At 43.7% G+C, this 63,145-nt stretch overlaps 1 protein-coding gene across 1 annotated transcript; it reads left to right on the top strand.

The window, feature by feature from the left end:
* Positions 1–22,412: 22,412 nt before the first annotated feature.
* LOC141171689 (protein kinase C delta type-like) lies at positions 22,413–54,188 on the top strand. Its single transcript, XM_073655346.1, has 7 exons — positions 22,413–22,627; positions 48,747–48,841; positions 49,064–49,222; positions 49,373–49,464; positions 52,422–52,484; positions 52,738–53,198; positions 53,409–54,188. The coding sequence occupies exons 1-7, from the start codon at positions 22,423–22,425 to the stop codon at positions 53,504–53,506; spliced, it is 1,173 nt and encodes a 390-aa protein (XP_073511447.1). The 5' UTR covers positions 22,413–22,422; the 3' UTR covers positions 53,507–54,188.
* Positions 54,189–63,145: the final 8,957 nt, after the last annotated feature.

Here is a 63,145-nt window from a genome sequence, read left to right as displayed (position 1 = left end):
CACAGCACATGCAGATTATCAATGGGGACCATGGGGCATGTATTACCAAGCGTTTTTCCGCAGCAAAAACGCTTGAAAAACGCATAGTGGGCACACAGCCAAACCCTTCAAGCCAGGGATGTCAAACTGAAATACACAGAGGGCCAAAGTTACAAGCTTGGACAAAGTTGCGGGCCAACCTTGATATTTGTTAAAAAAAAAAGTCTACAATTGAGGAACTTTTTCCTTATCAAATAAAACGATTAACTTTTGGAATTATAGTGGAATAATATGTTATGTAAGAGCAATTAAGAAGCACATGGCATAATTTACATATGTAATAACAAAGGATAAACAACCTTGACTAAAACCGATAAAGTATGATGCAAAGCACAGTGCACCCAAACACAATAAGATACCCCCCACAGTGAATTCCTGCACAGTGCCCTCCACACACATGGTAAGATGACCCTACTGTACCCCTCTCCCTCAATTCCCATGACAAAGAATGGTGACCCCCATCACAGTATGATTCTCCAACTGTAATACCCACACAGCCGTCCATACAGTATGATGGGCACAAAAAGTCCTCCATACAGTATAATGAGCCCCACATAGTGCTCCGTATAGAATAATGGACTCCACATAGTCCTCCATACAGTATAATGGCCCCACATAGTGCTCCATATAGAATAGTGGACTCCACATAGTCCTCCATACAGTATAATGGCCCACATAGTCCTCAATACAGTATAATGGGCCCACATAGTCCTCCATGCAGAATAATGGGTCCCACGTAGTCCTCCATACAGTATAATGGCCCTACATAGTCCTCCATACAGTATAATGGCCCCCCATAGTGCTTCATACAGTATAATGGCCCCACATAGTCCTCCATACAGAATAATGGGCCCCACATAGTCCTCCATACAGTATAATGGCCCCACATAGTCCTCCATACAGAATAATAGGCTCCACATAGTCCTCCATACAGTATAATGGCCCCACATAGTCCTCCATACAGTATAATGGCCCCACATAGTCCTCCATACAGTATAATGGCCCCACATAGTCCTCCATACAGTATAATGGGCCCACATAGCTTTCCATACAGTATAATGGACCCCACATAGTCCTTCATACAGTATAATGGGCCCCACATAGTCATCCATACAGTATAATGGGCCCACATAGTTCTCCATACAGTATAATGGCCCCACATAGTCCTCCATACAGTATAATGGGCCCACATAGTCCTCCATACAGAATAATGGGTCCCACATAGTCCTCCATTCAGTATAATGGCCCTACATAGTCCTCCATACAGTATAATGGGCCCACGTAGTCCACCATACAGAACGAAGGGTCCCACATAGTCCTCCATACAGTATAATGGCCCTACATAGTCCTCCATACAGTATAACGACCCCACACAGTCCTCCATACAGTATAATGGCTACAAAAAGTCCTAGATACTGTGTAATGGGCCCCCCATAGTGGTTTATACAGTATAATGGCCCCACATAGTCCTCCATACAGTATAACGGCCCCACACAGTCCTCCATACACTATAATGGCCACAAAAGTCCTCTATAAAGTGTAATGGGCCCCCCATAGTGCTTCATACAGTATAATGGCCCCACATAGTCCTCCATACAGTATAATGGCCACAAAAAGTCCTACATATTGTGTAATGGGCCCCCCATAGTGCTTTATACAGTATAATGGCCCCACATAGTGCCCCATACAGAATAATGGCTCCACATAGTCCTCCATACAGTATAATGGCCCCATATAGTTCTCCATACAGTATAATGGCCACAAAAAGTCCTACATACTGTGTAATGGGCCCCCCATAGTGCTTCATACAGTATAATGGCCCCACATAGTCCTACATACAGTATAGTAGCCCCACATAGTGCTCCATACAGAATAATGGCCCCACATAGTCCTCCATACAGTATAATGGCTCCACATAGTCCTCCATACAGTATAATGGCCCCATATAGTTCTCCATACAGTATAATGGCCACAAAAAGTCCTACATACTGTGTAATGGGCCCCCCATAGTGCTTCATACAGTATAATGGCCCCACATAGTCCTACATACAGTATAGTAGCCCCACATAGTGCTCCATACAGAATAATGGCCCCACATAGTCTTCCATACAGTATAATGGCCCACATAGTCCTTCATACAGTATAATGGGCCCCACATAGTCTTCCATACAGAATAGTGGACCACCCATAGTCCTCCATACAGTATTTATTTACTCATGTATATGTTCTATTCATAGACTTGTGCATTTCTAGTTCTTCTTGGCTCACAGGGTACATCTTAATGCAGACAATATTTTTATATATATATTGAATCAGATATATTTTCTTGTACTGTGTCTTTTTATGATCCAATTATTTTTCCTGTATTCCTGGTTTAATTGGATATTGTACTGGCTCTTTAACCGTATGTACCCCTATTTCAAGGGTGTGAACTTAATATTCTCTGAGCATTTCACAAAGATTTTTTTGTCTTTATTGTATATCATGTCACTCCTTTTTTGTCCAGCTCTTCTGTTGTTTTTTTTTCTTTGTGTTTTTAAATGTTTTTAACATGGCTAAGTGTTTTTGTATAATTAATAAAGCAGTTTTTTGTATCAAATGATTTTGCTTGTGTGTGTTATTCCATGCAGCTTTTTCTTCTATAATATAAGATTGTCTTTCTTGTATGGTTATTGTTGCAGCCCTAGCCATTACCTTTGTACTTATCTTTTGTGGTGCCCACAAAAAAATTCTCTGTCGGCTTGATGAAATGGCGCGCAGCCTGATGGGAGGGCGCGCAGCCTGATGGGACGGCGCGCAGCCTGATGGGAGGGCGCGCAGCCTGATGGGACGGTGCGTAGCCTGATGGGACAGTGTGCATGCAGAGGAAAGCGGCAGCGGCACTAGTGCTGAGAAGGTGGCGCGCGTGCCTACCGGCAGGGCTCTGTGTGCCCCTTCTTGCACGGGTGCCATAGGTTCACCACTTTTGGTATAGGTCAGGGGTGGGCAATGAATTTTCCAGAGTGGCCACATGAGAGACCATGACTGTTGTGGAGGGCCGAACCAATAGGCTGAAATTAACTCTGCTCAATATTAAAATTACCATATTAATTATAATTACTTAATATTGATCAGAATTAAGCATGCAGACATCCCCCTATATACCTTTTGAGCACACACATAGCCCCCTATATATCGTAAGGGCCTCCAGACAGCCTTCCAATGTTCAGCATGAGACCCCCATAGCCTTCCCATGTCCAGCAACAGGGCCCCCATGTCCAGCAACAGAGCCCCCATGTCCAGCAACAGACCCCCATAGGCTCCCAATGTCCAGCCACAAACCCGCATGTCCAGCAACAGACCCCCCCCCATGTCCTGGAACAGACCCCCATAAGCTCCCCATGTCCAGCAACTGCCCCCCATAGGCACCCCATGTCTAGCAAGAGACCCCCATAGGCTTCCCATGTCCAGCAACAGACCCCCATAGGCTCTGCATGTCCAGCAACAGACCCCCATAGGCTCCCCATGTTCAGCAACAGATTCCCATAGGCTCCCCATGTCCAGCAACAGACCCCCATAGGCTCCTCATGTCCAGCAACAGATCCCCATAGGTTCCCCTTGTCCAGCAACAGAACCCCATAGGCTCCCCATGTCCAGCAACAGATTTCCATAGGTTCCCCGTGTCCAGCAACAGATCCCATTGGCTCCCCATGTCCAGCAACAGATCCCCATAGGCTCCCCATGTCCAGCAACAGATCCCCATAGGCTCCCCATGTCCAGCAACAGATCCCCATAGGCTCCCCATGTCCAGCAACAGATCCCCATAGGCTCCCCATGTCCAGCAACAGACCCCCATAGGCTCCCCATGTTCAGCAACAGATCCCCATAGGCTCCCCATGTCCAGCAACAGACCCCCATAGGCTCCCCATGCTCAGCAACAGATCCCCATAGGTTCCCCTTGTCCAGCAACAGAACCCCATAGGCTCCCCATGTTCAGGAACAGATCCCCTTAGCTCCCCATGTCCAGCAACAGACCCCCCCATATCCTGCCACAGACCCCCTTGTCCAGCAACAGACCCCCTATGTCCAGTAACAGACCCCCTCCATGTCCAGCAACTGACCCCCATGTCCAGCAACAGACCCACCATGTCCAGCAACTGACCCCCATAGCCATTAAAAAAAACAAACACATACCTTGTTCCCGTTCCCGTTGTCCTGATGCTGTGCCTCTGCTCCTGTCTCCGGTCCGCAGTGCACCGCTCAGATGAGCTTACGCGATTACATAATGTCATCCGGTCAGCTGTCTCACTCGCTGATTGGTGGAAGAAGGGACCAGTGGCGCCATCTTCCACCAATGCAGTCACCGCTGTCTGCATCATGAGGATGCAGATAGCGGTGACAGTGGGCGGCGGTGGCGACGGACAGGTGGGGGAGGGTGCGGTGAGGGCCAGCGGGCCACTGTTTTCTGCCCAAGGCTGTCTCGGGCCGCACTTTGCCCAGGCCTGGTATAGGTCAGATCAGGCATGTGGCGGAGTAATACTGGGGCATGGCATGATGCTGAAGTTGGTTTCTTATTCATCCAGTTTCTTATTTGGCGGTTTCTTTTTTATAGGTTTAACTACAAAAATAAAAAATGACAATAATAAAATACAATGCAGTGAGGTGCCCTGATTTGAATGCTCTTAAAAGCTGCTACAAGTCATAAAACTGGCACAAAAATGAGCATCAAAGTGGTCTCTGAAGGGCGTTATTGAAAGGGTTAAATGACTTTGGGCCACTGATCTCACACCAGCATTACACACATAGTGATGGCCTAGATCAAATTCACTTCAGCCTCGCGCAAATGGGTTCTTCGCATGAGAACTGGCAATAAAAGCGGGCAAATAGCCACTTTTCACAGATTTGAATAAGTAATTGGTATTTTTAAGGGGTTAAATGACTTTAGGCCACTGATCTCACACGAGCATTACATACATAGTGATGGCCCGCATTAAATTTAGGTCACTCTAGCCTGGCCCAAATGAGTTAAACCTGTAAAAAGCAGAAAAAAACTGCAGAATAAGAAACCAACTTCTGCATCGTGAATGCCACATCTATTATTATATGACCTGTCACCCGCACCCAGCCCAGTACCAGACAGAAGCCCAGGCGGTCATATGACAAGCACAGTCCTACGCTACACTCCCTGAGGTCCCGGTGCCAGGAGATGCTGTACCTCTTCCGCAGCTGCTCCTGCTTCAGCAGCTCCGCCATCTTTACTGTATGAAAGGACGCGCGATTATGTCACGACCACATGACCGGGAAGTCGGGCGTGAGCGTGTCCAGAGCCTGCTCATTACGGGATTGGATGTTTTGGAGGAAAGGTGGGACTTGTGCAGGCTTCCTGTATACATGCACATGTGATGCACTGTGTATATAAGTAGTGTATGGGGCTGGTGCCATTCAATTGGACAGCTCCTGAGACCGCACTACACACTGACGTATTTATTCGTCATGGACCTTCAAGGGGTTAAACTTTAACGTGCTCTGGATGTCCCTTCCAGATTACAATGCTAGCTCAGTGGTTGAGACAGTTCTAATTTAATTCACACATTGCTTTTATTTTGAGGTCAGAAATTGACCTGCAGTTTTTTCTACATCGCTGCAAGTTATTTACACTTGTGTAAATACGCAACACAGTAGAGTTTGCTGCATCTCTTTGAGAAAGATGTTTTAAGGTGTTAAAAAAAAACACAAAAGCCTTCCTCTGGTGATTTCTGCAGTCCCACCAGGGCTTCTAAACAGGTGTCAGCACATTCCTGGTTTCTGTGCGGATATTCCGTCTCATGTGACCACTGCAGCCAATCAAGGGACAGAATGCTGTCAGTGGCCGAGAATCGCCTGCAGAGAAATCTTTAGTGTTTTACAAATCTGCAGCAAGATCTACACAATTTTGTGCTGCTGACTTCCATATGGATCAAGAACTCAGTAACATAAAAGTTAAAAAGTATAAGCATAAAAATGCTCAAAAGTTTACATACCCCGGCAGAATTTTTGCTTTCTTGGCCTTGTTTCAGAGAATATGAATAATATCAAAAAAACTTTTCTCCACTCATGGTTATTGGTTGGGTGAAGCCATTTATTGTCAAACTACTATGTTTTCGCTTTTTAAATCTTAATGACAATCAAAAACATCCAAATGACCCTGATCAAAAGTTCACATACCCCAGTTCTTAATACCGTGTATTGCCCCCTCTAACATCAATGACAGCTTGAAGTCTTTTGTCATTGCTGTGGATGAGGTTATTTATTTTCTCAGATGGTAAAGCTGCCCATTCTTCTTGGCAAAAAGCCTCCAGTTCCTGTAAATTCCTGGGCTGTCTAGCATGAACTGCGCGCTTGAGATCTCCCCAGAGTGGCTCAATGATATTGAGGTCAGGAGACTGAGATGGCCACTCCAGAACCTTCACTTTGATCTGCTGTAGCCAATGATAGGTCGACTTGGCCTTATGTTTTGGATCGTTGTCATGTTGGAATGTCCAAGTACGTCCAATGCACAGCTTCCAGGCTGATGAGTGCAAATTTGCCTCCAGTATTTGCTGATAACGTGCTGCACTCATCTTTCCTTCAACTTTTACCAAGTTTCCTGTGTCTTTGTAGCTCACACATCCCCAAAACATCAGCAATAGTATGCCCCAGTGTTTTCTCAAGACTTGATAGACTTTTTGGGACTGGTTGTCGAAGGTGCCAACAATCATTGACATTTCTGCGTCTCTTTCTCTACCACTGTTGGTCAGAAGGGACGGTTTGTTGCTACTACTTGTATTAGTATAGGATTTATCCAGGACCTGACGAGGGTAGCCCCTATCTCTGAATCTTTGATACAGGTTGTCTGCCTGTTCCCTGAAGGTGCCAAAATTGGAGCAAGTTCCTTCTAATCCGAGCACTGGGGCATACTATTGGTGGACCCAAATCTTAGGGGACTGATTCCATCTTCTCCAAGTGTCACCTACAGAAGAGGGAGGTTGATTCGTGACCGACTTGTGCACAGTCTCTACCAAAGACCAACTAAACCAGGAACCTAGCTTGACAGGAGACCCTGTGGCTATTATCAATGTGGTAACTGCTGTTACTATGGATGGATGAAGGTATGTAAAACCTTCAAGAGTGCATCCACGGGTAAAATATTCTCGTTAAGGGACTTCGGCAACTGCAAAACATCTGGGGTGGTCTATAAGTCCACCTGTACCTGTCCATTGGACTATGTGGGGAAGACCACGAGGGAGCTTAGAAGAGGAGTGGGAGAACACCTGGGGGATATCAGAAATAAGCGTGATACCCCGACTGCACGCCATATCAATGAGATTCATAGAGGCCGTTCAAATTAAATATCTTTTTGCATGATGGAACTGATTAGACCAAAAACAAGAGGGGGTAATTTGGACAGAGCAATTCTGAAGAAGGACTCCGAATGGATCTTCAGAATGCAATCCCTGTCTCCGAAAGGATTGAACGAGCAGTTATCCTACACATGCTTTCTATGACCCTTCCCCTCGTGGCCTTCCCCTTCCTCACCTATGTCTGTCTGGTTTAGGCTCCCAGTTCATAGTGGTTTCTAATATTATCCCTGAATCTTGACGTGCTTTTGACCTCCCTATTGGCGGTCTACCTATTATGGGAACTGTGTGTAGGGTTTGTCGGGTGTTAATTATATTGCCACGAGCATTGCTACACTGGACTATATCCCACACATACATCATGGGCATCCCTCTTTTTATGTGCTATTTATTATCTTTATATATGGTATTTTTCCCTCCCATACCCCCCTTTTTTCCCCTTTGTCCACTTCAATTCTCTTGATTACTGATGGTTCATCAATATCTATGCGTGTGCTGTGGCCATGAATTTCCTATTTTCCTGTGCTGTCACTAGTATTGGAAAACCACATAGCGACTATGCTACCACCTGTGCAGCTAGAATGACCCTGTTAACAATTTAATAGTACCCTGGTTATTCTAGTGGGGTCTTTTGGACTGATTTACCAGTTTTTAGGATTCATGTTGATAATGAACCCCAATATGCGCTCCTGACTGGAGCGCAGACGTCATTTCCGGAAATTGAACCACATATGCGCTCCACAATGAAGCGCATTCGTCACTTCGGGGTACGCATCCATCTTGACGCATGTGCCTACTAATTCATCTCAGTTGGAAGGCGCGTTCTGGACCCCGTATTACCAGCGGTGACGTCAGCAGGCATGCGCAAATGCAATATACTACTGACCTCTAGGATCAGAATATTAGACCTGCGCAATAGCGCTAGTGGGACAAGGGAGTCCAATAGAGGAGATACGACTCTTCATAAGAGGGGCGTATATAGTTTAATCTCACATTAACAAAGGGGGATATTTAAAGCTGGCCATGGGCATTTTCACCATAGTGTCAGTGTACAGGTAATACAGGATCACCAGTGACATTATACACAGGAGCTCTGTATATAGGGTAAGTGTACAGGTAACACACTGACTCACCAGAGATGTCTCTAGTTGAAGGCCTTCATCTTCGCTTTTCTTCTTCATCCAGCACAGACTGCCATCACTTCTTCCAGCCAGGACTCGTCTCTACAGAAAATAACACAGTCATTTATAGCTGATCGCTTCTAGAGCATTCCCCACTTTTTCCCCGATTTCTACACTGTCCCAGATGAAGAAAAAAAGCGACACAGTGCTGCCCTGCACAGTAACAAGACCTCCCTTTTGTTCCCCGCCAAGGAATACAGTCTCCTAAAAAGTAAATTACATTACGGCAGTAATTATGTCCTCCACTTGCCACCATAAACTAATTATGTATGTTCCTCATTCTGGCCCGCATACAGTAATTAAGTCCCTCATCCCGGCCCCCTTCATTTAATAATGTGCCCCATCCTGGACCACTATGTTGCCTCATCTTGGACCCCTATGTCCTCCATCCAAAGACCCTATTCTCCCCCATCTTGGGCCCCCATGTCCCTTGTTCAGCCTAGCCCCTATATGTCCAGCCTGGCCCCCATGTCCCTTTTCCATCTTGGCCCTCATGTCCCTTGTCCATCTTGGCCCTCATGTCCCTTGTCCAGCCTGGTCCCCATGTCCCCTGTCCAGCCTTGCCCTTATGTCCCCTGTTCAGCCTGGCCCCCATGTCTCTTGTCCAGTTTGGCCCCCATGTCACCTGTCCAGCCTGGCCCCCTTGTCCAGCCTGGCCACCATGTCCCTGTCCAGCCTGGCCCCCATATGTTCCTTGTCCATCCTGGCCCATATACAGTACAGACCAAAAGTTTGGACACACCTTCTCATTTAAAGATTTTTCTGTGTTTTCATGACTATGAAAATTGTACATTCACACTGAAGGCACCAAAACTATGAATTAACACATGTGGAATTATATACTTAACAAAAAAGTGTGAAACAACTGAAAATATGTCTTATATTCTAGGTTCTTCATGTTCTTGGCATTCTCTTGATGAGCTTCAAGTGGTAGTCACCGGAAATGGTTTTCACTTCACAGGTGTGCCCTGTCAGGTTTAATAAGTGGGATTTCTTGCCTTATAAATGGGGTTGGGACCATCAGTTGTGTTGTGCAGAAGTCTGGTGGATACACAGCTGATAGTCCTACTGAATAGACTGTTAGAATTTGTATTATGGCAAGAAAAAAGCAGCTAAGTAAAGAAAAATGAGTGGCCATCATTACTTTATGAAATGAAGGTTAGTCAGTGCGAAAAATTGGGAAAACTTTGAAAGTGTCCCCAAGTGCAGTTGCAAAAAACATCAAGCGCTACAAAGAAACTGGCTCACATGAGGACCGCCCCAGGAAAGGAAGACCAAGAGTCACCTCTGCTTCTGAGGATAAGTTTATCCGAGTCACCAGCCTCAGAATCGCAGGTTAACAGTAGCTCAGATTTGAGACAGAGTTCTAGCAGCAGACACATCTCTACAACAACTGTTAAGAGGAGACTTTGTGCAGCAGGCCTTCATGGTAAAATAGCTGCTAGGAAACCACTGCTAAGGACAGGCAAAAAGCAGAAGAGACTTGTTTCGGCTAAAGAACACAAGGAATGAACATTAGACCAGTGGAAATCTGTGCTTTGGTCTGATGAGTCCAAATTTGAGATCTTTGGTTCCAACCACCGTGTCTTTGTGATACGCAGAAAAGGTGAATGGATGGACTCTACATGCCTGGTTACCACCGTGAAGCATGGAGGAGGAGGTGTGATGGTGTGGGGGTGCTTTGCTGGTGACACTGTTGGGGATTTATTCAAAATTGAAGGCATACTGAACCAGCATGGCTACCACAGCATCTTGCAGCGGCATGCTATTCCATCCGGTTTGCTTTTAGTTGGACCATCATTTATTTTTCAACAGGACAATGACCCCAAACACACCTCCAGGCTGTGTAAGGGCTATTTGACCAAGAAGGAGAGTGATGGGGTGCTACGCCAGATGTCCTGGCCTCCACAGTCACAAGACCTGAACCCAATCGAGATGGTTTGGGGTGAGCTGGACCGCAGAGTGAAGGCAAAAGGGCCAACAAGTGCTAAGCATCTCTGGGAACTCCTTCAAGATTGTTGAAAGACCATTTCCGGTGACTACCACTTGAAGCTCATCAAGAGAATGCCAAGAGTGTGCAAAGCAGTCATCAAAGCAAAAGGTGGCTACTTTGAAGAACCTAGAATATAAGACATATTTCAGTTGTTTCACACTTTTTTGTTAAGTATATAATTCCACATGTGTTAACTCATAGTTTTGATGCCTTCAGTGTGAATGTACAATTTTCATAGTCATGAAAATACAGAAAAATCTTTAAATGAGAAGGTGTGTCCAAACTTTTGGTCTGTACTGTATGTCCAGCCTGGCTTCCATGTCCCTTGTCCAGCCTGGCCCCCATATACCTTGTCCAGCCTGGCCCCATATGTCCAGCCTGGTGCCCATATGTCCCTTCTTCATCCTGGCCCCCAAATTTCCAGCCTGGTCCCCATATATCCCTTGTCCAGCCTGGCCTCCATATGTCCAGCGTGGCCCCCATATGTCCAGCCTGGCCCCCATATGCCCCATGTCCATCCTGGCCACCCCATGTGTCCCTTATCCATTCTGGCCCCCCCATGTTTCCCTTGTCCATCTTGGTACTCGCATCACGCCGCATCCACAAAAGAAAAAAAAAGATTCCTCTTACCTGCATAGGCTCTAGCATCGCGCGACATCCTCTTCATGCATATCCGGTGCACTAGTGTTAAAATGGCCACCGACCGAGCAGAGGCCTGCGACTGATGTGAGTGTGCCTATCGCAGGCAGCACATGATAATAACGTCATACGCCGGTGACGTCATATGCACCAACATCAGCATTCATCGTGACGTGCGATGTGGCGGTTTGGGTAATGAACCCTGCGTGCGTGCACCCCTGCACATACTCTGCCCGTGCCCCTAAAAGCCTGCAGGCTTTTTTTTGTTCTCTCTTTCATCCACAGCAAGGGCCCACCGGGGATTTCACCGATACCCCGCCAGGCCAGTCTGACCCTGGTCCATTGCTTGGCTCCTCCGAGTTGGGCTTGCCGTTTGTCCAGGTGCCACAGTACTCTGCTCCCAGTCCTGCTCCATCAAGGCAGCAATCAGCATTTCTTTGAATTTGTCTGCTGTCTCTATCCCTCTCTGATCACAGGCGTTAATCAGAGCCTCCTTACTCTGCTTGTTATATAATGCTGCCATATCAGTAAACAGCCTTTCGCCAAATAAAAGATAGAAAAGATATATGGGAAGGGGAAATTGTTTGCAAGTATGTCTACATAAGCACTGAGTTGAACCTTGTAAAACTGGTTGTGAAGACCTGGGGTTTTCCGTGGGCGTAACACTACTCAGACAACACAGGGTGCGGGTAAAACAGTGTGACAATACTTTATTGAACCACAAAGTGGACAAATAAACACATAGAACAGTCCTAGCAAGTACCCAAGATGGTGCAAATTGTAGAGTCCTCACCCTTCCGCTGGCCCGCCTGGGATAGAACATCTGCGATTTTGGATCTTCCAGGGCCGACTACCCCCACCAGTGGCACCCTGCTTTTGGCTGGCCCCCAAAGAGAGGAGGTAATAACATGCATAGGAAACTAGGCGAGGGCAGTGAGGTCTGGAGCCAGGTGACCTGTTTGACCCAACCTGGATTCTTCAAGACATCTCTGAGAGTTCAGCAATGGTCAATGGAACCGATCAGTATTCCTCCAGCTGGGGCCTAAGTCCCCTAAGCTGACATGCTGTAGAATGATACCGAATAGAGACGGAGACCCCCTTTTTATAGATCACATTTGTCCTTGCACCCATCATTCACAGGTCAAGGGTCAGGGATGAAGGTGGAAAGAGCTCATGACATTGTTTGAGCATTTAATCAACTTGCATAGTTTGTCTTCCATTGCTCGGCAAATCAACAACTCCCTTTAGCTGGTATAATGTGTAATCAGCATATTATCAAACAGTATTGCTGACCCTATCTTGCAAGATTTGCAGACAATAAGTTGTAGTACATCTTAACTCAAGTGTCAACATTCAGAATTATTCAAACAAGTCTGTGCTAATCAACGAAGATCACAGGTTAAAAAGTCAACATAAAAATAAAGGTATACTGCTCTTGCCATCAGAAAGTATGTCTTCCATAATTAAGAAGAAAAGCTGTGTTGTCACACTGGTCCACTCCTCGCAAGGATACCAGTTCTTTATTACAGGGAATAATTGCTTAAACCAAGTACTAATGCTCTAATAGAAGTAAAAAAAAAGCCTCTATTCCACCGCTTGCCACCAAGTTGTCACGTACACACTTCTCTGCGCGTGACGTGGAGTGCACCTGTAAGGGTTAATTTATCTCCTCTCACTCAATCCAGCACTCAACCTCTGTTTTTAGGCTATAAAGTGAGCATACATTACACTCCGACACAGCCCACACACTCCAGTTTCGCATGCTACCTCCACTCATGAGTCCCAAAATATGTTACTGTCAGACAATCAAAAGGTCACACACTCTCTTAAAGGCTAAAGTTCTTCAGAGCATGCAAGGATCAAGCTATTAAAGATTTTAAGCTTTAATATAAAAATATACAGTGCTTACAATAGACGATATAAAATGATAGAAATAAAATGACACACAAATATGCAAAACTGTTATAAAATATAAATGGAGAAGCAACAGATATACCTAAACATCTCCATCTGCAGTTATCCTGTTTCCTTGAGGGAATGAGAAGTGAATTATGGAGCACATCAGCATACACTGCCCTCACATGTGAACCGCTTCTTTTGTATTACCGAGTGTTTTATAGTCCTGACCATAGGCTCATATTTCCAGGATGACCCGGATGGGCCCATTTAAAAGTCACTGTTTGTGAATTAGAAGACCTCCCTTGGCTTGGTTCTCAGTTCCTGCAATAAGAGCAGGCACATGGCATCTCCTGTGTAGGGTCAGTATGTAAATGCAGCATTAACTAGTTATTTTAAAGTTTCCCTTACAATTGTGTATTTCCTTCACAGTAACTATATCTTTCTAATATGTTAATATGATGTCTTACTGTTCGCCAGTTCGGAAGTGATAGCTACATGTTCACTTTCCTAGGCTCTGATAACTACCAGTCATGGTACCCAGATCAAGATATAGCGGGGTCTATTATTCCTAGACCATATCAATGTGAGCTTTTACTTCTGAGCAGCAAAACATGAAGCGAGCATAGTATAATGTAAATTGAGCTAAAAGTTTGCTCTTAAATATATACACTAGACAGCTCTCTTAGGCTATGTGCCCACGATGCAGAAATGAAGCAGAAAATTTCTGCAGCATTTCTGCATCTCCCTGGCAGAAAAAACGCATGCAGATTGTGCATGCGTTTTTCCTGCAGAATACATGCGGATTCACATGCTTATCCACATGCGTTAACGCATGTGTTTCCGCATGCGGACTGACAAGCACTTTCCAGGCGATAGCATCACTTGGAAAGTGCTTGACAACTAGGTCACACTGTATAAATCCAGGCAAACGGCATGCATTTATACAGTGTGACCGTAAAAATAAAAAAATAAAGCTATACTTACCTCCGATGCCGCCGCGTGTGCTGTCGCGCTCCTTCCTGGTTCCTTCCTGGCTTGCCGGCATCTCGCGAGACAGCCTGCGGTCACATGACCGCGATGTCATCTCAGGTCCTGGAAGGAGAAGCGCTGCAGGGGCGGCCGGACAGGTGAATATAAACTTTATTTTTTATTTTATTCTTTTTTTTACAGGTACAATGGTACCCAGGTCTGGATGAGAGTCTTCTCTCCTCCAGAACTGGGTACCATCCGCACATTGAAACGCATATTATCCGCTTGTACAAATGTACAGACACGGATTCTATGCGTCTCAATGCAAGTCAATGGCGGCGCTTCCGCAAAGTTAATGAACATGCTGCGGATTTATGAGCGCTGCAGAAACGCTGCGGAAAATCTGCAGCATGTGCATTGACATTGCGGAATGCCATTGGGGACCATGGGGTGCGGATTACCATGCGTTTTTGATGCATTTCTGCTGCGGAAATTCCGCAGCGGAAACGCATGAAAAATGCATCGTGTCCACGCAGCCTGAAACAGACATTGCAGAGTTGCAACATTCTTTTTCTACTTCTCCTAAATTATAAGCAAATAGATTACTTTTCTTTGATAGAAATGGTAGAAAGCACACCTATATTGGAGATGGAAAGGATATGGAGGAGGCCTGTTTTTTAATTTTATTTTTAGGTGTGCAATAATCTGTTTGCTGATAATTTTGGAAAAGTAGCTAAATGAGTGAATCCTTCATAATTGTTAATTTTAAAGCTGTGGAAAGTGTCATCTTTTTTTCTATAATATGCTTTATAATAAAGGTTCCCATACACAATAGACTAAAAGAAAAAAAGTCCTGCTAAATTTTTTTTAGAAAAACAAGTGAAAAAATATTATTAAAAACATCATTTATTTGAATGCTCTACATAGAAAAAAAAACATAGCATTAGGCCTACACGTTTTGAGCGCTACCACACTCTCAATTATAGCACTATCATATGACAATGAAAAGGTTTAAATACAAGAGAACAAGCTGAAACATCAAATGACTGTCCACCCACAATTGATTTACAAACCAATACACTGGAGCCAACAACAGAATTAGTTAGGGATATTATGAGCCATATTTTAGCAAAACATTAATTTATAAAAATACAACAAGTCAGTTCTAAAATTTAAACCCAAAGGTGCTGGAGTATCCATGCGGAATATCCAAACGCTTCACGTGTTCGCAAAGGAGCAGACCAATCTCCTTCCCTCGCCGGGCGCTTTACCCTATCAATGCCACAAATCTACAAGCTATTAATGGCGCCATTATGTTTTTCCAAATAGTGACATGATAATGATAAATGTCTTTATACTAAATTATGTTTTTTGAATTCATGAATTTCTGACATTTGGATAATTTTTTTGGACATCATATATTTTTTACCTTTTTTTTTTGCGTCTAACTGAGCATATTATTCACAATGACTACAACAGATACACCATTTTTTTTACAGCCTATTGATAACACATCACGCTTGTCCAAAGTGGCTCAGGTGTTTATTGCTTCTGATAACAGACTTGATGAACTGGCCATACAATTTAAACATGTTTCATGGGATTTGGAGAAACTACTCTCACAGTGATAGAGAACCTGGTGTGATGCCACTACATTGCAGCAGTACTTGGATAGAAATATGATTCCTCGGGGTTTGAGAATAAAAAAAAATTCCAAGCGTTTTTACAATAATGGAATGATATTCTATCCAAATGTTCTAGTGATCATTAGTTAATAGTCAAACGTGAACATCTGAAACTTGATGAACTGGAGGAATCTACAGAATAATACAGCTACAGGATAAATTAATTACTTTTCTAAAATGTCGGACTATACAACTGTAAATGACCAATTGTCCATGGATTTGGCTAAACTGGAAGAGTCGATTATTTCATTGAAACAGAAAAAATTGATAGATATTTCAACGACTATGAGACTAATTACGTTTATTCATGGAAGAGGAGTGTTTCTAGATGGTCATCAACCCCTAAATCTATTCTCAAGGATTCAACTAAACCTTATAAGTGTGAGTGGAGGAGATCCAATGTTAGTTTCAGCTCATCATAGATACAAGGGACCATATATCTGATATGTCTGAAGAAGAGAGCTCAGACGGTGATTTTCTTACACACAAAAAAATTTTTAATCAAGAAAAGAAAAATGCTCAGTACAAACGTGATCGATCTAGTAAATCAGACATGATTCCAAAAAACAACGCGATCACAGAAGAGGCAGAAAACACAGGAGGAAATGAAATGAGGATATATTCCACAAATAATCACAAATATATCCCATCTATTTTAGTCATTAATTTGTCGGCTACTATTCTAAATCACTTACAAATAAAAGTGTTATCTAGGGGTTTAAATTTTGTCCTCACCGTACGTGCCAACTTATTCAATACCATACGGGATGTTAATACATTTGTCAGATTATTGACTGTTAAAAGACACTTTATGGAAGATGGTTCTGACATTTCGCATGCTGAACCTTGTGATGATTCCACATTGGATGGTGAACTTAGTTCACAGGAAACCACTTTTTTGAATATTAATGGTGCATTTGGGAACGAGAAATCTGAGACATGTAATAACAATGTAATAACAATGTCCATTCCTTCCAGGAACAATGTGCTGTGAGTGTTCTCAATGATTCGTACAGTGAATCGTCATCTCTGGTCTTGCTTCCTAATAAATGTAACATACCCAATCCTTCCTTCTACCCTATTCAGTCTAGAGCAAACATCATGGATGCTTTCCAACAACCTATGGAACGGGATTTAAAAAAACTATTATCTGAACCAACACAATTTGAGTCCAATCTAACCAAGTCTGAACTGAGGGCTATTAAACAATTGGAAACTAATAACAACATAATTATTCGTCCATCAGATAAGGGCGGTTCGTGGTGGTGCTGGACAGTCTGTTATATGAAAAGATCAGATTCCTCAACTTAAAAGATGTTACAGTAGGATCTAACTAAGCAATATCAAGATGAATTGCAAACATTATTACAGGAGGCAATATCTATGAATATCATGTCTAAAAAAGAGGCTGAGTACATTTTGAGGACCATCTTGTCTGCCCTGTTCTGCATGCACTTCCCAAGGTTCATAAACTGGCGTTTCCTCCTACCTTTCATACGATCATTGCAGGGATTGGTTCCATATTAGAGCGTTTGTCAGCTTGGATTGATGGATATATTCAACCATTATCAGAAATCACACAGTTTTACACAAGACACAAAACATTTATTATGTATTATTAATGTCTTGAAATGGTCACAAGATTCGTATTGGATTATCACTGATACACACGTACAGCTCTCTATTCTTGCATGCCCCATGAAAATATTATTATGGCGTTATCGCATTTTCTGTCCAGACTTACAGGTCATTCGGAATTGATAAATAATTTTATTGTTTCTGCTGTGTCGTTTTTGTTGACTCATAATTATTTTATGTTCAATCATGCATTTGTAGCGCCCCGTGGGTTCGGTTGCTACAGAGGTATTGCACCTCAACCAGAGGTGTGATTCCCACTCACGGGTAAGGATGGTGTGTGGACCGGGACTCAGTTAGCTGCATGCATCACACACACCCCATTTTCGGGGGACAGCTCAACGGTGCTCCCATTAGTACAGTAATGCAGGCACGACAGAACATGTCCCTGGCTGGAGTGGGGAGGGGGGAGGAAAACCCAGTGATGTAGAAGCAGGAGGGGACGGTTTCTGGGCATAGGTAGGAGCCCATTGGTTGCAAGTCACCTGGGCTCATGCACTAGGGGAAGGTATATAAGGTGGGCACCATCTTAGTTCTGAGTTCAGTTGAGTACAGTGCAGAGAAAGGAGAAGTTCAGCCAGAGAGGGCTGACAGGGAGCTGTGGCTCAGTCTGGGCCCAGCTCCACGAGGCAGGCCTGGAGTGGAGGCCAGAGCCAGAGGAGAGGAACGGAAACAGAAAGGAACAGAAAGGAACAGAAACAGAAAGAAAAAGAAAGGAACAGAAACAGAAAGGAACAGCAAAGAAAGAGAAGTACCCAAAGTGTAGAAAGGCCCAGAGACACGAAGGCAGAAGGAACCCTAAGGACCCAGGAGATTACGGGTCACGGGTTGGCAGAACAGGGTACTGGATCCCAAGTTGGTGGAGGTGACTAATCCTTAACCAAGAACCGGTGGTCGTGATCATTTACTGGTGCGACCCCTCACTACACCTACTTGGAAGGCACACCACATAGGGTCAGGGAAGTGGACACCCAGTCCTCCCAGGAGAAGACCCGAGGCAGCTGGACAGAAGTAGTGTCACTGGTGGGGCACGGCTGATGAAAGGATAGAAGGGAGTCCTGTGCCACACTCCGGAATTGCCTGGGGGTTGATCGAGCCCCCTGCCTGGTGGACGCAGCACGGCTCAGGCGGTCCTATCTGTGCACAAGTGACCTGGATGAGAACTGTGAGTAAAGAACCTGAACTGCAACACCTTGTCTCTGTGCTTTCTCACCGCGTCAGCACTACTAGTACTGGGACGCCCCGCACCACAACCACCATCATCACTCTACATTGCCCTGAGGCTATACTCCTCCCGTGGGGAGTTATACTACACTCTGCTGCCCTCACAACATCAGCCTCAGAGGTCTGCTCCGCAGCGGCGGTTCTTATTGACCGCAATCCACGGGTGGCGTAGTCGGACATTTAATCATAAAAACCACATAAATAGACTGCCACTGGTTTGACCACCCTGAGCCACGGGACCGGGTCGCCGCCACGGCGACTACAACCCCCAGCATCCCACAAAAAGGCCCGGTTCCGGGTTCCCCACGCAGCCCAGGGGGCGAGTCACATTCCACATTCTTTCTACAGGTGAAGGGGTGTCCAATGGGGGGGAGATGATCACCATCTCTGGTGAATATTTACATGTCATGGTGGAAGGAGTGTTACATGTTTTCTGGCCTTAACCCTTTTGATTACCACATAAAATGGTTTGGTAGATATCTAGATGATTTCATCTTTACGTTTCAGACATGATTGTAATATTGATTCTTTTTTTTTTCTGAACACCATTCATATGAACCTTAAATTTGTAATGGAGAAAAGAGATCAAACTACTCCCTTTTTGGATGTTTATCTATCAGGTGATACAGTCACAGGTAAAATCTGTACCAAATTATATAGAAAACCGATTTCTGGAAACACTCTCCTGCCTACGAGTAGTTGCCATCCACAACATGTTATTAAGAATCTCCCAGTTGGAGAATTCAGTTGTGCATGACGTGCGTGTTCACATGATAAGGATTTTTCAATTGAATGTGATAGGATCTGTGAGAGATTTCTTATGAGAGGGTATTCACATGCATGCATAAATAGGGCGTTGTGCATTGCATCCAAAGAGTCTAGACAAAGCCTATAATAACAAAAAATTCTGAAGGCAAATCAGAGAACACGTTTTGCCAGTCACCTTTTCTGCACCTTATTTCTTGGATTATCCAAATACAGAAAACATTTTAAATAACAACTTGCTGTTGTTACATCATGATCAGAAGTTATCCAATATAGTAGACAAAGGAGTAAGATTTGTTACTAGAAAATCAAGATCTCTATTGGGATGCTATCACCTAGCATGTATCGCAGTGTGAATGACTCGCCCCCTGGGCCGTGGGGCACTCGGGATCGGTCTTCAGGGCAATGCTGAGAGTAGTAGTGGCGACCCGGTCCCTTGGCTCAGGGTGGTCAGACCAGTGGTAGTCTATGATGTGCTGTAGGTAATGTCCGACTACGCCACCCGTGGATTGCGGTCAGGGAGGACCGCCGCTGCAAGGCAGACCGCTGAGGCTGGTGTTGGGGATGCAGCAGGGAATAGTACAACTCCCCACGGGAGGAGTGTAGCCTCAGGACAGTGTAATAGGATGCTGGGGGTGATGGTGCAGGCGCAGCAGTAATCACACAGAGTCCAATAATGCAGTCCAGGGTCTTTTACTGATCTTATCATAGACCCAACAGGAGTACAGGGTAGGAATGGACCTGGGTGTCTGAGGGCATTCAGGCGAGCTCCGCTGGTCAGGGTGAGTGGGTAGGCCTACCGTTCTCTCTCTGCCCTTGCTGACTATCTCCCCCTTTAGTGGTATGATAGCCCACGTCCCTGAGCTTGCCGTGTACTATGCCTGTATGGCTTGCGACTCGGGCCTTAGGTACCTGTAGCTTCTCCGTGCTGTACCGGTCCCTCTGTGTGGCGAACCTCCAGGCTTCTTGGCCAAGGGACCTGAAATCCCTTGCGGGTTGGTTATCTGCTGCAGGGCTTGCAACCCTGACAGCCTCAGACCCCCGTGTCCGGTTGTGTAGTCTCTCTCTGTCAGGACCAGCTCTCGTCGCCTCTGTCCCTGGCTTTCTGTTCCTCCTTTGCCTCCTGGACTCCTCAGCTGCGGCTGACCTGTCCCTCTCTTCTGGGAACCCTTCTGGATACTTCAGAAGTGGATCCTGGTCTCTCTAACCCTGCCCTCAGTTCCAGCTTTTATAGGGGCAGCCTGCTCCCCCTACTGGCCTGGGACAGGAGGTGCTGCATGCAAATGGTCCATGACCAGAGAACCTCCCTCCTGCTCTCAGACACAGCCTTTAATATTTGTGGCATCCAGGCCTGGGGTGACACATGAACACAGTCCAAGATACATGGATGGCTCTCAAGGGGTGTTACAAAATGTGGAACATCACGTTATGGGTTATTCCAATATATAAATAAATCTAGAAACTTCACATCATGTGCAAATAGAGTATCATTTTGTGTAAAGACATTTATCAATTGCAATTCTACACACCTTATTTATTTAGCTACGTGCACAACATGTAACCTTCAATACATTGGCTACACAACAAGAAACCTGAAGGTGAGGATTTCTGAGCAGATTAATGGAGCTAAAACATATTCTAGCAGCGCCAATTATAGGGGCAAAAAATCTCTCTTAGGATTATCTCGTCACTATTCGGAAAAACATAATGGCGCCATTAGTAGCTTGTAGATTTGTGGTATTGATAGGGTGAAGCGTCTGGCGAGGGGAGGAGATTGGTCTGATGTTTTGCGAACACGTGAAGCGTCCATATGGACTTGTTGTATTATTGTTAAGGAATTTTTTGCTAAATATGGCTCATAATTTGTAATTTTAGATAGGATATAAGTCATTTGTTTTTCTTTTCTCTCCTTCCACATGTCAGTATGCTCCTGATTAATTCTGTCTTTGACTGCAGTGTATTGGTTTGTAAATCAATTGTGGGTGGACAGTCCTTTGATGGTTCAGCTTGTTCTCTTGTATTTAAACCTTTTCATTGTCATATAATAGTGCTATGAATAAGATTAAGAGCGGGGTAGCGCTCAAAACGCGAAGGCATAATGCTATGTTGTTTTTTTTAGAGCATTCAAATAAATTATGTTTTAATAATATTTTTTCACTTATTTTTTTTTTAATAAATACATTTTGTGGCATCTGGGCTTTTTGCCTTTTTCTCTTCATGATTCTATGAGGTTTTGTTTTATCTGAGGCAAATTGTATTTTTTGGTGCAGTTTTGGGGTACATTTAAATTACTGTGTAATTAATATAATTTGTTTTTGCCGTGCAAATATATAAAAAAGAAAAACAAAATATTAAAAAAATATATATATATATATAAAACAAAACAGATGTCAAAGTGTTTCTGAGAAATATATACCTGGCTGCAATCGTGGACGGCATGAATCACATTATAGGTTCATATGGATTTCTCACATGTGAAGCTTTTTATTGTTATAATAAAATAGATTTTTTATGGAATATTTTTTTAAATATTTTGAAGATATTTGTATGTGTATTTTTTTTATAGATAATTTGTCCTCCAAGATATCTTCACTTAAACAACAGACAATACATTTATAATAATGTAGAGGTAAAGCCCAGGACTAAGCGCTGTAAACTTAAGCATTTAAGAGCAAGAAATGTATTAAACCCTATTAGAGAGTCTGAAATAAAATATGGACACCAATGACAACCAACATACAGTATATCAGTCATATTAATTTCTTAATTTATCTGCACACGTGATACCATTCATGATGCCTACATTACAGTGTATGTGGCAGGGGAGGTATATGAAGCACCAGCATGGCAGGTGCCAACTGAAGATTCCATTCGCTGTCCTGAGGTCATGTGACTGGCATGCGGTCAACTGCCGTTCACTTTTCAACTGTCGACTGCGGCGCATGGAAGAGAGTTGGATTGATCGACTAGCGATTTTCAAAATTAAGAGAGAAAAGGCAGAGAAAATGAAGAAAGAAGAGATGGAGAAGAAAGAAGAGATGGAGAAGAATGAAGAGATGGAGAAGAAAGAAGAGGTGGAGAAGAATGAAGAGATGGAGAAGAATGAAGAGATGGAGAATAAAGAAGAGATGAAGAGAGGAAAAGAGAAGAGGAAGAGAGAAGACAGCCTGGAGGAAGACATCAAGAGGAAGAAGAGGATTGGACCCAACGCCAGAGAGTTGGAGGATGAGGAGCCGAGAGCAGGTAAGGGTCACATTCAAGTCTCATCTACAATGCGGTGGTTGTTCATGACTCATAGTAAATGTTCCCACATAAACAATAGGAGGTTTATACAAGTCCCATGTATCAGATATTGCTACATGTATGTGTAAATTTAGATATCAATAACATTGCATTAACACTAAGCCTGGGTCATGCATTGCAGTGAGGACAAGGATTTAGTGTAGTTGGTCGGATGGTCCTTATATATTTAAAGCTTTGTTTGTGACAAAACTGTATAAAGTGACAGTTTCTAGTAAAACATAATGTAGAATATTGAAGAAAAGTAAGCTTCCTGTTTTTTTTTTTTTTTAATGAAGCTCAGACTACAGTAGTAGCGTATTGAAGAAAAGTAAGCTTCCTGTTTTTTTTTTTTTTAATGAAGCTCAGACTACAGTAGTAGCGTAGCTACCAGGGGGGCAAGGGTGCTGTCGCCCCTGGTCCCATGCTCTGAGGTGCCCACCCAGAGCTACGCTACTTTTAACTGTATTAGCGTGCATTCTTCCTCAGCATCTGACGTCTCAACGTGATGACGTCACTACATGTCATCCTCTACACTGAGATGTGCAACGCTTAGAACCCAAGCTGTGGTGACCGGAGAGGTGAGTATTGCATTTTATTATTTTTTTAGAACATTGTGGTGGCCATAAACTGTATTGAGGACTATGAGGGTGCATTGTACTATATGGGGGTGCAATGCATTATACTGTGGGTTATGGCGGTGCATTATACTGTGGGTTATGGGGGTGTATTATACTCTATGGGGGTGCATTATACTGTGGACTACATGGGAGTGCAATATATTGTGGGCTATGGGGGTGCAATATACTGTGTGCTATGGGGGTGCATTATACTATTTGGGGTTGCATTATACTGTGGGCTATGGGGTTGCATTGTACTATATGGGGGTGCGTTATACTGTGGGCTATGGGTGTGCATTGTACTATATGGGGCTGCATTAAACTGTGGAGTATTGGGGTGCATTATACTGTATGGTCTATGGGGTACATTATGCTGTATGGACTATAGAGGTACATTATACTGTATGAGCTATGGGGGTGCATTATATTGTATGGACTATGGGGTGCATTATACTGTATGAGCTATGGGGGTGCATTATACTGTATGAGCTATGGGGTGCATTATACTGTATGGGCTATGGGGGTCCATTATACTGTATTGGCTATGGGGGTGCATTATACTGTATGGGTTTGGGGTGCATTGTATTGTATGGACTATGGGATGCATTATGCTATATGGGGGTGCGATATACTGTATGGGCTATGGGGGTGCATTATACTGTATGGGCTATGGAGGTGCATTATACTGTATGAGTTGTGGGGGTGCATTATACTGTATGGGTTTGCGGTGTATTATACTGTATGGGCTATGGGGGTGAATTATACTGTATGGGGGAGGATTGTTAGGAGGGCGGTTGCAAACAACTTTATTATAATGGAACGCAACCGACTCCAGGGTCCGTGATGCAGCCTGGTGGACTGCTGCCGAACACTTTTCGGGTGAAAAGGAAAGCAACCAACTTAAATGATAAACCCTTCCGTGTTACTGCACACGGGAACGGGTATAGCAATTCGCACAATCTCCATTAGCAGCACGAGAGATGTGCGGTGAAAAACTATCTGTAGACCTGTTACTGCACAGGGACTACACTGGCGGCGCAAGGATGCGTGTGTGACTACGCCGACTGGTACACGTGCCTCCAGTCGGCGTGCTACCGGACTGAAGGGTACTACTCCACGTGGCTGACAGGCGATAGCCGTGGATAGGACGTCTGCAGGCTGCTCGGGGTGTTAGGCGACCCCTTTGGCAGAGCCAGACTGCAAGACGAAGCTACCTGCCTATTTCCACTAGCCTGCCTATTTCCACTAAACCTGCCTATGGAAACTACGTGGAACACAGTCGTCCACACAACAGCGTCACATGCTCTATGATCAGAGAGCGCTGCCATGTTTGTGGGCGGGTCTTTTAAAGACTAAGCCCTGCCCACCGTCGCACCATTGGTGACGCCACCCGTGGACCAATCAGGCGGTGCCAGGTCACCGGGTCAGGTGGTTGCCAAACCAACAAACACGGTCCGCCAGGTCACGGGCATGCTCAGTGCGGTGAATCCTGGACTTAGACTCCAAGAGCCTTGTCTCCCTCCGCAACCTATGCTTAACATTGCTAGGCACAAATACCTGAGAGACCATCTGTGCATCTTGTGGACCAGGTAGGCATTGAGGCTAATGATGATGCTGAGCAGCATCAGCCCCAGCTAGACCAGAATGGGAGACCACAGAAGGTTCTGAACCCATTTCAAATCCAGCAACAGCCTGACGCCTAACAGGATTATAGTGTATTGGCGATGAGGTGAATTATTCTAAATAGCCTATGGGGTTGCATTTACTATGGGCTATGGGTGTGTATTATACTGTATGAGCGATGGGGGTGAATTATATTGTATGGGTTTGGGGTGTATTATACTGTATGGACTATGGGGTGCATTATACTGTATAGGCTTTCGGTGTCCATTATAATGCATGGGTTTGGGGTGCATTATACTGTATGGACTATAGGGTGCATTATACTGTATGGACTATAGGGTGCATTACACAGTATGAACTATGGGGGTGCATTTTACTGTATGAGCTATGGGGTGCATTATACTGTATGGTCTATGGAGGTGCATTATACTGTATTGGCTATGGGGGTGCATTATACTATATGGGTTTGGGGTGCATTATACTGTATGGATTATGGGGTGCATTATACTGTATGGGCTATGGGCGTGTATTATACTGTATGGACTGTGGGGTGCATTATACTGTATGAGCGATGGGGGTGAATTATATTGTATGGGTTTGGGGTGCATTATACTGTTTGGACTATTGGGTGCATTATACTGTATGGACTATGGTGGTGCATTATAGTATATGGGCTATGGGGGTCCATTTTACTGTATGGCCTATGGGGGTACATTATACTGTATTGGCTATGGGGGTGCATTATACTGTATGGTTTTGTGGTGCATTATATTGTATGGATTATGGGGTACATTATACTGTATGGGCTATGGGGTGCATTATACTGTATTGGCTATGGGGGTAAATTTTACTGTATTGGCTATGGGGTGCATTATACTGTATGGGCTATGGGGGGTGCATTATACTATATGGGGTGCATTATAGTGTATTGGCTATGAGGTGCATTATACTGTATGGGCTATGGGGGTGCATTATACTATATGGGCTATGGGGGTGCATTATGCTGTATGGATTATGGGGTGCATTATACTTTATGAGTTATGGGGGTGCATTATACTGTATGGGCTATGGGGTGCATTATACTATATGGGCTATGGGGTTGCATTATACTGTATGGACTATGGGGTGCATTATATTGTATGAGCTATGGGGGTGCATTATACTGTGTGGGTTTGTGGTGCATTATACTGTATGGACTATTGGGTGCATTATACTGTATGGACTATGGTGGTGCAATTTTAGTGTATGGAATATGGGGGTGCATTATACTGTATGGTTTTGGGGTGGATTGTACTGTATGGATTATGGGGTGCATTATACTGTATGGACTAAGGGGTGCATTATACTGAATGGACTATGGGGGAGCATTATACTGCATTGGCTACGGGGTGCATTTTACTGTATGAACTATGGGGTGCATATACTGTATGGGATATGGGGTGCATTATACTGTATGGACTGTGGGGGTGCATTACGCTGCATGGACTATGAGGTGCATTATATTTTATGGGTTTGGGGTGCATTATACTGTATGGGCTATGGGGTGCATTGTACTGTATTGGCTATGGGGGTAAATTTTACTGTATTGGCTATGGGGTGCATTATACTGTATGGGCTATGGGGGGTGCATTATACTATATGGGGTGCATTATAGTGTATTGGCTATGAGGTGCATTATACTGTATGGGCTATGGGGGTGCATTATACTTTATGGGCTATGGGGGTGCATTATACTGTATGGACTATGGGGTGCATTATACTTTATGAGTTATGGGGGTGCATTATACTGTATGGGTTTGGGGTGCATTATGCTGTATGGACTATTGGGGTGCATTATACTGTATGGGTTTGGGGTGCATTATACTGTATGGACTATGGGGTGCATTATACTATATGGACTATGGGGGTGCATTTTACTGTATGGGCTATGGGGGTGCATTATACTGTATGGGCTATGGGGTGCATTATACTGTATGGGCTATGGGGGTGCATTTTACTGTATGGGCTATGGGGTGCATTATACTATATGGGGGTGCATCATACTGTATTGGCTATGGGGGTGCATTATACTGTATGGACTAAGGGGTGCATTATACTAAATGGACTATGGGGGTGCATTATACTGTATGGGCTATGGGGTGCATTTTACTGTATGAACTATGGGGTGCATTATACTGTACGGGATGTGGGGTGCATTATACTGTATGGAATATGGGGGTGCATTACGCTTTATGGACTATGAGGTGCATTATATTGTATGGGTTTGGGGTGCATTATACTGTATGGACTATGGGGTGCATTATACTATATTGACTATGAAGTGCATTATACTGTATCGGCTATGGGGATGCATTATACTGTATGGACTATGGGGGTGCATTATACTGTATGGGCTATGGGTGCGCATTATGCAGTATTGGTTTGGGGTGCATTATACTGTATGGCGTATGAGGGTCCATTATGCTGTATTGGCTATGGGGGTGCATTATACTATATGGGTTTGGAGTGCATTATACCGTGTTGATTATGGGGTGCCTTATACTGTATGGGCTATGGGGGTGCATTATACTGTATTGGCTATGGGGTGCATTATACTGTATTGGCTATGTGGTGCATTATATTGTATGGGATCTGGGAGTGCATTGTACTTTATAGGGGTGCATTATAGTGTATTGGCTATGAAGTGCATTATACTGTATGGGCTATGGGGTGCAATATACTATATGGGCTATGGGGTTGCATTATACTGTATGGACTATGGGGTGCATTATATTTTATGAGCTATGGGGGTGCATTATACTGTATGGGTTTGTGGTGCATTATACTGTATGGACTATTGGGTGCATTATACTGTATGGACTATGGTGGTGCAATTTTAGTGTATGGAATATGGGGGTGCATTATACTGTATGGTTTTGGGGTGGATTGTACTGTATGGATTATGGGGTGCATTATACTGTATGGACTAAGGGGTGCATTATACTGAATGGACTATGGGGGAGCATTATACTGCATTGGCTACGGGGTGCATTTTACTGTATGAACTATGGGGTGCATATACTGTATGGGATGTGGGGTGCATTATACTGTATGGACTGTGGGGGTGCATTATGCTGCATGGACTATGAGGTGCATTATATTTTATGGGTTTGGGGTGCATTATACTGTATGGACTATTGGGTGCATTATACTGTATGGGCTATGGGGGTGCATTATACTATATGGACTATGAAGTGCATTATACTGTATGGGCTATGGGTGCGCATTATACTGTATTGGTTTGGGGTGCATTATACTGTATGGCCTATGGGGGTCCATTATACTGTATTGGCTATGGGGGTGCATTATACTATATGGGTTTGGAGTGCATTATTCTCTATGGATTATGGGGTGCCTTATACTGTATGGGCTATGTGGGTGCATTATACTGTATTGGCTATGGGGTGCATTATACTGCATTGGCTATGGGGTGCATTATACTGTATGGTCTATGGGGGTCCAATATTACTGTACTGGCTATGGGGGTGCATTATACTATATGGGTTTGGAGTGCATTATTCTGTATGGATTATGGGGTGCCTTATACTGTATGGGCTATGGGGGTGCATTATACTGTATTGGCTATGGGGTGCATTATACTGCATTGGCTATGGGGTGCATTATACTGTATGGGCTATGGGGTGCATTATACTGTATGGACTATGATGTTGCAATTTTAGTGTATGGGCTATGGGGGTTCATTATACTGTTTGGTTTTGGGGTGCATTATACTGTATGGATTATGGGGTGCATTATACTGTATGGGCTATGGGGATGCATTATACTGTATTGGCTATGGGGGTACATTTTACTGTATTGACTATGGGGTGCATTATACTGTATGGGCTATGGGGGTGCATTATACTATATAGGGGTGCATTATAGTGTATTGGCTATAAGGTGCATTATACTGTATTGGCTATGGGGTGCATTATACTGTATGTGCTATGGGGGTGCATTATACTCTATGGGCTATGGGGTGCATTATACTGTATGGACTATGGGGTGCATTATACTGTATGAGCTATGGGGGTGCATTATATTGTATGGACTATTGGGGTGCATTATACTGTATGGACTATTGGGGTGCATTATACTATATGGGCTATGGGGTGCATTATTCTGTATGGACTCTGGGGTGCATTATACTATATTAGCTATGGGGGTACATTATACTGTATGGACTATGGGCTGCATTATACTGTATGGGCTATGAGGGTGCATTATACTATATGGGCTATGGGGTGCATTATGCTGTATGGACTATGAAGTGTATTATACTGTATCGGCTATGGGGGTGCATTATACTGTATGGACTATGGAGTGCATTATACTGTATGGGCTATTGGTGTGAATTATACTGTATGGGTTTAGAGTGCATTATACTGTATGGCCTATGGGGGTCCATTATACTGTATTGGCTATTGGGGTGCATTATACTATATGGGTATGGAGTGCATTATACTGTATGGATTATGGGGTGCATTATATTGTATGGGGGTACATTATACTGTTTGAGCTATGGGGGTGCATTATACTGTATGGGCTATCGGGTGCATTATACTGTATGGGGTTCATTATACTGTATGGGTTTGGGATGCATTATACTGTATGGACTATTGGGTGCATTATACTCTATGGACTATGGCGGTGCATTATACTGTATAAGTTTGAGGTGCATTATACTGTATGGACTATGGGGTGCATTATACTGTATGGGCTATGGGGGTGCATTATACTGTATGGGCTATGGGGGTGCATTTTACTGAATGGCCTATGGGGGTCCATTATTCTGTATTGGCTATGGTGATGCATTACACTGTATGGGTTTGGAGTGCATTATACTGTATTGGCTATGGGGTGCATTATACTGTATGGGCTATGGGGGTGCATTATACACTATTTTATCTGTGGGCGTACATTTTACTGTATTGGCTATGGGGGTACATAAAACTGTATTGGCTATGGGGGTGCATTATACTATATGGGGTGGATTATAGTGTATTGGCTGTGAGGTGCATTATACTGTATGGGCTATGGGAGTGCCTTATACTACATGGGCTATGGGGTGAATTATACTATATGGACTATGGGGTGCGTTATGCTGTATGAGCTATGGGGGTGCATTATACTGCATGGATTTGGGGTGCATTATACTGTATGGACTATGGGGTGCATTATACAGAATGGGTTTGAGGTGCATTATGCTATATAGACTATGGGGTGCATTATACTGTATGGGCTATTGAGGTGCATTATACTGTATGGGCTGTGGGGTGCATTATACTCTATGGGCTATGGGGTGAACTATACTGTATGGACTATGGGGTGCATTATACTGTATGAGCTATTGGGGTTCATTATACTGTATGGACTATGGGGGTGCATTATACTTTATGGACTAAGGGGTACATTATACTGTATGGACTATGGGGGTGCATTATACTGTATGGGCTATGGGGTGCATTTTACTGAATGAACTATGGGGTGCATTATACTTTACGGGTTGTGGGGTGCATTATGCTGTATGGGCTATGGGATGCATTATGCTGTATGGGCTATGGGGCGCATTATAATGTATGGGCTATGGGGTGCATTATACTATATGGACTATGGGGTGCATTATGCTGTATAAGCTATGGGGGTGCATTATAAAAAAATGTATGGGTTTGGGGTGCATTATACTGTATGGACTATGAGGTGCTTTATACTGTATGGACTATGGGGGTGCATTATACTGTATGGGTTTGAGGTGCATTATACTGTATGGTCTATGGGTGCATTATGCTGTATGGGCTATGGAGGTGCATTTTACTGTATGGGCTATGGGGGTGCGTTATGCTATATGGGTTTGGGGTGCATTATGCTGTATGGACTATTGGGGTGCATTATACTGTATGGGTTTGGGGTGCATTATACTGTATGGACTATGGGGTGCATTATACTATATGGACTATGGGGGTGCATTTTACTGTATGGGCTATGGGGGTGCATTATACTGTTTGGGCTATGGGGTGCATTATACTGTATGGGCTATGGGGGTGCATTTTACTGTATGGGCTATGGGGTGCATTATACTATATGGGGGTGCATCATACTGTATTGGCTATGGGGGTGCATTATACTGTATGGACTAAGGGGTGCAATATACTAAATGGACTATGGGGGTGCATTATACTGTATGGGCTATGGGGTGCATTTTACTGTATGAACTATGGGGTGCATTATACTGTATGGGATGTGGGGTGCATTATACTGTATGGAATATGGGGGTGCATTACGCTTTATGGACTACGAGGTGCATTATATTGTATGGGTTTGGGGTGCATTATACTGTATGGACTATGGGGTGCATTATACTATATTGACTATGAAGTGCATTATACTGTATCCGCTATGGGGGTGCATTATACTGTATGGACTATGGGGGTGCATTATTCTGTATGGGCTATGGGTGCGCATTATGCAGTATTGGTTTGGGGTGCATTATACTGTATGGCGTATGAGGGTCCATTATGCTGTATTGGCTATGGGGGTGCATTATACTATATGGGTTTGGAGTGCATTATACTGTGTGGATTATGGGGTGCCTTATACTGTATGGGCTATGGGGGTGCATTATACTGTATTGGCTATGGGATGCATTATATTGTATTGGCTATGTGGTGCATTATATTGTATGGGATCTGGGAGTGCATTGTACTTTATAGGGGTGCATTATAGTGTATTGGCTATGAAGTGCATTATACTGTATGGGCTATGGGGTGCATTATACTATATGGGCTATGGGGTTGCATTATACTGTATGGACTATGGGGTGCATTATATTGTATGAGCTATGGGGGTGCATTATACTGTATGGGTTTGTGGTGCATTATACTGTATGGACTATTGGGTGCATTATACTGTATGGACTATGGTGGTGCAATTTTAGTGTATGGAATATGGGGGTGCATTATACTGTATGGTTTTGGGGTGGATTGTACTGTATGGATTATGGGGTGCATTATACTGTACGGACTAAGGGGTGCATTATACTGAATGGACTATGGGGGAGCATTGTACTGCATTGGCTACGGGGTGCATTTTACTGTATGAACTATGGGGTGCATATACTGTATGGGATGTGGGGTGCATTATACTGTATGGACTGTGGGGGTGCATTATGCTGCATGGACTATGAGGTGCATTATATTTTATGGGTTTGGGGTGCATTATACTGTATGGGCTATGGGGTGCATTATACTGTATTGGCTATGGGGGTAAATTTTACTGTATTGGCTATGGGGTGCATTATACTGTATGGGCTATGGGGGGTGTATTATACTATATGGGGTGCATTATAGTGTATTGGCTATGAGGTGCATTATACTGTATGGGCTATGGGGGTGCATTATACTTTATGGGCTATGGGGGTGCATTATACTGTATGGACTATGGGGTGCATTATACTTTATGAGTTATGGGGGTGCATTATACTGTATGGGTTTGGGGTGCATTATGCTGTATGGACTATTGGGGTGCATTATACTGTATGGGTTTGGGGTGCATTATACTGTATGGGCTATGGGGAGCATTATACTATATGGACTATGGGGGTGCATTTTACTGTATGGGCTATGGGGGTGCATTATACTGTATGGGCTATGGGGTGCATTATACTGTATGGGCTATGGGGGTGCATTTTACTGTATGGGCTATGGGGTGCATTATACTATATGGGGGTGCATCATACTGTATTGGCTATGGGGGTGCATTATACTGTATGGACTAAGGGGTGCATTATACTAAATGGACTATGGGTTGCATTATACTCTATGGGCTATGGTGTGCATTTTACTGTATGAACTATGGGGTGCATTATACTGTACGGGATGTCTGGTGCATTATACTGTATGGAATATGGGGGTGCATTACGCTTTATGGACTATATGGTGCATTATATTGTATGGGTTTGGGGTGCATTATACTGTATGGACTATGGGGTGCATTATACTATATTGACTATGAAGTGCATTATACTGTATCGGCTATGGGGGTGCATTATACTGTATGGACTATTGGGGTGCATTATACTGTATGGGCTATGGGTGCGCATTATGCAGTATTGGTTTGGGGTGCATTATACTGTATGGCATATGAGGGTCCATTATGCTGTATTGGCTATGGGGGTGCATTATACTATATGGGTTTGGAGTGCATTATACTGTGTGGATTATGGGGTGCCTTATACTGTATGGGCTATGGGGGTGCATTATACTGTATTGGCTATGGGGTGCATTATACTGTATTGGCTATGTGGTGCATTATATTGTATGGGATCTGGGAGTGCATTGTACTTTATAGGGGTGCATTATAGTGTATTGGCTATGAAGTGCATTATACTGTATGGGCTATGGGGTGCAATATACTATATGGGCTTGCATTATACTGTATGGACTATGGGGTGCATTATATTGTATGAGCTATGGGGGTGCATTATACTGTATGGGTTTGTGGTGCATTATACTGTATGGACTATTGGGTGCATTATACTGTATGGACTATGGTGGTGCAATTTTAGTGTATGGAATATGGGGGTGCATTATACTGTATGGTTTTGGGGTGGATTGTACTGTATGGATTATGGGGTGCATTATACTGTATGGACTAAGGGGTGCATTATACTGAATGGACTATGGGGGAGCATTATACTGCATTGGCTACGGGGTGCATTTTACTGTATGAACTATGGGGTGCATATACTGTATGGGATGTGGGGTGCATTATACTGTATGGACTGTGGGGGTGCATTATGCTGCATGGACTATGAGGTGCATTATATTTTATGCGTTTGGGGTGCATTATACTGTATGGACTATTGGGTGCATTATACTGTATGGGCTATGGGGGTGCATTATACTATATGGACTATGAAGTGCATTATACTGTATGGGCTATGGGTGCGCATTATACTGTATTGGTTTGGGGTGCATTATACTGTATGGCCTATGGGGGTCCATTATACTGTATTGGCTATGGGGGTGCATTATACTATATGGGTTTGGAGTGCATTATTCTCTATGGATTATGCGGTGCCTTATACTGTATGGGCTATGTGGGTGCATTATACTGTATTGGCTATGGGGTGCATTATACTGTATGGCCTATGGGGGTCCATTATTACTGTACTGGCTATGGGGGTGCATTATACTATATGGGTTTGGAGTGCATTATTCTGTATGGATTATGGGGTGCCTTATACTGTATGGGCTATGGGGGTTCATTATACTGTATTGGCTATGGGGTGCATTATACTGCATTGGCTATGGGGTGCATTATACTGTATGGGCTATGGGGTGCATTATACTGTATGGACTATGATGTTGCAATTTTAGTGTATGGGCTATGGGGGTGCATTATACTGTTTGGTTTTGGGGTGCATTATACTGTATGGATTATGGGGTGCATTATACTGTATGGGCTATGGGGATGCATTATACTGTATTGGCTATGGGGGTACATTTTACTGTATTGGCTATGGGGTGCATTATACTGTATGGGCTATGGGGGTGCATTATACTATATAGGGGTGCATTATAGTGTATTGGCTATAAGGTGCATTATACTGTATTGGCTATGGGGTGCATTATACTGTATGTGCTATGGGGGTGCATTATACTCTATGGGCTATGGGGGTGCATTATACTGTATGGACTATGGGGTGCATTATACTGTATGAGCTATGGGGGTGCATTATATTGTATGGACTATTGGGGTGCATTATACTGTATGGACTATTGGGGTGCATTATACTATATGGGCTATGGGGTGCATTATTCTGTATGGACTCTGGGGTGCATTATACTATATTAGCTATGGGGGTACATTATACTGTATGGACTATGGGCTGCATTATACTGTATGGCCTATGAGGGTGCATTATACTATATGGGCTATGGGGTGCATTATGCTGTATGGAATATGGGGGTGCATTACGCTTTATGGACTACGAGGTGCATTATATTGTATGGGTTTGGGGTGCATTATACTGTATGGACTATGGGGTGCATTATACTATATTGACTATGAAGTGCATTATACTGTATCCGCTATGGGGGTGCATTATACTGTATGGACTATGGGGGTGCATTATTCTGTATGGGCTATGGGTGCGCATTATGCAGTATTGGTTTGGGGTGCATTATACTGTATGGCGTATGAGGGTCCATTATGCTGTATTGGCTATGGGGGTGCATTATACTATATGGGTTTGGAGTGCATTATACTGTGTGGATTATGGGGTGCCTTATACTGTATGGGCTATGGGGGTGCATTATACTGTATTGGCTATGGGATGCATTATATTGTATTGGCTATGTGGTGCATTATATTGTATGGGATCTGGGAGTGCATTGTACTTTATAGGGGTGCATTATAGTGTATTGGCTATGAAGTGCATTATACTGTATGGGCTATGGGGTGCATTATACTATATGGGCTATGGGGTTGCATTATACTGTATGGACTATGGGGTGCATTATATTGTATGAGCTATGGGGGTGCATTATACTGTATGGGTTTGTGGTGCATTATACTGTATGGACTATTGGGTGCATTATACTGTATGGACTATGGTGGTGCAATTTTAGTGTATGGAATATGGGGGTGCATTATACTGTATGGTTTTGGGGTGGATTGTACTGTATGGATTATGGGGTGCATTATACTGTACGGACTAAGGGGTGCATTATACTGAATGGACTATGGGGGAGCATTGTACTGCATTGGCTACGGGGTGCATTTTACTGTATGAACTATGGGGTGCATATACTGTATGGGATGTGGGGTGCATTATACTGTATGGACTGTGGGGGTGCATTATGCTGCATGGACTATGAGGTGCATTATATTTTATGGGTTTGGGGTGCATTATACTGTATGGGCTATGGGGTGCATTATACTGTATTGGCTATGGGGGTAAATTTTACTGTATTGGCTATGGGGTGCATTATACTGTATGGGCTATGGGGGGTGTATTATACTATATGGGGTGCATTATAGTGTATTGGCTATGAGGTGCATTATACTGTATGGGCTATGGGGGTGCATTATACTTTATGGGCTATGGGGGTGCATTATACTGTATGGACTATGGGGTGCATTATACTTTATGAGTTATGGGGGTGCATTATACTGTATGGGTTTGGGGTGCATTATGCTGTATGGACTATTGGGGTGCATTATACTGTATGGGTTTGGGGTGCATTATACTGTATGGGCTATGGGGAGCATTATACTATATGGACTATGGGGGTGCATTTTACTGTATGGGCTATGGGGGTGCATTATACTGTATGGGCTATGGGGTGCATTATACTGTATGGGCTATGGGGGTGCATTTTACTGTATGGGCTATGGGGTGCATTATACTATATGGGGGTGCATCATACTGTATTGGCTATGGGGGTGCATTATACTGTATGGACTAAGGGGTGCATTATACTAAATGGACTATGGGTTGCATTATACTCTATGGGCTATGGTGTGCATTTTACTGTATGAACTATGGGGTGCATTATACTGTACGGGATGTCTGGTGCATTATACTGTATGGAATATGGGGGTGCATTACGCTTTATGGACTATATGGTGCATTATATTGTATGGGTTTGGGGTGCATTATACTGTATGGACTATGGGGTGCATTATACTATATTGACTATGAAGTGCATTATACTGTATCGGCTATGGGGGTGCATTATACTGTATGGACTATTGGGGTGCATTATACTGTATGGGCTATGGGTGCGCATTATGCAGTATTGGTTTGGGGTGCATTATACTGTATGGCATATGAGGGTCCATTATGCTGTATTGGCTATGGGGGTGCATTATACTATATGGGTTTGGAGTGCATTATACTGTGTGGATTATGGGGTGCCTTATACTGTATGGGCTATGGGGGTGCATTATACTGTATTGGCTATGGGGTGCATTATACTGTATTGGCTATGTGGTGCATTATATTGTATGGGATCTGGGAGTGCATTGTACTTTATAGGGGTGCATTATAGTGTATTGGCTATGAAGTGCATTATACTGTATGGGCTATGGGGTGCAATATACTATATGGGCTTGCATTATACTGTATGGACTATGGGGTGCATTATATTGTATGAGCTATGGGGGTGCATTATACTGTATGGGTTTGTGGTGCATTATACTGTATGGACTATTGGGTGCATTATACTGTATGGACTATGGTGGTGCAATTTTAGTGTATGGAATATGGGGGTGCATTATACTGTATGGTTTTGGGGTGGATTGTACTGTATGGATTATGGGGTGCATTATACTGTATGGACTAAGGGGTGCATTATACTGAATGGACTATGGGGGAGCATTATACTGCATTGGCTACGGGGTGCATTTTACTGTATGAACTATGGGGTGCATATACTGTATGGGATGTGGGGTGCATTATACTGTATGGACTGTGGGGGTGCATTATGCTGCATGGACTATGAGGTGCATTATATTTTATGCGTTTGGGGTGCATTATACTGTATGGACTATTGGGTGCATTATACTGTATGGGCTATGGGGGTGCATTATACTATATGGACTATGAAGTGCATTATACTGTATGGGCTATGGGTGCGCATTATACTGTATTGGTTTGGGGTGCATTATACTGTATGGCCTATGGGGGTCCATTATACTGTATTGGCTATGGGGGTGCATTATACTATATGGGTTTGGAGTGCATTATTCTCTATGGATTATGCGGTGCCTTATACTGTATGGGCTATGTGGGTGCATTATACTGTATTGGCTATGGGGTGCATTATACTGTATGGCCTATGGGGGTCCATTATTACTGTACTGGCTATGGGGGTGCATTATACTATATGGGTTTGGAGTGCATTATTCTGTATGGATTATGGGGTGCCTTATACTGTATGGGCTATGGGGGTTCATTATACTGTATTGGCTATGGGGTGCATTATACTGCATTGGCTATGGGGTGCATTATACTGTATGGGCTATGGGGTGCATTATACTGTATGGACTATGATGTTGCAATTTTAGTGTATGGGCTATGGGGGTGCATTATACTGTTTGGTTTTGGGGTGCATTATACTGTATGGATTATGGGGTGCATTATACTGTATGGGCTATGGGGATGCATTATACTGTATTGGCTATGGGGGTACATTTTACTGTATTGGCTATGGGGTGCATTATACTGTATGGGCTATGGGGGTGCATTATACTATATAGGGGTGCATTATAGTGTATTGGCTATAAGGTGCATTATACTGTATTGGCTATGGGGTGCATTATACTGTATGTGCTATGGGGGTGCATTATACTCTATGGGCTATGGGGGTGCATTATACTGTATGGACTATGGGGTGCATTATACTGTATGAGCTATGGGGGTGCATTATATTGTATGGACTATTGGGGTGCATTATACTGTATGGACTATTGGGGTGCATTATACTATATGGGCTATGGGGTGCATTATTCTGTATGGACTCTGGGGTGCATTATACTATATTAGCTATGGGGGTACATTATACTGTATGGACTATGGGCTGCATTATACTGTATGGCCTATGAGGGTGCATTATACTATATGGGCTATGGGGTGCATTATGCTGTATGGACTATGAAGTGTATTATACTGTATCGGCTATGGGGGTGCATTATACTGTATGGACTATGGAGTGCATTATACTGTATGGGCTATTGGTGTGAATTATACTGTATGGGTTTAGAGTGCATTATACTGTATGGCCTATGGGGGTCCATTATACTGTATTGGCTATTGGGGTGCATTATACTATATGGGTATGGAGTGCATTATACTGTATGGATTATGGGGTGCATTATATTGTATGGGGGTACATTATACTGTTTGAGCTATGGGGGTGCATTATACTGTATGGGCTATCGGGTGCATTATACTGTATGGGGTTCATTATACTGTATGGGTTTGGGATGCATTATACTGTATGGACTATTGGGTGCATTATACTCTATGGACTATGGCGGTGCATTATACTGTATAAGTTTGAGGTGCATTATACTGTATGGACTATGGGGTGCATTATACTGTATGGGCTATGGGGGTGCATTATACTGTATGGGCTATGGGGGTGCATTTTACTGAATGGCCTATGGGGGTCCATTATTCTGTATTGGCTATGGTGATGCATTACACTGTATGGGTTTGGAGTGCATTATACTGTATTGGCTATGGGGTGCATTATACTGTATGGGCTATGGGGGTGCATTATACACTATTTTATCTGTGGGCGTACATTTTACTGTATTGGCTATGGGGGTACATAAAACTGTATTGGCTATGGGGGTGCATTATACTATATGGGGTGGATTATAGTGTATTGGCTGTGAGGTGCATTATACTGTATGGGCTATGGGAGTGCCTTATACTACATGGGCTATGGGGTTAATTATACTATATGGACTATGGGGTGCGTTATGCTGTATGAGCTATGGGGGTGCATTATACTGCATGGATTTGGGGTGCATTATACTGTATGGACTATGGGGTGCATTATACAGAATGGGTTTGAGGTGCATTATGCTATATAGACTATGGGGTGCATTATACTGTATGGGCTATTGAGGTGCATTATACTGTATGGGCTGTGGGGTGCATTATACTCTATGGGCTATGGGGTGAACTATACTGTATGGACTATGGGGTGCATTATACTGTATGAGCTATTGGGGTTCATTATACTGTATGGACTATGGGGGTGCATTATACTTTATGGACTAAGGGGTACATTATACTGTATGGACTATGGGGGTGCATTATACTGTATGGGCTATGGGGTGCATTTTACTGAATGAACTATGGGGTGCATTATACTTTACGGGTTGTGGGGTGCATTATGCTGTATGGGCTATGGGATGCATTATGCTGTATGGGCTATGGGGCGCATTATAATGTATGGGCTATGGGGTGCATTATACTATATGGACTATGGGGTGCATTATGCTGCATAAGCTATGGGGGTGCATTATAAAAAAATGTATGGGTTTGGGGTGCATTATACTGTATGGACTATGAGGTGCTTTATACTGTATGGACTATGGGGGTGCATTATACTGTATGGGTTTGAGGTGCATTATACTGTATGGTCTATGGGTGCATTATGCTGTATGGGCTATGGAGGTGCATTTTACTGTATGGGCTATGGGGGTGCGTTATGCTATATGGGTTTGGGGTGCATTATGCTGTATGGACTATTGGGGTGCATTATACTGTATGGGTTTGGGGTGCATTATACTGTATGGACTATGGGGTGCATTATACTATATGGACTATGGGGGTGCATTTTACTGTATGGGCTATGGGGGTGCATTATACTGTTTGGGCTATGGGGTGCATTATACTGTATGGGCTATGGGGGTGCATTTTACTGTATGGGCTATGGGGTGCATTATACTATATGGGGGTGCATCATACTGTATTGGCTATGGGGGTGCATTATACTGTATGGACTAAGGGGTGCAATATACTAAATGGACTATGGGGGTGCATTATACTGTATGGGCTATGGGGTGCATTTTACTGTATGAACTATGGGGTGCATTATACTGTACGGGATGTGGGGTGCATTATACTGTATGGAATATGGGGGTGCATTACGCTTTATGGACTACGAGGTGCATTATATTGTATGGGTTTGGGGTGCATTATACTGTATGGACTATGGGGTGCATTATACTATATTGACTATGAAGTGCATTATACTGTATCCGCTATGGGGGTGCATTATACTGTATGGACTATGGGGGTGCATTATTCTGTATGGGCTATGGGTGCGCATTATGCAGTATTGGTTTGGGGTGCATTATACTGTATGGCGTATGAGGGTCCATTATGCTGTATTGGCTATGGGGGTGCATTATACTATATGGGTTTGGAGTGCATTATACTGTGTGGATTATGGGGTGCCTTATACTGTATGGGCTATGGGGGTGCATTATACTGTATTGGCTATGGGATGCATTATATTGTATTGGCTATGTGGTGCATTATATTGTATGGGATCTGGGAGTGCATTGTACTTTATAGGGGTGCATTATAGTGTATTGGCTATGAAGTGCATTATACTGTATGGGCTATGGGGTGCATTATACTATATGGGCTATGGGGTTGCATTATACTGTATGGACTATGGGGTGCATTATATTGTATGAGCTATGGGGGTGCATTATACTGTATGGGTTTGTGGTGCATTATACTGTATGGACTATTGGGTGCATTATACTGTATGGACTATGGTGGTGCAATTTTAGTGTATGGAATATGGGGGTGCATTATACTGTATGGTTTTGGGGTGGATTGTACTGTATGGATTATGGGGTGCATTATACTGTACGGACTAAGGGGTGCATTATACTGAATGGACTATGGGGGAGCATTATACTGCATTGGCTACGGGGTGCATTTTACTGTATGAACTATGGGGTGCATATACTGTATGGGATGTGGGGTGCATTATACTGTATGGACTGTGGGGGTGCATTATGCTGCATGGACTATGAGGTGCATTATATTTTATGGGTTTGGGGTGCATTATACTGTATGGGCTATGGGGTGCATTATACTGTATTGGCTATGGGGGTAAATTTTACTGTATTGGCTATGGGGTGCATTATACTGTATGGGCTATGGGGGGTGTATTATACTATATGGGGTGCATTATAGTGTATTGGCTATGAGGTGCATTATACTGTATGGGCTATGGGGGTGCATTATACTTTATGGGCTATGGGGGTGCATTATACTGTATGGACTATGGGGTGCATTATACTTTATGAGTTATGGGGGTGCATTATACTGTATGGGTTTGGGGTGCATTATGCTGTATGGACTATTGGGGTGCATTATACTGTATGGGTTTGGGGTGCATTATACTGTATGGGCTATGGGGAGCATTATACTATATGGACTATGGGGGTGCATTTTACTGTATGGGCTATGGGGGTGCATTATACTGTATGGGCTATGGGGTGCATTATACTGTATGGGCTATGGGGGTGCATTTTACTGTATGGGCTATGGGGTGCATTATACTATATGGGGGTGCATCATACTGTATTGGCTATGGGGGTGCATTATACTGTATGGACTAAGGGGTGCATTATACTAAATGGACTATGGGTTGCATTATACTGTATGGGCTATGGTGTGCATTTTACTGTATGAACTATGGGGTGCATTATACTGTACGGGATGTCTGGTGCATTATACTGTATGGAATATGGGGGTGCATTACGCTTTATGGACTATATGGTGCATTATATTGTATGGGTTTGGGGTGCATTATACTGTATGGACTATGGGGTGCATTATACTATATTGACTATGAAGTGCATTATACTGTATCGGCTATGGGGGTGCATTATACTGTATGGACTATTGGGGTGCATTATACTGTATGGGCTATGGGTGCGCATTATGCAGTATTGGTTTGGGGTGCATTATACTGTATGGCATATGAGGGTCCATTATGCTGTATTGGCTATGGGGGTGCATTATACTATATGGGTTTGGAGTGCATTATACTGTGTGGATTATGGGGTGCCTTATACTGTATGGGCTATGGGGGTGCATTATACTGTATTGGCTATGGGGTGCATTATACTGTATTGGCTATGTGGTGCATTATATTGTATGGGATCTGGGAGTGCATTGTACTTTATAGGGGTGCATTATAGTGTATTGGCTATGAAGTGCATTATACTGTATGGGCTATGGGGTGCAATATACTATATGGGCTTGCATTATACTGTATGGACTATGGGGTGCATTATATTGTATGAGCTATGGGGGTGCATTATACTGTATGGGTTTGTGGTGCATTATACTGTATGGACTATTGGGTGCATTATACTGTATGGACTATGGTGGTGCAATTTTAGTGTATGGAATATGGGGGTGCATTATACTGTATGGTTTTGGGGTGGATTGTACTGTATGGATTATGGGGTGCATTATACTGTATGGACTAAGGGGTGCATTATACTGAATGGACTATGGGGGAGCATTATACTGCATTGGCTACGGGGTGCATTTTACTGTATGAACTATGGGGTGCATATACTGTATGGGATGTGGGGTGCATTATACTGTATGGACTGTGGGGGTGCATTATGCTGCATGGACTATGAGGTGCATTATATTTTATGCGTTTGGGGTGCATTATACTGTATGGACTATTGGGTGCATTATACTGTATGGGCTATGGGGGTGCATTATACTATATGGACTATGAAGTGCATTATACTGTATGGGCTATGGGTGCGCATTATACTGTATTGGTTTGGGGTGCATTATACTGTATGGCCTATGGGGGTCCATTATACTGTATTGGCTATGGGGGTGCATTATACTATATGGGTTTGGAGTGCATTATTCTCTATGGATTATGCGGTGCCTTATACTGTATGGGCTATGTGGGTGCATTATACTGTATTGGCTATGGGGTGCATTATACTGTATGGCCTATGGGGGTCCATTATTACTGTACTGGCTATGGGGGTGCATTATACTATATGGGTTTGGAGTGCATTATTCTGTATGGATTATGGGGTGCCTTATACTGTATGGGCTATGGGGGTTCATTATACTGTATTGGCTATGGGGTGCATTATACTGCATTGGCTATGGGGTGCATTATACTGTATGGGCTATGGGGTGCATTATACTGTATGGACTATGATGTTGCAATTTTAGTGTATGGGCTATGGGGGTGCATTATACTGTTTGGTTTTGGGGTGCATTATACTGTATGGATTATGGGGTGCATTATACTGTATGGGCTATGGGGATGCATTATACTGTATTGGCTATGGGGGTACATTTTACTGTATTGGCTATGGGGTGCATTATACTGTATGGGCTATGGGGGTGCATTATACTATATAGGGGTGCATTATAGTGTATTGGCTATAAGGTGCATTATACTGTATTGGCTATGGGGTGCATTATACTGTATGTGCTATGGGGGTGCATTATACTCTATGGGCTATGGGGGTGCATTATACTGTATGGACTATGGGGTGCATTATACTGTATGAGCTATGGGGGTGCATTATATTGTATGGACTATTGGGGTGCATTATACTGTATGGACTATTGGGGTGCATTATACTATATGGGCTATGGGGTGCATTATTCTGTATGGACTCTGGGGTGCATTATACTATATTAGCTATGGGGGTACATTATACTGTATGGACTATGGGCTGCATTATACTGTATGGCCTATGAGGGTGCATTATACTATATGGGCTATGGGGTGCATTATGCTGTATGGACTATGAAGTGTATTATACTGTATCGGCTATGGGGGTGCATTATACTGTATGGACTATGGAGTGCATTATACTGTATGGGCTATTGGTGTGAATTATACTGTATGGGTTTAGAGTGCATTATACTGTATGGCATATGGGGGTCCATTATACTGTATTGGCTATTGGGGTGCATTATACTATATGGTTATGGAGTGCATTATACTGTATGGATTATGGGGTGCATTATATTGTATGGGGGTACATTATACTGTTTGAGCTATGGGGGTGCATTATACTGTATGGGCTATCGGGTGCATTATACTGTATGGGGTATGGGGTTCATTATACTGTATGGGTTTGGGATGCATTATACTGTATGGACTATTGGGTGCATTATACTCTATGGACTATGGCGGTGCATTATACTGTATAAGTTTGAGGTGCATTATACTGTATGGACTATGGGGTGTATTATACTGTATGGGCTATGGGGGTGCATTATACTGTATGGGCTATGGGGGTGCATTTTACTGAATGGCCTATGGGGGTCCATTATTCTGTATTGGCTATGGTGATGCATTACACTGTATGGGTTTGGAGTGCATTATACTGTATTGGCTATGGGGTGCATTATACTGTATGGGCTATGGGGGTGCATTATACTATATTGGCTGTGGGCGTACATTTTACTGTATTGGCTATGGGGGTACATAAAACTGTATTGGCTATGGGGGTGCATTATACTATATGGGGTGGATTATAGTGTATTGGCTGTGAGGTGCATTATACTGTATGGGCTATGGGAGTGCATTATACTACATGGGCTATGGGGTGAATTATACTATATGGACTATGGGGTGCGTTATGCTGTATGAGCTATGGGGGTGCATTATACTGCATGGATTTGGGGTGCATTATACTGTATGGACTATGGGGTGCATTATACGGAATGGGTTTGAGGTGCATTATGCTATATAGACTATGGGGTACATTATACTGTATGGGCTATTGAGGTGCATTATACTGTATGGGCTGTGGGGTGCATTATACTCTATGGGCTATGGGGTGCATTATACTGTATGGACTATGGGGTGCATTATACTGTATGAGCTATGGGGGTTCATTATACTGTATGGACTATGGGGGTGCATTATACTTTATGGACTAAGGGGTACATTATACTGTATGGACTATGGGGGTGCATTATACTGTATGGGCTATGGGGTGCATTTTACTGTATGAACTATGGGGTGCATTATACTTTACGGGTTGTGGGGTGCATTATGCTGTATGGGCTATGGGATGCATTATGCTGTATGGGCTATGGGGCGCATTATAATGTATGGGCTATGGGGTGCATTATACTATATGGACTATGGGTTGCATTATGCTGTATGAGCTATGGGGGTGCATTATAAAAAAATGTATGGGTTTGGGGTGCATTATACTGTATGGACTATGAGGTGCTTTATACTGTATGGACTATGGGGGTGCATTATACTGTATGGGTTTGAGGTGCATTATACTGTATGGTCTATGGGTGCATTATACTGTATGGGCTATGGAGGTCCATTTTACTGTATGGGCTATGGGGGTGTGTTATGCTATATGGGTTTGGGGTGCATTATACTGTCTGGACTATGGGGTGCATTATACTGTATGGGCTATGAAGGTCCATTATACTGTATGGGCTATGGGGTGCATTATACTATATGGGCTATGGGGTGCATTATACTGTATGGACTATGGGGGTGCATTATACTGTATGGACTAAGGGGTTCATTATACTGTATGGACCATGGACGTGCATTATACTGTATGGGCTATGGGGTGCATTTTACTGTATGAACTATGGGGTGCATTATACTGTACGGGTTGTGGGGTGCATTATGCTGTATGGGCTATGGGATGCATTATGCTGTATGGGCTATGGGGCGCATTATACTGTATGGGCTATGGGGGCATTATACTGTATGGGCTATGGGGTGTATTATACTGTATGGGTTATAGGGGTCCATAATACTGTATTGGCTATAGCGTGCATTATACTGTATGGGCTATGGTGGGTCCATTATACTGTATGGGCTATGGGGTGCAATATACTGTATGGGCTACAGGTTGCATTATGCTGTATGCAGAACTACTGTATGTTAGGCTTTTAAACTATATGAAAGAAATTATACAGTGTGAAGGATTGTGTGGGGTCCATCATGTTATGTAGGGGCCATTATATTGTATGTAGGCCCATTATACTGCATGGAGGGCTGTGTGGGGGTCACAGTTGGGGGATAATACTGTGTTGGGGTCACCATACTTTTCCAGGGCAGTAGAGGGGTGGGGTACAGTAGGGCCATCATACTTTATGAATGCAATTAAAGGGGAATCTATGGCTCCAGTAGGAGGAAAATTAGAGGGCACATACTACCACACAGCAGGTGCAGTAATAGGGACACATACGGCAGTAAGGGCTCAGTATTGGGCTGTCAGCAGGGTGAGGAGGTTGTGCAGGCTAGGAATAGATGGAGACGGGGCTGGAAATGTGAGAAGTCAGATGTGACTGTAATATCTGCAGACGAGTCCAGTCGTCATGTCGGTCTGGGCCAGATGGAAAACACGGGAAAAGTGAACGACTCCATCAGAAAGAACATCGTCTGTAAGGCACCATCTATAACTATACTGTAATCTCTTATATGTTCTGCAGCACTGGCATCTATCACTATATGGTCACCATATGGCTGTAATATCAGTGCTAGTCTTTGTATAGAGATTATTTTCAGTAACAGCGCGGTCATCGGCTGAGGTTCTCCTACATCCAATAATCAGGGTTACATGTTTAGGGGCCCACTCAGAAGTTTTGACCCCCCCCCCAACCCAAACCCCTAGCTACGCCTCTGGCTCAGACCCTATTCCATGAATTACCATTATGTGGTTTTGCTGTAAATTTGTGGATATACATTATAGGGTACTTTACATACAGGAGCAACCAATAGTTGTAACGGGTCTGGGAGGCGGAACCTCTGAGCTACTATACAAGGGGGCGGTCCTTGTAAGGGAGCGGGTGGCAATCAGGGATGACGGGCAGGCAGTCACAGCAGGTGACCGGGACAGTCTCTGAGTGGACGGGCTGGAGGTCACGGCAAGTGACCGGGGCAGTCTCTGGAAGAACGGGCAGGAGGTCACGGCAAGTGACCGGGGCAGTCTCTGGAAGAACGGGCAGGGAGTTACGGCAAGTGACCGGGGCAGTCTCTGGAAGAACGGGCAGGGAGTTACGGCAAGTGACCGGGGCAGTCTCTGGGTAAAGGGTAGGTACGACCTGTGATGGCAGAGCCTCCGGGTAGGCTAGCAGGCAGATGGTAGATGTGTGCTCCCAGGTGAGCAAGCGAGAGTCTCTGGAATGGTAGGTGGTCACAGCACGTGACGGCGAAGCCTCCAGGTAGGCTAGCAGGCAGGTAACAGGTGGGCGCTCCCAGGTGAGCGGGCAGGAGTCTCTGGAAAGGCAGATGGTCACAGCACGTGACGGCGGAGCCTCCAGGTAGGCTAGCAGGCAGGTAACAGGTGTGCGCTCCCAGGTGAGCGGGCAGGAGTCTCTGAAAAGGCAGATGGTCACAGCACGTGACGGAGGAGCCTCCAGGTAGGCTAGCAGGCAGGTAACAGGTGTGCGCTCCCAGGTGAGCGGGCAAGCTGGTCCATAGACAGACTGACAGGAGTTGGAAGGCAGACCGTCGGACCTCAGGCTAGCAGGCAGGTGACTGGATATCAGGCAGGACAAAGGCAGCAAGCTGGCAGGAATCTGGCAGGTAACTGGCAGGTAACTGGCAACGGGACCTGAGGGCTGAAGCACAGGTGAGACACAGGTGCAAACAACATTGCTCGGGCACCTCCATTTTGGAGGAGGTGCCCTTTATATGGGAGGTCCTCCGGCAATTGGCCGGGGACTCCTTAGGACGGCGCGCGCGGTCCCTTTAAGAGAGGGGGAGCGCGCGCGCGCCCTAAGCACACTGCCGGGGAAGGAGCGCGCGCCGGAAGCAGCGGGGAGAGCAGCGCTGGAGGACGCCGCGCCAGGAGCGGGGAGGTGAGAGGGACGGCGTCTCTGCCTAGAACGGGGCAGAGACGCCGATGCTACAATAGTCTACTAGTCAGTAAGGTGAACTACATTTATCAGTGGAACCTGCACCTTACAAAAGCCTTATCTTGTGCAATTATATCACTGCACAGTATATAACCTGCCCTAGTATAAGTAACTGCAGCCTTTCTCAATTATATGAGGTGCACACTAACCCCATGGTAATATAGATAGACCTAGAGATGTAACATGTATAATGGGCATTCTATAAATTTATATACAGTACTTTTATATGCCGCACAACTGAAAAATAACTTGTGCAGGTTTCTAGAGAATAATCTCATGTTTTATTTTACATTTCTTCCAAATAAACTAACATTTTATTCCTTTTTTATTCCTTTAGGACCCAGCACCGCAATAACACCCACATCCAGCACCCGAATTTCCATCAGCGGGTTCACGTTCCATCAAGTGCTGGGTGAGGGCAGATATGGCAAAGTAAGTGTTACACTTTTCTGTATTTCAGTCGAGTTATACTCATAAAGTTCAAGACTTATGTTATCTTAATAGTTAGAGTGCAAATACATGGTCTCCAACATCAGACAGTTTATTTTGGGGGACTGTGGATGGTAGAGTTCTTCATTTTATATAGTAGGTTCTTAAACAACAATAAACTTTTTTCACCTGTAATCTCTTTTATTTTCCCTGTTTCTTCCTCAGGTGGTGCTGGCATCAGTCCCCAGCCCAAACATCATCAAGGCCATTAAGATCAATGACAAACGGGACAATGCAGAAGCCCTACAGCGAGAAAGGCGGATACTCCTGGCGGCCAGAGACTGCCCATTCTTGAGTCATCTCTGTGCCGCCCAGCAGTCTCAGGTACAGAGGGCTCTCCTGCTATGCTCACATCTTACATTGTACACATAATGCTAGATAAAATCTGAGATATTATCTACATATTCTTCTTTACTAGAGACCACACATTATAAAATATGTTTATTTTATTCTAATATTGTGCTTTCTCTCCAGGACCATGCTTATTTCATCATGGAGCATTTGTCTGGCGGCAGCCTTGAGTCACTCATTAGAATGGGCAAGAGACTGAACATCAACTCTGTACGGTGAGTAACTAATCGTGAGATGAGAGGGAAAAGATAGGAACATGCCCTAATAGCAGGATAACGTGATTTTATTCTACATACAGTATATTACATATCACACCTTTGTGACACAGAACACTTATGGGTTAGTGATATATTTATATTACATTTCTGATGGTTCAGTGGTTAACATGTGGTATATTTCATGGTCTTAGGCAAAAATGGTGTCTATACCCATTGCCCATGGTCGTCAAGGATGGTGTAGTAAATAACACCTAATATTATATAATAATGTATTTTGGAATCGTGAGTAGGTTAAAGGAATTATCCAATTCTTAAATCACAAGGATAGGACATCAATATTACTTCAGTTGGAATAAGGCTATGTTCACACATTGTGTTTTTTCAGCGTTTTTTATGCAAATTTTCAGCTGCATTTTACAGTACCAGAAAAGTCTATGAGATTCCAGAAATCTCATGCACACACCTTGGTTTTTATTTGATCAGTATTTTGTGCTTTGCATGTTTTTTTGCAGAATAGAGCATGTCACTTCTTTCAGTGTTTTTTCTGCGTTTTTTCAGCGTTTTTCATTCATTGAAAGTAATGGGTAGTGAAAAAATGCTAAAAAATGCCTAGTGTGAACATAACTATCAGGTTTTGCTGCGTTTTTAGTGAAAAAAGCAAGTACAACAGTATGTGAAACTCACTTATTTTTGTGATTTTACCATCTTGTCTTGGTCAACTGAGATAGCAGCTTAAATTAGAACAGCTTAATTAAGTTAGTGATGTGTAAACATTATACATTGGCTGAGCTAGGTGTGAGACTTACCAATACCTGTGGCCCAGGGAGGTGTGAAATTGAACAATGCCCTGAGCAACTGAATGGCAGACTCTAGTGTCAAAATAAAGTGTACTACAAACTCAATGCATTGCCAATTTCTTAGAAAAACTATTCCTGAACAATTCACCTCCCCCCACTGTTACATTTGAAATTTTGGTTAATATGGTTTCACATACACTACCGTTCAAAAGTTTGGGGTAATTTATAAATTTCATTATTTTTGAAAGAAAAGCACATTTTTTTTCAATGAATCTAACATTAAATGAATCAGAAATACACTCTATACATTGTTAATGTGGTAAATGACTATTCTAGCTGCAAACTTCTTGTTTTTATTGCAATATCTACATAACTGTACAGAGGCCCATTTTCAATAACCACCACTCCAGTGTTTTAATGGTACATTGTGTTTGCTATCTGTGTAAGAAGGCTAATGGATGTTTAGAAAACCCTAGAAAACCATTGCACAAGTATGTTAGCCCAGCTGAAAACGGTTTGGCTGATTTGAGAAGCTATAAAATTGACCTTCCCTTGAGCTAGTTGAGAATCTGGAGCATTACATTTGTTTGTTCTATGAAACTCTCAAAATGGCCAGAAAAAGAGAACTTTCATGTGAAACTCGACCATCTATTCTTGTTCTTAGAAATGAAGGCTATTCCATGCGAGAAGTTGCCAAGAAACTGAAGATTTCCTACAACGGTGTGTACTACTCCCTTCAGAGGAGAGCACAAACAGGCTCTAACCAGAGTAGAAAGAGAAGTGGGAGGCCCCGCTGCACAACTGAGCAACAAGACAAGTACATTAGAGCCTCTAGTTTGAGAAATTGACGCCTCACAGCTCCTCAACTGGCAGCTTCATTAAATAGTACACGCAAAACGCCAGTGTCAACGTCTACAGTGAAGAGGCGACTCTGGGATGCTGGCGTTCAGTGAAAAGAAAAAGCCATATCTGAGACTGGCTAATAAAAGGAAAAGATTAATATGGGCAAAAGAACACAGACATTGGACAGAGGAAAATTGGAAAAAAGGTTTATGGACAGACGAATCAAAGTTTGAGGTGTTTGGATCACACAGAAGAACATTTGTGAGCGCACAACAACTGAAAAGATGCTGGAAGAGTGCCTGACGCCATCTGTCAAGCATGGTGGAGGTAATGTGATGGTCTGGGGTTGCTTTGGTGCTGGTAAAGTGGGAGATTTGTACAAGGTAAATGGGATTTTGAATAAGGAAGGCTATCACTCCATTTTGCAACACCATGCCATACCCTGTGGACAGCGCTTGATTGGAGACAATTTCATCCTACAAGAGGACAATGACCCAAATTATGCATGAACTATTTAGGGAAGAAGCAGGCAGCTGGTACTCTATCTGTAATGGAGTGGCCAGCGCAGTCACCAGATCTCAACCCCATTGAGCTGTTGTGAGAGCAGCTTGACCGTATGGTACGCAAAAAGTACCCATCAAGACAATCAAACTTGTGGGAGGGGTTCAGGAAGCATGGGGGGAAATTTCTCAAGATTACCTCAGCAAATTAACAGCTAGAATGCCAAAGGTCTGCAATGCTGTAATTGCTGCGAAGGGAGCATTCTTTGACGAAAGCAAAGTTTGAAGGAGAAAATGATTCTTTCTAATAAAAATCATTATTTCTAACCTTGTCAATGTCTGGACTATATTTTCTAATCATTTTGCAACTCATTTGATAAATAAAAGCATGAATGTTCATGGAAAACACAAAATTGTCTGGGTGACCCCCAAACTTTTGAACGGTAGTCTTGCATTGGTGACCTGTGTTCATGCTTCTATGGTGGAAGCAAAGTTGAACTTTGGGATCCTGAAAATCGCATAAAAAAGGAACCAAAAAAGCACCAAAACCTGTGTTTTTGACGCAACTTCTTTCCTGCCAAGAGATCAGGTTTTGCTGAAGAAAAAAAATGCTGAATAAATGCAATGTAGCCTAACTCCCCCAAAAATCAGGCCCAGAATTCTTTATAGGTATTTGTGCTTTGTTCTTCTAATATAATGGTTTTGCCATACAGTCAATGGGGCTATTTTAGCGATTATAATACATTTTCCCTCTGCACAAGTTATACAGAATGATTTCATGTTTTGATGCTAAACAGTCTCCTTTCTTCATTAGATTTTACACAGCAGAATTAATTTGTGGCCTCCAGTTCCTCCACGGGCATGGCATCGCCCATCGGTAAGAGAATGTATATTGTCTTAAGAACACTACTGACATCCGTGGGCTATGTCTGGTACTGCAGCTTAGGTCTATTCACTTGAATAAAGTTAAGCATAAATACCAGATATAGTCATGCACTAGTAGCGCTTGCTCATATGCCTGTCTGTATTTCTTATCTTCTGCCAGTCTCTTCTTGTCCTAAGTGTAAACCTTCAGTTGTTTCCTGTGGTTTTGTGCAAAAACCAAACCGAAAATTTTTTTTTTTTTGCAGAGACATTAAGCTAGCTAACATCATGCTAGATACAGATGGTCACATTCGAATTATAGACCTTGGTGTGGCGAAAGACGGTCTGACCGCGTCCAGTAAATTCTATGGGCGGACGGGAACTTTCCGCTACATGGCCCCAGAGGTGCTCCTGGGTCAGGCATACAACATAGCAGTAGACTGGTGGAGCCTGGGGATAGTTGTGTCCATAATGTCATCTGGACGTTTCCCATTTTACAACGGCCCAGAGAGAGAAAAGATCTGCACCTCAATTACCAACGAAAAGCCAAAATTTCCAGCATGGCTAGGTGCAGACTTGACAGAACTCTTGATGAACCTGCTACAGAAAGACCCAGAGAGACGCCTGGGTGTGTCAGGAAACATCAGAGACCACCCATTTTTCGAAACCATCTGTTGGGAGGAACTGGAGCAGAGGAGAGCACGGCCTCCTTTTACACCTTTTCCATGTAAGTGAAGACTTATTACAAAAAGATTTTAGGATTTACACACTATGACGATACATAGTTAGAAATGTATAAATACTTGCAGAAACTGTCTACTTACATTGAAATGTTATTTTACAGGAAATAGCAAGTATTGTCGTTTGTCTGTAAGAGGAGGAGATAAGAGTAATTTTTTTTTATATATATATCTCTGTACACTTCTTTCTCTTGCAGCATGTTCTGGAGTGAACCATCTAGAGTGGCCGGAAGATAAACCAGCTCTTCAACCTGTGCCCGACTTTTCATTTTTGTCACCAAGCTGGACACAGTAGGATGAACCCGAGCCACCTGCCCAGAACCCTGTGCCTCCTCCGCCCGCTGCTGGTGTACCTGACCTTGGCTGGCTCTGGACTACGACTCTCTCTGCTGATTAAGTGCCGTCTATTAACATCATATTGCTGCCCCAGTCTCTCTCGGCTCTGAATCCTCTGACCTCTGGCCCGACTCCGACATCTCTACACTTCATGTGGTGGGAATGAGGTGAGTATCTGTATGGGCATTTGATCCAGGGAGTATTTTCCGGCTGCCATATTTGGAGTCAGGAAGGATTGTTTTTCCCTTATATCAGGACAAATTATCAGATGTCATAAAGGGTTTTTTCTCTCCTTCCTCTGGATCAACACAGCTGCCCCCCACCTCCCAACTATTTATCCACTCCCCTAATCAATAATACAATAATTTAGTAAATGATTCAGGGACTAGTCTGATTGCCATGTGTGGAGTTGGGAAGGAATTTTTCCTCATTTGAAGCTGAATTGGCCGATGGCTCAATGAGGTTTTTTCGCCTTCCCCTGGATTAATGAAATGTATTATAATAGTTGATCCAGGGAACTAGTCTGATTGCCCTAAGTGGAGTCGGGAAGTAATTTTTTTACCCCCATATTGGGTTTTTTTTGCCTTCCCCTGAATCAATAAAAGTCAGTGGATCTAATATATCCTTGACAATAATCAAATCACCTCTTACTTCATTAATAAAATTTTCTATTATCACCCCTATGTCTTTGTGTACTTGGTTTTATTTTCATTCACTATACATGTTCTGTGTCATATCTCTTGGGTTTTTTGGCTTCTTAATATAGTTAGATTTTAAGCTTTTGTTCTTTACATTCTTTATAGGGAACATGTCACCAGAAATAACATTATTAACCTGCAGATATGTGGTTAATCTGCAGGTTAACAGCCTTATTATGCTGCCCGCCTCCTGCATGCAGCCAAATGCAGTGGGGATAAAATGACCTTTATTCTCCCTGCCAGCATTCGGTTTCAGTCATGGAGGAGGGGGTGGCGCTGATTCAGTCACCGCTTTGAGTATGCAAAGCGGCGACTGTAACCACGCCCCCGGCCCTGAATGACAGCTGAGCCTCAATGCAGAGGGACTGTCAGTCAGGGCTGGGGGCGTGGTTACAGTCGCCGCTTTGCATACTCAGAGCGATGACTGTACCGACGACGCCCCCCACACCCATGACTGAAACCGAATGCAGCCGGGAGAATAAAGTTCATTTTCTCCCGGTTGCATTTGGCTGCGTGCAGGCGCCGGGAAGCATAATAACGCTGTTAACCTGCAGATTGACCACATATCTGCAGGCTAACAGCATTATTTTTGGTGACAGGTTCCCTTTAAGTAAAAAGTAAATATAAAAATTATCCTAAAGAAGATCAATATCCAAAAATAATATGTATTCAAAAATTTTTGAAATAAAGACATCACTAAACTAGAAAACAGTAAACACACACAATTATTTGAATCTTATAAAGTGATGTTCTCTGACCTTTGGGGTCTCCCCATTGATTCTAAACCTATGCTCACACTGAGTTTTTTTTTTCATAGATATTGAAGTGGATCCACATCAAAAAAACAATTCAAATATTTGGATATGCTTCAACATCCATGTTAAAAACTCCAAGTGAACATACCCTTGGAAAAATACTGGACAGGGTGCAGGTACTAATATTAGGAAAAGGTTTGCATTTCAGCAGAATCAGTGCTATTCCTGGGAAAAACAGATTTGTAGATGCTACCCGAGAGCCAGACACTGAAGATCTGATACCCGAGAGCCTGACACCGAAGATCTGGTCAAGCCCAATCGTAGAATCTCATTGATGCAACAGAAAGCCCTCCCAGATAATAGACGCCAATCAGACATAGTGAATCATCAATTACAGGGAAAGAAACTAGACAGAGCCAATAATTATATAGAAATGTCTGCATTTATTTATATTCTGTTTAATTAGTTTCCCACAATTTATTAACTTTTCTAAATACATTTTGAATTAAGAGCAATTTTTAATGTTTAAACCTTTTAAAACAAGCCTATTTTAGCCTTAAAGGGGTTTTCCCACGGAAAACCAGGAACATAATCTGATCATACCACATCTCCTGGAAAGGTGAGGACGCAAAAGAGTATACAGACATTACAGCATGAGAATACAGCTGATTCTTTTCGTGAGGTAAAACATTTTCCTGCCTGTTTTTAAACAATGCTTTACTTCAAAGAAAGAATCATTTGCGATCCACTGCTATCCTATCTGTAAACTTTTTTTTCTCCCTCCACTCCCCAGGAGATGTGGTATGATCAGACCATGTTCCTGCACGGTCAGACACAGCCATTACACAGGGGAACATTTATAAGATTATCTCACCACAGGAACATTTTATTTAAACACATCCAATTGTAGAAATTATTATTATTCTAAGATCTATGGATTAAAATCAACTTTGGTTCGTGGGAAAACATCTTTAAGTACCAACTTTTTTTTATTCTTGCATATCGCGAGGCAATTGTGGCGCCCCTGAGGGTTCAGTCGCCACAGGGGTACTGCACCTCAGAATGAGGTGTGGTATCTCCTCTTCCAGGTAAGGATGGAGTACTACACAGGACCACAACCACACACTCAACACTACACCACTCCAGTTCTAAAGGGGGCCTAAAGCACCATAGTGCTGCTCCGGGCCTGAATGGAGGAGTTGGAGGGAACCAAAGTTAGGGGGAACCACGTAGTGAGTAGTGTTGAGCCACCCCCGTAGTGTTCGAGTTCGGTTCGGTTCGTCGAACACCCCTGTGTTCGCCGAACTGTTCGTCGAACACCTTCGAACACCGTTAAAACCAATGGCAGGCAAACAAAAACACATAGAAACACATATATAACACCTTCAAAGGTGTCCAAAAGCTGACAAACTGCTCAGAAGACATAACTAACACATGGAAAAGTGACAAGTACATATAGTCATGCGAAAAGAAAAGAGGTGGAGGAGTAAAAGGAGGGGGAGACACAGATATAGGCATGTCATGCCCTTCTAAAATCCAAAAAGTGAGAAGCCGACATGGCCAGTCCGTTCCTGCCCGTGCCACCTCCGTGTCGCCGGGTTTGTGCCAGAGCCGTGGTGGACCCTGACGGCCAGCCCCCCTCTCCCAATACTGGTGCCTGTCCGCTGGTGGGTCGAGCGAGCCCCCCTGTGGTGGAGGCAGCTCTAAGCTTTTAATTTAAATTGTCTCTCTAATTTGAATGAATACACTTTAAATCCATTTACAAGGATCTATTGGAGTACAAGTCTCATGCCAGCAGCCGCGTAATTCCAGCTCCAGTAGCGTCCACTAAAGCTGCTGCAGTTAAAAAGCTTTTATAAGGATTGAGCTCGGCTGTCCACCGCAAGGCATCCTACCGCCAGTCCCAGCCCCTATGCCTTGGGGTGCCTCCTGATGCTCTTCACTGAGTATCCCGTGGTCCCGAAGCATTTCCTTTGAAAAAATTAAGTGTCCAAACTACAGGTGGTGTAGCTTGCTTAACAGCCGGGATAATCCGCTGACTAGCAGACACTGCTACTAGGCACAAAGTATTTCCTGGGCTAGATACAGTTAAAAATTTGTAATTAGATACTCTCGTTGGATGCTGAGAAAGCATTCCATAGAGTCTCCTGGCACGCCATATATTATTCTCTTAAAAAGCTTGGGGTAGGGGTCTAGGGGACCCTTTTATAGCCAAAATCACGGCCCTGTATCGCAATACGTCACCTAGGACGATGAATGGAACTGTAGCACCCCGAGGGCTCGGTTGCTACAGAGGTATTGCACCTCACCCAGAGGTGTGATATCTCACTCTCAGGTAAGGATGGAGTGTGGATCAGGACCCGACACCTGCATGCATTACACCACATTGCCGTGGGGCAGGGCAACCAATATGCCCCTGAGATGGGCACGACAGTCCCTGTCCCTGGCTGGAGTGGGGGGAGGGAACACTGAGGAAGGGGAACCCTGTAGTGCAGGAGCAGGGAGGAAGCAGTTCCTGGGTGCATTGAGAAGGGAGTATAAAAGGTGGGCACCATCTTAGTTCAGTGCAGAGAAGTCTGAGCAGAAGTGACAGGGAGCAGGGGCTCTGCATGAGCTCTGCTCCGGAGGCGGGCCTAGTAACAGAGGCCCAGGCCTGGAAGAGGGAGAAGGAAGGAAGAGGAGCGGAGAAGGCTCCAGGAACGAGGAATGAAGGGATCCCAGGGGTGCGGACGGGCGAGTCGCCACCGCACGCCCGAATCCACCTGCGTGGAGGGGTCAGGCCAAAGGGGGAGACCGGTCCCCGAACTAGTGGAGGCGGGAAACGACCCTCAGCTAGAAACCGGAGGCTGTGACATTTTATGTGGCGCAGCCCCTCGCTACACCCACTAGGAAGGCACCACATAGGGTCAGGGAAACTGGCGCCAAGTTTACCAAGAGGAGGCCCGAGGCAGCCGGACAGAAGGGTTGGTAAGAAAGGCCAGACAAAGGACACACAAAGGGGGTCCTGTGAAGCGCTCCAAAGTTATCTGGGAGTTGTCTGAGCCCCTCACCTGGTGAGCACAGTACGACGTGGGCAGCCGTTACCTGCAGAAGTGGTCAGGATAACAAGAACTGTGAGTAAAGGCCCTGGACAGCATCACTGACTCCGTGTCATTACTGCTGCTGCCCTGCACCATCACCCCCATCCTCCGCATACACTGCCCTGAGGCTATGCTCCTCCCGTGGGGAGCTATGCTACGCTCTGCTGCACCCACAACACCAGCCTCAGCGGTCTGCCCTGCAGCGGCGGTTCACTCTGACCGCAATCCACGGGTGGCGTAGTCGGACCTTTAAACATCAAAACCACATAAATAGTTCCGCCACTGGTTTGACCGCCCTGAGCCACGGAACCGGGTCGCCGCCACGGAGACTACAACCACCAGCATCCACCAAAAAGGGTCCGGCTCCGGGTGTCCCAAGGCCCAGGGGGCGCGTCAGAACATTTTCATCACCTTTCGTAATCACCAATGGGACAAGGCAGGGATGTCCTCTGTCCCCTCTCTTATACATCCTAGTGACGGAGCACCTGCTCTCATCAATTCGCCATAACCCCAATATTAGGTGGATTGAGGTGGGAGGCACCGAGTACAAGTGCTCTCTATTTGCTGATGATGTCCTAGTATGTATCACTCAATCACATACAGTTATATGAAAAAGTTTGGGCTCCACTATTAATCTTAAGCTTAATGTTTTATAAAAATTGGTGTTTTTGCAACAGCTATTTCAGTTTGATATATGTAATAACTGTTGGACACAGTAATGTTTCTGCCTTGAAATGAGGTTTATTGTACTAACAGAAAATGTGCAATCTGCATTCAAACAAAATTTGACAGGTGCATAAGTATGGGCACCTCACCAGAAAAGTGACATTAATATTTAGTAGATCCTCCTTTTGCAAAACGAACAGCCTCTAGTCGCTTCCTGTAGCTTTTAATGATTTCCTGGATCCTGGATGAAGGTATTTTTGACCATTCCTCTTTACAAAACAATTCCAGTTCAGTTAAGCTTGATGGTCGCCGAGCATGGACAGCCCTCTTCAAATGATCCCACAGATGTTCAATGATATTCAGGTCTGGGGACTGGGATGGCCATTCCAGAACATTGTAATTGTTCCTCTGCATGAATGCCTGAGTAGATTTGGAGCGGTGTTTTGGATCATTGTCTTGCTGAAAGATCCATCCCCTGCGTAACTTCAACTTTGTCACTGATTCTTGAACATTATTGTCAAGAATCTGCTGATACTGAGTGGAATCCATGCGTCCCTTAACTTTAACAAGATTCCTGGTGCCGGCATTGGCCACACAGCCCCAAAGCATGATGGAACCTCCACCAAATTTTACTGTGGGTAGCAAGTGTTTTTCTTGGAATGCTGTGTTTTTTTGCCGCCATGCATAATGCCTTTTTGTATGACCAAATAACTCAATCTTGGTTTCATCAGTCCACAGGACCTTCTTCCAAAAAGAAATTGGCTTCTCCAAATGTGCTTTTGCATACCTCATCCGACTCTGTTTGTGGCGTGCTTGCAGAAAAGGCTTCTTTCGCATCACTCTCCCATACAGCTTCTCCTTGTGCAAAGTGCATTGTATAGTTGACCGATGCACAGTGACACCATCTGCAGCAAGTTGATGCTGCAGCTCTCTGGAGGTGGTCTGAGGATTGTCCTTGACTGATCTCACCATTCTTCTTCTCTGCCTTTCAGATGTTTTTCTTGGCCTGCCACTTCTGGCCTTAACAAGAACTGTCCCTGTGTTCTTCTATTTCCTTACTATGTTCCTCACAGTGGAAACTGACAGGTTAAATCTCTGAGACAGCTTTTTGTATCCTTCCCCTGAACAACTATGTTGAATAATCTTTGTTTTCAGATCATTTGACAGTTGTTTTGAGGAGCCCATGATGCCACTCTTCAGAGGAGATTCAAACAGGAGAACAACTTGAAAGTGGCCACTTTAAGTAGATTTTCTCATGATTGCATACACCTGGCTATGAAGTTCAAAGCTCAATGAGATTACAAAACCAAAAAAAGTGCTTTAGTAAGTCAGTAAAAAGTAGGTAAGAGTATTTAAAACAAGAAAATGATAAGGGTGCCCATACTTATGCACCTGTCAAATTTTGTTTGAATGCAGATTGCACTGTTTCTGTTAGTACAATAAACCTCATTTCAAGGCAGAAACATTACTGTGTCCAACAGTTATTACATATATCAAACTGAAATAGCTGTTGCAAACACACCAATTTTTATAAAACATTAAGCTTAAGATTAATAGGGGTGCCCAAACTTTTTCATATAACTGTATATCCATCCCTGCTGTTATGGCTGAAATAGATCACTTTGTTACATGGTCAAATTTTAAAATCAATGAAGCGAAGTCTGAGGCCCTCGATGTCTCCCTCCCCAAATCCATACAGGATTCCATCCAGTCCAACTTTCCCTTTGCCTGGCCCTCACAGGGTATCAAATACTTAGGAATTCCTATTCATAGAGACCTCTCCTGTCTATGTTATCTTAATTTTGGTCCCTTTATTGAACAACTCCATACAGACCACGGTTGGCAAGTTAGAACTGTAAGATTCACTACGTGAACCACTGGTGTTTTGAGGAAAAGCACATGTACACTGTGTTCCAAATTATTATGCAAAAAGTGTTTAGGAGTGATAAGGGAAGAATTTGTTTGTTTGTCAGTTAAACTCATTGATGGTGATGTGTGTCAGGGCTCTTTATATCACAGTAAGCAATTGCAGACACCTGTGCTAATTAGTTTGGCAGGTGTGTCCAATGAAAGGCAAGACTACTTAAGAAGGCTGTCCCACATTATTAAGCAGCCTACATTTTCTGCCAAAATGGGAAAGAAAAAGGATGTGTCGGCTGCTGAGAAGCAACAAATTGTGGAGTGTTTAGGTCAAGGCATGACTACAATCAACATTGTGCGATGATCAGGATGAAGTGTCTTGGCAATCAAGAAGTATGTAGCTGATTCACAGTACACACGTGTGCGTGCTGATAAGGGCAAATTGAGGAATCTTTCCTACAGGCAATTACGTCAGGTTAAAAGAGCAGCGGCAAAAAAGCCTTGTCATAGCAGCAGACAAGTTTTTGAAGCTGCTGGTGCCTCCAACGTCCCCCGAACAACAAGATGCAGGGTCCTTCAGAGGTTTGCAGCTGTGCGTGCGCCATCCTGTCGACCTCCTCTATCCACTGCACACAAGCAGAAACGGCTCCAGTAGGCCAAACATTACATGAAGACTGATTTCAAAACTGTTTTGTTCACGGATGAGTGCTGTGCAACGCTCGATGGTCCAAATGGATGGAGTGGAGGATGGCTGGTTGATGGACACCCCACGCAAACACAGCTACAGCGCCAACAAGGAGGAGGTGGAGTAATGTTTTGGGCTGGAATCATGGGGAGAGAGATTGTCGGCCCCTTTAGGATCCCTGAAGGGGTAAAGATGAACTCCATAATGTATGTGGAGTTTCTCAAACAGCACTTCCTGCCATGGTTCAAGAAGAAGAACCGTGTATTCCACAGCAAGATCATTTTCATGCATGATAATGCACCGTCTCATGCTGCGCATAACACATCTGCATCTCTGGCTGATATGGGCATAAAAGGGGACAAACTTATGGTGTGACCCCAATGCTCCCCTGACCTCTACCCCATTCAGAACCTCTGGAGCATCATCAAAAGGAGTGTCTATGATGGTGGGAGGCAGTTCACATCTAAGCAACAGCTCTGGGAGGGTATTCTGTCCTCATGCAAAACAATTGAAGCAGAAACCATCCAAAACCTGACAAATTCAATGGACGAGAGAGTTCAGAAGCGCCTTTCGAACAAGGGGTCCTATGTGCAAATGTAATATCACCTAGAGTAAAGTTTTGAGTTGAAAACTGTTTGATTTCAGTTTCTAATAACCTGCTAATGCTTATAATTTCAAAAATGACCATTTTTTTGGTCTTTATAAAAATGAAAAGGTTGATCGAAGAGTGTGGGGGATCTAAGAGTGTGGCAACCCAGTAGTCAGGATTACTTCGAATTCTGACAATCTGAGGGTCATGTTGCAGGTAGTGCAGCAAGAAGGCACTTATGTGTCTTGCGCATCTCGGAGCCCCAAAATTATTTTCCGGGCTAGATGCAGCTAAAAATTATTATTAATTTTAAATCTGGTGGAGCTTAATATAGATGGCCTAATAGAATCAGTACTGCACACTGCTACAAAGCCCAAATTATTTTCCAGCCAAGATACAGATAAACATGATTAGTAATTTTAAATCTGGTGGAGCTTAGCATAGATGGCCTAATAGAATCAGTGCTGCACACTGCTACAAAGCCCAAATTATTTTCCAGCCAAGATACAGATAAACATGATTAGTAATTTTAAATCTGGTGGAGCTTAATATAGATGGCCTAATAGAATCAGTACTGCACACTGCTACAAAGCCCAAATTATTTTCCAGCCAAGATACAGATAAACATGATTAGTAATTTTAAATCTGGTGGAGCTTAGTATAGAATCAGTACTGCACACTGCTACAAAGCCCAAATTATTTTCCAGCCAAGATACAGATAAACATGATTAGTAATTTGAAAGCTTAAAACGGTTGGTGAGGTGATTTTAACCAATCATCAAGCTTTTACTCTCCCCAGGATAACACAGGGGTAGAAAAGTCGTTTCGGATACATGATTTGTTCATCATTATGAACGTGAGTCTGTCTACATTATCAGTGGAGAGCAACGTGCGCTTATCTGTCAGCACTCCACCAGCAGCGCTGAACACATGTTCAGACAGAACGCTGGCTGCGGGGCATGACAAGATCTCCAAGGCGTAAGTGGCTAGCTCCGGCCATTTATCCAGATTGGAACCCCAAAAAGAGCAAGGGTCCAGTGACACAGTCATGGCTTCAATGTTTACTTGGAGATACTCCTGTACCATCGCCTCTAGGCGTTGACTATGTGTCAGACTTCTTGTCTCCTGTGGCCTTGCAAAGGATGGGCTAAAAAAGTGGTGAAATTATTCCGCAAAATTGATGTTACCAGCAGATACTGTGTTTCTGTTACGGTTTGAGTGCTGAACACTCGACGGTCCCACGGTTGGCAAGTTGGAACTGTGAG

The sequence above is a fragment of the Phyllobates terribilis genome, unplaced genomic scaffold (assembly GCF_046119375.1).
Source record: "Phyllobates terribilis strain yellow unplaced genomic scaffold, ASM4611937v1 Scaffold_1__5_contigs__length_1240528914, whole genome shotgun sequence".
NCBI lineage: Eukaryota > Metazoa > Chordata > Amphibia > Anura > Dendrobatidae > Phyllobates > Phyllobates terribilis.
This window is presented reverse-complemented; position numbering and strand designations above follow the sequence as displayed.

Bases quoted from the DNA above. Each gene is read 5' to 3' on its own strand.
- LOC141171689 (XM_073655346.1), top strand. From the start codon at position 22,423: ATGGAGAAGAATGAAGAGATGGAGAAGAAAGAAGAGGTGGAGAAGAAT. The intron at 22,628-48,746 runs GTAAGGGTCACA...TTATTCCTTTAG, and splicing joins GGATGAGGAGCCGAGAGCAG to GACCCAGCACCGCAATAACA. The intron at 48,842-49,063 runs GTAAGTGTTACA...TTTCTTCCTCAG, and splicing joins GTGAGGGCAGATATGGCAAA to GTGGTGCTGGCATCAGTCCC.